The 72,089-nt window shown below is 34.5% G+C and overlaps 6 protein-coding genes across 8 annotated transcripts; 4 read left to right on the forward strand and 2 right to left on the reverse strand.

Annotated features, from left to right (window-relative positions):
- Positions 1 to 11,310: 11,310 nt before the first annotated feature.
- On the forward strand, positions 11,311 to 12,012 carry LOC141691577 (uncharacterized). Its single transcript, XM_074496316.1, has one exon. It carries the CDS (start codon positions 11,311 to 11,313, stop codon positions 12,010 to 12,012), a length of 702 nt encoding a protein of 233 aa, XP_074352417.1.
- A 2,550-nt stretch (positions 12,013 to 14,562) lies between these two features.
- LOC141691578 (uncharacterized) lies at positions 14,563 to 15,126 on the forward strand. Its single transcript, XM_074496317.1, has one exon. The coding sequence runs from the start codon at positions 14,563 to 14,565 to the stop codon at positions 15,124 to 15,126; it is 564 nt and encodes a 187-aa protein (XP_074352418.1).
- Positions 15,127 to 30,288: 15,162 nt separating this feature from the next.
- LOC141691893 (uncharacterized) lies at positions 30,289 to 35,823 on the forward strand. Its single transcript, XM_074496644.1, has 7 exons — positions 30,289 to 30,668; positions 31,528 to 31,830; positions 31,929 to 32,087; positions 33,262 to 33,426; positions 33,546 to 33,662; positions 34,581 to 34,778; positions 34,908 to 35,823. Exons 1-7 carry the CDS (start codon positions 30,411 to 30,413, stop codon positions 35,418 to 35,420), a joined length of 1,713 nt encoding a protein of 570 aa, XP_074352745.1. The 5' UTR covers positions 30,289 to 30,410; the 3' UTR covers positions 35,421 to 35,823.
- Positions 35,824 to 39,542: 3,719 nt separating this feature from the next.
- Positions 39,543 to 40,328, reverse strand: LOC141691579 (uncharacterized). The gene has a single exon (XM_074496318.1). It carries the CDS (start codon positions 40,326 to 40,328, stop codon positions 39,543 to 39,545), a length of 786 nt encoding a protein of 261 aa, XP_074352419.1.
- Positions 40,329 to 42,149: 1,821 nt separating this feature from the next.
- LOC141690355 (serine/threonine-protein kinase TOUSLED) lies at positions 42,150 to 53,528 on the forward strand. 3 transcript variants are annotated; one of them, XM_074495150.1, is made up of 17 exons: positions 42,150 to 42,455; positions 42,593 to 42,830; positions 45,105 to 45,191; positions 45,495 to 45,701; positions 46,504 to 46,554; positions 46,724 to 46,849; positions 46,934 to 46,978; positions 47,694 to 47,806; positions 48,101 to 48,167; positions 48,302 to 48,368; positions 48,740 to 48,813; positions 49,290 to 49,469; positions 49,648 to 49,858; positions 50,050 to 50,314; positions 51,332 to 51,386; positions 51,686 to 51,847; positions 53,044 to 53,528. In XM_074495150.1, exons 2-17 carry the CDS (start codon positions 42,621 to 42,623, stop codon positions 53,137 to 53,139), a joined length of 2,016 nt encoding a protein of 671 aa, XP_074351251.1. In that variant the 5' UTR covers positions 42,150 to 42,455; positions 42,593 to 42,620; the 3' UTR covers positions 53,140 to 53,528. The 3 variants fall into 3 exon arrangements, with proteins under 3 accessions (XP_074351251.1, XP_074351250.1, XP_074351249.1); XM_074495149.1 differs by having other exon boundaries at positions 42,598 to 42,830; positions 48,716 to 48,813; XM_074495148.1 differs by having other exon boundaries at positions 42,151 to 42,455; positions 48,716 to 48,813.
- Positions 53,529 to 71,178: 17,650 nt separating this feature from the next.
- Positions 71,179 to 71,805, reverse strand: LOC141691580 (uncharacterized). The gene has a single exon (XM_074496319.1). It carries the CDS (start codon positions 71,803 to 71,805, stop codon positions 71,179 to 71,181), a length of 627 nt encoding a protein of 208 aa, XP_074352420.1.
- Between the last annotated feature and the right edge of the window lie 284 nt (positions 71,806 to 72,089).

Below are 72,089 nucleotides of genomic sequence, written 5' to 3' on the forward strand. Positions count from 1 at the left end.
CAAAATCGTGAATGGAGGTATGTGTTTTTATTATACAAATTGTATGATTTTATAATATTTTGGATTGAGTTTTGCAGATTGATGAATATGTGTGATTAAGAACAGCTACAATAAGTTTTAATTTTACATATGGGTTTATAGACTAACTGTTTGTACGCCAACTGTTTGATTTCAAATCTCAAAGATGGGATTCTACTTTATTTATTTTTTTGTTTTTGTTTTTCTTCCTCTTCCTGGCAATTTATTAATACAGGTTTATACATATTTATCTGCATATCCAGTATGTGTTTGTTATGTTTTAAAGAAAAATATTTGACTTTCTTTGTTTGTTTCACTCTACATAACAAATGAGAAAGGATATCAAAAGAGGTTTCATGTAAAGACTAGAGTTATCTGTGACATTTTAATTTGTAAAATTATTGATTTGAAATGTTTATATAGATATTCTTAAGTAAGATTTGTTTTGGTATGCACAGGAGATTGATATATTAATAAATTGTGCAACAATATTTACAAAATCGTGAACGGGGGTATGTGTTTTTATTTTACAAATTATATTGTTTTTATAATTTTCTAGATTGAGTTTTGCAGATTGATGAATATATGTGATTAAGAACAATTACAAGAATTAATAAATTTTAATTTTACATACGGGTTTGTAGACTAACCTTTTGTACGCCAACTGTTTGATTTCAAATCTCAAACATGCGATTCTTCTTTACTTATTTTTTTTTTATTTTTGTTTTTCTTCCTCTTCCTGCAATTTATTAATACATGTTTGTACATATTTATTTGCATATCCAGTATGTTTTTGTTTTATTTTAAAGAAAAATATTTGAATTTTTTAGTTTGTTTCACTCTACAGAACATATGAGAAATGATATCAAAAGAGGTTTCCTGTAAAGACTAAAGTTATCTGTGACGTTTTAATTTGTAAGTTTACTGTTTATGATCTTTTGTATGATCCTTGGATAAGATGAATTTGTTTTTATTATCTTTTTCCCTATGGTGATTCTCTACATATTTTAACTTTGTAGATTTGACTCTTAAATTTCATTTTTACTAAATACAAATATGTTTGTGTTCATGATGTACGTATAATTGATAACTGCATTTACACATGCTATGTATGAGACTGTTATGATTAAGAAGATAAATATAAATATTAAATCTTTATATAATGTTGCAATTCAGATATGTATAAGCTCTTAAATATTTTATTTTGAAGCTTTTATATGAGTGTTGAGATTTCACATATTATGTGTTTGACTAAATGCTCAAATCAGGTTTGACGAATTGAAAGGCTTTTAATTTTGTTGAAATTTATTGCAGGTTAAATGCTTTGGTACATATTGAAATCTTATTACAGGATCGACCATAATCCTATAACTTTCTTAAGAAATTTAGCTACCATTATAACATCACGTGGCTTATAATTTTCAATATTACAATATGTTTTAATTTCAAAATAACATGCTATGTACTTTTAGTCTTACATCAAATTCAAAGTTATACTTCTGAACATATTGATTTTATATGTTTGTTTTTTTATTTGTGCAACTTAGGATGATGTGTTGATTAATCATGTAACAGTAGTTACAATATCGTGAATCGGTGTATCTGTTTAGCTTTATAATTCACATATTATTTTGTTTTTACATATAGTTTGTACCAATGTTATGTACTAATATAATATGGTTCTGTTTAACATCAAGTTTTTTGATGTGAGAGAAACCACTACTCCTGATGCTTCACTTCCTTTGAGGCCATGCTACAGAGCTGCTTCCCAGAGTTTTTATTAGGTGAGATACTTCCAACTCTGTTAATTAAAGATTCGATACCATCAGCTAGGAAATATCTATTATGTACTTGTATTGTTTTGTGATAACAGTTATTTATAAATTAGTTTCCTTTCTAATAACCAAAGTATCCAGATATCTCACTCAGAGAGGATTATATGGGAAAGAAGCATGTGCGTACGATCTTCTATAATTAGTTTCATACCCGAGAAATGTTAAAATTCAAATGTGCGATCTATATTCCTTTGGTTAATACAATTTTAGTGTGCCTTTCCCTTGAAAGTTTGGATAAATTCAAAATTCGACTCTTCTTTCTCGCGAGCATTTTACTGCCTTTATAATTTACATGACATAATTACAATGACCTTGGCTATATTTCCATCATAAATAATATGGAATGAGTAAGAATATACTTATATAATTTTCTAAGAATCACCAATTCATATTCAACTGAAGAATCTAAACGACAATGGTAGGAGCAACGATGGTAGTTTTCGCAAATGTAGGATTTTCAGCTGAAGAATCTAAAAGATAATTGGTATGTCTTCCGATAATAATATGGATAGGTTTTGTTCGAATACGCTACACCTGTTATCTTTTTTGCATTTTGATTAACATGAAGCCATCAGAATTGTCAAGAACCTCTACGGAGATTGTCACGATATTACAAAACTGATATCTAAACATGGTCACAATATTGTTTTGAGGACCATAATCACTTTCACCACTTTAAAATGGTGTTTATTCATACAATGATATATAGTAGATTATTATGAGAAATTAGGATGCAAAGGACCGGAATCACGGACAACGATACTACCAGACTTAGGCTGCCTCAGAGTTGTACATTGCTGCTTCACTGCAGGTTGGCTAACTGAAGATATAGGAGTAATAGGTAAAACCTGTAATGTTGGAGGATTGCCAGAACTAGGAAGTTCTTATAATTCAACTGCTAAATGTCAACCGTCAGAATGAGATGTGAGTTCAAGCTACTCAAGAAATGTTAAAAACCTGCTTAAACTGCATAATTCAAAGTAGAAATGTAAGATGCATGTAAATAATGTAAATATGGAAAGTTAGATTATTAAGATTGTATAATGCAAACGTGTTGTTTGGCGAGTGATAGGTAACATTAGGATGAACACTTAAAAAGATTGTAAAGTAAAATTTGTATTTGTTGACTGTAGGTTATTTAACTTAATATGTAACACTTATTGCAAATGATCTCGATGCTCACAGACGTGGATGCACAACTCCATGATCCACACCTGCAGGGATGTGACAAATATTATATTCAAATACCGATTTGGTTGCCCAAATTCATAAGAATCTTACACAAGTACACACTGTTATTGAAAAAATTAGAGTAAAATATAAAATATTTAGAACACACTTAATTTATAAATTAGTGTGTTAACTTATTATACTGATACTTGGAGACTTAAAAGTTAATAATTTTAGTGTATATGTTTGTCTTTTACACGTAAATGTAAATATTTAATAATATTTATAATAAATTTAATTTACTAAAGTAAAAAAATATATTAAATATTAACATATACTAAATATACTTTTACTATAATGCTAAATATATATCCTATCATATCATTTTTAAACTTTAATATATGCAAGGCATAGAAGGATAATAGAAGTTACACGAGATTAACTGAATAATTAAAATTCAAAATTCTCGATTATCACATTATTTGATTTTGAATATTATGATTTTTTTTCCAAATAATCCCATTTATTTTATTTTTAAAATTTGTTTATTACATACATATAATTAACATTAATTTATTTTATCTTTATATTTTTATCAATTCTAAACTAAATGTGTTGAAAATTAAACTTACATATGTTATGTAAAGTCATGTAATTTGTTATTATAAAAATCACAGTAAGTCCGATAATAGTTTAAGAAAATTGAATATTTTACACTTATCTCCCTTCAAATTTAGAGAATACTAAAATTTATTTTTACCTCAAATAAAATGTAGAAAATGTTATGAATTTCTTCGGAATAGTTTGGAGCATATTTTTAGGCAATTTATGCATATTTATACATTGAACTACAGTAACTGTGTTTAGCAATAACTTAAATTTTGAGTTTAAAAACTTGGCATCACCTTAAAGCGACAGTAGTAGTAAATATTACTTAAAACGACACCAATAATTTTTTAAGCCTATTTTTTTACCATTTTTCTTTATTTAGGTACAATATTTTGGATTTTAATTTAACAATGCTTAAAATAATATGCAATATCTGAGTTATTTCTAAAATTATAAAGTTTATATATTTCATTGTAGGCAGAAAAAAGTAATAATAAGAGACAATTTGCTATAATCTTAAATATGTGGTGGTTGTATGAAGGGATATATGATGGGAAATGTGAAATCTAAGATTAAAATGGTTATAAAGATACATGTTAAGAAGAAAGGTTGAAATTTGAAATTAGGGAAGACTAAGAAACAAGAATTGAGAGCATTTTTATCTCATTCCCCATGTATCCCTTATCACTATATTTTAAGAGAATTTTTAAATTTAATATAAATATATGTTTATATCCGGTTCTCTATTTCAAAATAAATTTTAGGGACAACTAATTGAATCCCAGAATAATTCCCCATCCTATATATTATACACTTTTATTATGTTAGGAAGGAGTGAGATATATTAAAATATTAGTTAGTGGTTGAAGTTGTAAAAAAAAGTGAGAGAAAGAGTAATAAAATAAGTATAGAGATAAAGATGGGATCGAGATGTAAGAAATTTTTGAAAGGTAAATAAAATTTTAGAATTTTTTTAGGGAATTACTATTTATAGTAAGTTTTTGAGGATGGGGATGGAGACTCCACTACAAGATTAAATATATGGATGTGAATAGTGTTAGTGAATATGTATATATTATAGAATTCTTACATATATAGTATTGTCATATGAAAAAATGTGGACAAAATAAACTTATATAGTGTGATGAAAGATCTTGAGATCTATTATATTTTGATATTGAAATCTCTAACGTGAATAAATTAATGAGCTCCAAAATTTATTAAGGGAGTAGAGATTGTTACATAAATGAATTTTATGAATTATCATTATTGATTAGTGTATTGCATATGGATAATAAAACTACCCTAGAAGAGTTGTATTTTCAATCATATTAAAGTATAAATTTTTTATTTTATATTTACTTATCATCTTTTATATTTTCTTTACTAATATACAAATTTAGATTTTATTTAGTAACATGCAAAGTTCGAAAATAACTATATAATTTTCATTTTTTTATATATTTACCAATTTGAAAATTTGAAACTGTGGTACTGTAAAAAAAATTCATGAAGAAATTTTAGCTATAAATGTAACTAACGGTTTAATAATATATTATATAATTACATTTTTTAATTTAACAATATTTAAAATATGAGGCATCACCCTGGGGCGACTCGGAGAAGTTTGTAATTGAATCTTCTAATTTTATAATGTTTCAAATTCCTTATATTATGTCATTACATTTTTCAATTTAACAATTTTTAAAATATTCAAATCTTTATAGTTCTAAAATAAAATTTATGCACATCAATTACATTCACCTATTTTCCAATTATTTGAACAAAAAGATTATATATTTTATATAGAAAAATTATATTTCAATGCCACTATTTGATTCAGCTTGAGTTAAAATAAATTTTAATATATATAATTGAATGTATAATTTTTTTTTGTCCGATTGACTTTTATGTATTCAACAAGCAAATACGCTATTGTATTCTAATATTTAGTATAGATGATTGTAGTAGGCTTTTTATACTTTCATTATGTGATCACCTTTTGAATCTATTTTTTTTTAAATAAAAATGTTAAATGAAAAATTATACTTTTTTGGATTTTATAAAAAGCTCGCTCATAATTTCTAAAAATTTCACAATCTTTTGCGTTAAAAATATATATTTATAATTCTAATTATTTTGGTATTTAAGTTTTAAAATACCTAATATCACTAACATGAATCCTAAGTTATGAAACTTTTTTTATTTTGACAATTATTAGTGACAGGTTATATTCTCAAATAAATAAGAGATATTTTCAATAGTACGCCATAACTCAAATATTTTGACAATTAAAGTAATATTCTGTAATTTTAATTTTTTTAGAGCAAACTGTATCGAAAAAAGAAATATTTTAATTTTATATTTGTTTTTCAAAAAATTAATCTTATAATGTTTAAATGAGGAGGTATCGATGTAAGATGACTATCTGTAATATTAAAATAAATTTTTAATTAAAAAAAATTCTATTAGCAAAATAATTTTAATGCACTAATGTTTACTTTTGCAAATTTTATACATCAAATATAATATAGTGGTTGTCAATTAACATATTTAAAATAACTTATGTGAGTATTTACATTTTTTATTTTTTCAAAGTCTAAAGTTCAAGGTGTCGCCGTAAGGCGACGCCGAGTATTATTGAACTAAATTTTATATCAATTATATATATATAATGCTATTAGAGGAGTAATTAACAAAAATTAATTTCGAGTTTATATGTTTAATGTGTTAAAATCGCGATCAACCGAAACAATCGCGTAAACAACATTTATAACCTAAAAAAATTGCTTAAACAATATTTATCTACTGAAAAAATAAACTCTCAAAGATGAAATGAAAAAAAGATATTAACACCTCGGTTGAATTAATTATATATATATTACTAACAAAATATTTAAGTAAAAATTATTCACTTTAAACTATTTAAAAAAAATTAAAGTTTATTGAGTGTGTGTTAGGAAATGAGTAACACACAGAGGGGGAGTGTGTTCATGCAGAATTTAAATTTGCAGAAAAATAAAGAACATAAATCTTCAAAACTCACTTAATTTTATATTAAAATTAAGACTGTTTTGCTACAAAATTCCTAGCCTCTTTGTTGATAAAGAACTTAGATACTTCTTGAGAGTGTTACAAGAAATCTTATCTGAATTGTTACAACTGACTAAGGACCAGTGTTAACTTTATAACTCAGTTAACTGCTGGTTTACACAGTGGATAATAAAACATGCTATTAGCTTTTCTAAACCGTCACTTGTCATTTCTATTTATAGAAAAGTGGATCTTTCATTTCGGGCTTAGCATATCTTTAGCATCCTGTGTTCACTTTAATCTTCCTCTGTCAGTTAATCTTTACCATTGATCTTGCACACTTTTTAAACTGCTTTTTGTAGACTTGTCAATCCAGTTGTTGAATTGTTTGTTGATTGTTTATCTTAGATATTGAACTGATCTGCATTTGAGATTGTACATCGAGATCTCCAGTTTAGGTATATAGAACACTTGACATCTCGATAAGTATATAGGCTTATCGAGATCTCTAGTAATCCATATTTAGTTTGGCTTGTAAAGGTCTTCAGCTTGTCGAGATCTCTATTCTTCAAATCTGCACTTTGACTTATCGATAAGTCTTAGTTCTCTAGTGGCTTCTTGACTTGTCGATATCTTAGAGTTCTCAAGTCAAAATTTACCTTGTCGATATCTTCGAGTTCTCTAGTGAATTTTGACTTATCGATATCTCTGAGTTTTCTAGTGGAACTTGACTTATCGATAACTCAGAGTTCTCTACTGAATGTAGACTTGTCGATAACTCTAAGTTCTCTAATGAAGGAATGACTTGTCGATATCTCCAATCTTCAGTTCTTCAATTTTGCTTGTCGATATCTTCCCGAGTTCTCTAGTAGCTTTCCTGACTTCTCGATAAGCCATTCTGGAGTTCTCGAATGACTTATCTATAACATTAAATCTGTGAATTGTATAGATCTTGACTTAGAATATTTTTCTCCAAACAGATTTATTCAACTCCAAATTTCTTCAAAATTCTTCTGAGACATGATCTTCTTGATCTTCTTCCAGATAGAATCCTTAGGCTTGATATTGTTTCAAGAAAAAAACTCCAGTCTGCTCCTTTGCATTTTTACAGACTTTAAGTGTTACAAGTACAAAATACAAATTAAGATAACAATACAACTTACTTAGGGTTGACACCAAGTTTAACTGATACCAAAAATAACAGTTCATTAATCTCCTCGTTAGATCAGATATCCATCTAGCTTACTTCATACTTTGATCAGAGACACTAATGATATTGTTATCTCCAGTGATCTTTGACATCATCACTTATATATTACAGTGTGCGTACCGCGAGCAAAAATCGCTAGTTATAAACAAATAAATGAAATTAAATGATGAAATGGAAAAGGTAACAATTAGTGGATAAAGATAAACAAGGAAATTAAGTGGAGAATTAATATGTACCATGGAGTGGGCTTGAGCAGTTGAGAAAGAAGAAGTTGCAAGATCACTGGTCATATAGCAGTAATTAAGCAAGTGCAGTAATAATAATAATTTATACATGTTTATACTTTCACATACCATTTTTTCTTGGAGACGAAAGTTGAAGAACCTAAGTTGCAAAGAGCCAAATTTTAACAAGGTTTCAGATTAATATGTGGTCGGGTCGGGTTCGACTTTTCATGGATACTGAGTTTATATGAGCCATGAGGTGAGCAATGCAGGTGCCAGGTGGTAAAAGGGCCAGGGGTAAATGTGTCAATATCTTCTGAGTTCCTATAATTCCAAAATTATTAGTAGAATTTTTTACGAATCAAGTTCGAATTTCATATTACTCAGGCTTGTAAAGTTCGCAAGTCATATCGAGTTTTTGTTATTTTTATTATAAATTTTTACACAAGTATTTAGGATTTTATACATTTAACTGAATCAAATTTGTTCGATTTGATAAAATTTTGAATTTTTATCAATATTAAATAAAATAGGTCTGAGTTTTCAGACCAAAATTGAGCCTTTAAATTTTTTTACAAACCGAGTTTTATATTAAAATTTTATTCAAGTTCAATTTTGAACTCAAACTTTTAATCGACTATCTCACCCGACTAAACCCCTGACCCTTTTAATACTAGTTGGCACTTGTGTGCACTATAAGAACTGATATTATAGTGTTATTTTGTGATTATATTTTTCTAATCATTTTAAATATCGAGTTATTAAAATATTTAAATTGTGACAAATAGACAAAAATATACTATTATATTTTTATACTGAAAAATTAAGAGAAATGAGATATATGTTTCATCACTTCAATTGAGCCAAAATGATAACACCCAAAAAAAATATTAGCCCATAGAGAAATTTAAGGAAACGATTACAATTTTCAAATTCTCTTATTCAACTATATAGGTTAAGTTTTTTTTCGTTAGAGTAAATACAATAATTTATTAAAATTAAAATATTATAGTAATTTAAATCTAAATAACTACATAATTTATGATATAATAAAACATATATTTGTTAATAAATAAATAATAAAATCACAATTATATATTAAAAAATATTTTAATTTTAAGATACATCCAATTTTTACTCTGGTTAATCCCATTAATATCCGATTTTCTATTAATCATAAATCGTAATTAACTAGATTAAGTCTGATTTCCGATTTCACGAAAACTCAACCGAAACGAAATCTTTTGTCTCTTTGTTATTGTTACTTTGAAAAAGAAATTTGAAATATTAATATAGTTGTAAAATATATCGTGAAATGATTAAAACTGGGATTGTAAATGAGTCAAACTGTTTGTGAGTTACTCGAGTTCGGCTAGTTAAATATTCGAATTTGGACCGATTCCTGAACTATTCAAATTTCTTTACCAAACCGAGCTCAAACTTCAAATTACTCGACTGTAGGGTTCGCGAGCATTATCGAGCATTTTTTATTTTGAAGTTTAATAATATAATATTTTTTATTTAAAATTTTAAATATTTTGTTTATATTTTAAATATTTAATCGAATCGAACTCGAGTTGAACTGCTCATATTTTGAGTTTTTCTCAATATTTGGAGAAATCAATTCTAGTTTTTAAGCCGAACTCGAGTCTATCAAATTATTTTACGAGCCGAGATTCAAAAGTGAAATTTAAGGCTTGGTCGAACTCGAGTTCGAGCTGAGTATGACCGTGATTATTGTAGTTGAAATGAAGACCGTGAGAACTAGTGATTATTGTGATTGAAATTGGTATTTTTTTGAAAAGTTAAAATTTCGAATTTAAAAAATTAGTGATTTTGTGCAAATTAAAAATAAATTTTTTATAAACTTACCAATTTTAACCATAAAAATTAGCAATTCTCATGATTCTCGTTTTAATTAATGACGAGTTGATTTCTGTCTCGTCTGTTTGACGTGCTTTCTCATATTTGTTCTCATTCTTACGGCCACATTTTCATTTTCGTTACAATCTTTGCTACTTTTTGTGGTGTTCTTTCATTTAAAGTCGAATGGCTAGTTCATCGAAGCAGAGCATTGAGGAGGGGTGTGCAAGATTAACAATTAATGAGGAAGATGAGGAAGGTCTAGTCCTAGAAGAGAATGCTGAGGAGGCACAATCTTTTGATCTGGGTTTCTGTTTGGTGGGAAGCTTCCTAACGACTAGAAAGATCAATTTCATGGCGATGCAGGATACTCTATCGGCCATCTGGAGACCGGTGAAAGGTGTGTTTATAGAGGAAACAAACATTTCTGGTTTGTTTCTCTTTAAGTTTTTTCATGAACTTGATATGCAGAGAGTTTTAGACGACGGTCCTTGGACGTTTAATAACCAGGCACTATTGGTACGAAGGTTGGAGAAGGGTGAGCAGCTCTCTGAGGTAAAAATGGATGAGTTGTACATGTGGATGCAGGTGTATATTCTTCCAGTGGGCTTCTACTCGGAGATAGTATTAAAATCTATTGGCAATTATGCTGGTAAATTCATAATGTCTGATCCAAAAAACTTTCAAAGCATATGGAAGCCTTTCCAGCGAATCAAGGTGGCTATAAATGTTAATAAGCCTTTCAAGAGTCAGATGCGTGTAAAGAAATCTGGAGGAGAGTGGTCATGGATCACATTTAAATATGAACGTCTTCCTACTTTTTGTTTTTATTGTGGAATCATTGGACATTCTGAGAAGTTTTGTGAAGCTTTATTTGACAACGTAGGTAATGATGGTACTAGAAAGTATGATGCCTCTTTTAGGGCATCAATGCGAACCCAAGCTGCTACAGGTAAGAATCAATGGCTGAGGATTGCAGATGGAGGGAAATTAATGACGGGAAATACGGGAGGTGATGATGTTGTTGACAGCTATGGGCAAATAGATAATGCGGCACTTTTGGTAACTAGATCCCAGAATTGTAGGAACCAGTAGGAAGATAGGGCTGAGAAGAGGGAGTGATTGTTGGGGGCGGGATAAGGGGTTACAACAAACAATTTCAAAATGAAGAGATAGCTGTTATAACACAAAAGAGGCCGCGTACACATGATAATGGGCTGAACGATATTTTAGTTATGGGCTGTACCAAAGAGACTGATGAAAGAGATGTTAACATGATTGATGGGCTTGAACAGAACCAAAAAAACTTGGCATTGGCGGGACCTGTGGTACAGGCCCGCCCGCCACAATGAGTGCATTAGCTTGGAACTGTAGGGGCTTGGGCAACCCCAACACAGTTCAAGTTTTGTTGGACTTGGTCCAATTACGTAAGCCTATGTTAGTATTTTTAATGGAAACTATGATTGATCATGACAGAATTGAAGCGATTATGGTTAAAATGAAGTATGAAGGGTTGTTTACGGTGGCAGGACCTGGACATGGGGGAGGTCTAGCTCTATTTTGGAAACGTAACAATGAGGTGCAAATCAAAACATTCTCTCATAATCATATTGATATTGAGATTACTATGGAGGGGGTTGATAGGTGGAGAATGACTTGTTTTTATGGCTATCCAGAAAGAAACCGGAGACGAGACTCATGGGAATTTTTAAGGCATTTATCAAATCTATCAACGTTACCATGGGTGGTGATAGGCGATTTTAATGATATACTTAGGGCCACTAAAAAGAAAGGGCAACATGTTCATCCTAACTGGCTTATTAATGGGTTTCGAGATGCTTTAGGTGATAGTGGTTTGATAGATCTACCTATGGAGGGCTATCCGTTCACTTGGGAAAGAAGCAAGGGGACTGAGAGATGGGTTGAGGAACGGCTGGATAGGGCGTATGCCACGCAGGAATGGAGGAATATGTTTGTTGCAGCATCTCTAACAAATCTGATAGCTCATACGTCCGATCATTCAGCTATCCATCTTCAGATTAGTGTGTGAAGACCAATCCCAAGGGGTTTTCGGTTCCGTTTTGAGAACTCCTGGTTGCGAGAAGAGGGCTGTAACGTGATCGTGAACAAGGTTTGGAGGCAAAATAGCGACTCTGATTTCTATACAAAGCTGGGTCAGTGCACGAGATCAGAACTTAAAATGTGGGGTGAAAAGCTGGGAACTAATTTCAAGGAACGAATAGAGCAGAGTAGGGGGCGAATGATTCAGTATAAGGGTAAGAGGGATGCATTATCCATACAATGCTATGACGATTCACTCAAGGAGTACTCTAAATTATTAGCTCAGCAGGAGGATTTCTGGAAACAACGTGCTAAACAACACTGGCTGAAAACAGCAGATTGCAACTCAAAGTATTTTCATACTTATGCAGCAGCCAGGAGGAAGAAAAACTTGGTTACGAGGCTTAAGGATAATTCTGGGACTTTGCAGGAGAGGAATGGAGGTTTGGAAGAGTTGGTGGGTAGCTATTTTGAGGGTCTCTTTCAGTCACAAGGATGCAATCTGGGGGATGTTCAAAGTAGTGTGGAAACACGTATAAATCAGGAGCAAAATGATGTGTTAACGAAAGAATTCTCGAGTGATGAGGTGAGGGATGCAGTGTTTGCAATGCACCTGGACAAAAGTCCTGGCCCTGATGGTCTAAATCCAGCATTTTACCAGCATTTCTGGGATACCATTGGGTCTGATGTTGCTATGAAATGTCAGCGTATTTTAACAACCAGGTCTTTGCCTTGCAACCTAAATGATACACTGGTGGTCCTTATTCCCAAAAAAACAAATCCTGAATCTGTCACCGATTTGAGACCTATCTCTCTTTGCAATGTTTTGGTTAAAATCATAACTAAGATGTTAGCAAATAGATTAAAACACGTGTTGCCCAGAATCATCTCAGAGGAGCAGAGTGCTTTTATTCTGGGAGGATTTATTACGGACAATGTGATAGCTGCTTTTGAAGTTAATCAGTGGATGAGGAGGAAAACACAAGGGAAAGTAGGTTATGCTGCCCTTAAAGTAGACATGAGTAAGGCCTACGATAGGGTTGAATGGGAGTTCTTGATTCAGATGATGCAAAAGTTGGGTTTTTCAAGAAAATGGATTGACTGGATTGCGTTGTTTATGGAGACGGTGAAATATAATTTTCTGGTAGCGGGAAGGGAGATAGGTCCTATCATTCCAGGTCGTGGTTTACGACAAGGAGATCCGATTTCTCCTTACCTTTTCTTGCTGTATGCAGAAGGTTTATCAGCTATTATAAGGAGTAAGCTAATCGCAGGATCTCTCCATGGTTGTAAAATAGCTCAAAGAGCCCCGGTAATATCACATTTATTCTTTGCTGATGATTGCTACTTATTTTTTAGAGCCAACACAGAAGAGGCACAATCAATGAAGGAGTGTTTACGTGTCTATGAGGAAGCTACTGGACAGAAGGTGAATTTTCAAAAGTCTAGCATCCATTTTAGTAAGAACACGGGGTTGATGGAAATTAATGCAGTAAGTCAGATTCTTCAGGTTCAACCAAGTATGGAGAATTTTGTTTATCTCGGTCTGCCAAGTTTTTTAGGGAGAAACAAAAATGAAATCTTCCGCTATGTCAAGGACAAAGTTTGGGAGAGAATGCAAAGCTGGAAGGGGAAGCTTCTGTCTCGAGCTGGCAAAGAGGTTTTAATTAAAGCAGTGATTCAATCTATCCCATCGTACGTTATGAGTGTTTTTATGTTGCCTATAAAACTGTGTGATGAAATAGAAGTCCTAATGAACAAATTTTGGTGGCTGTCTAATGTGGAGAATAAGGGTATTCGATGGATGTGCTGGGATCGTTTGTGTGCTCCAAAGAAATTTGGAGGTATGGGTTTTAGAAAGATAAGACAATTCAATGTTGCAATGTTGGGGAAACAATTTTGGAGATTAATGACAAAGCCTCAGTCTTTGATTACTAGACTTTTAAAAGCTAGGTACTACCCCACGGTTTCCATTCAGGAGGCTACTCGAGGTCATAACTCGAGTTATGTGTGGCGAAGTATCTTAGAGGCTCGTGATTTGGTTGTTTCCGGTAGCAGGTATAAGGTGGGCTCTGGAGAATCTATAAAGGTTTGGACGGATCCTTGGCTTCCTGATGATGAAGACCCATTATTATTGGCTCCTGCTCATTCTGAGTTGCAAAATATCACGGTTAGTAGCCTTTTATGTCCGGAGAACAACAGGTGGGATATGGACGTGTTACAAGACATTTTTGCTGAGAGGGATATACAATGAATATTGAGAATTCCTCGTGGTTCAGGATCAAACGATGACAGCTGGATGTGGATTGATGATGAAAAAGGTTTGTACACAGTCAAAACAGGATATCGTCGATTAATGAGGGAGTTCCAAGTGCCGGTCCCTAACCAGGAGAACTTTAATCGGCAATGATTGTGGCTTCTGTTGATACCTCCTAAGGTTAAAAATTTTATTTGGCGTTTATGGCATAATTGCGTGCCAACTCTGGTGAACTTACAAAGGCGAAAGGTAATGGTTAATCCTTTGTGCCCGGTGTGTAGGATGGCGGAGGAAACTATACAACATGTGGTGTGGTATTGTCCTGTAGCTACCAGATGCTGGGAAGAGCTTAGTATACATTTTCATGTTGATGGAAGTGGTAACATTCTGCAGTTACTCGCGTCAATTTTTGACACCAGGAGTATCAAGGAGATTGAGAAATTCTGTATGGTGGCTTGGAACTTGTGGTCTCACCGAAATGGAGTTGTTTGGAAAGGTTTGTTTCAGTCCCCAGGAAGGATTATCCAAGTGGCCTGTGATCTGTTGGAACAATGGCAGAAAGCTCAAAAGGTTAAGTCTAATGTTTCATGTATTAAACCGGCTGGTATTTCAAGATGGAGAAGGCCTCATGCAGGATGGTTGTCTTGTAATATTGACGCTGCCATTTTTAAGGACAACAGTCTGAGCTCTTTTGGTTGTTTACTTCGAGATGAACATAGGTCGTTCATAGCTGCTATTGGCGGTGTTTGGATGGGTGCTTTTGAGCCGAAAGTTGCAGAGGCCATGGCCTTTCGAGAAGCTTTATCCTGGGTAAAGGAGAGGAGAGCTACTAACATTGTGTTTTAGCTCGATTCACAATTAGTAGTTAACGCCAAGAAGCTTAAAAGTAAGGTTAACTCGTACTTTGGTGATATCATTGAGGAGTGCTCATCTATTATTAAGGACTTAAGGTCCTATAGTATTCGTTTTGTTAGACGATCAGCGAACATAGCGGCTCACACTATTGCTAGAGAGGCTAGTTCTGTGTCTGATTGTGTTGAGTGGACTTCAGTTCCTCATTTTCTATCTAGTGTACTTTCGCATGAATTGAATTAATACAATTTCTCCTTTTGATTTCAAAAAAAAAGTTTTTATTTGACTAAAAACCTATCTATATACACAATATATACTAGCTTTTTACCCGTGCAATGCACGGGATGATTCCAAATATTTTAAAAAAAAATAAAATCAATAATTATTTTTTATTTTACTAAATTTTAATATAAAATTTTATTCCTTAAATTTTTATATTCCTTAAATATTTTGTAGTTGTATATTTACTTATTATTATATTTTTATATTTTATCAAGACAACCTTTGTATAATATATTAATAATTTTTTATAAAAATTACGGCTTTTAAAGTGTTATATGTATAACTGTATTTCACAATTATGCATAATTATTCTTTTATTTTATTCTTAAATATTTTAACATTCTAATAACACGTAATATATATTTGTTCATATTTTTTTTTAAATGATTTCTTTTTCAAAAAAAATATTTTTCAAACTTATTCATTTAGTTGTTATTACATTTTTATATTTAATTGTGACACGTAATTAAAAGAGTTTGGTCACTTAATTGAAATGTTGGTTGTAGTTTGTACATTACTTTTTCAAGTGTGTTTTTAAAAATATTTTTTAGATCCTCGGTTTTTGTAATAACATTTAAAAAACATACTTTGTAATGGTATTATTTTTCATTTTATTAAAATTGTATTTTATTTTAAGTTGTATTAATTTTTTATAATTATTATATTTCTTTTCAAAATTTTATATTTATAGAATTTTTAATATTCATAACCAAATATAAAGTAAATATTTTCATTATTTAATAATATAAAAAATTAATTTTACACTTGTCCCATGCACATTAAAATTTATAAATAATTTTTTTACATAAAAATTGTTTTTTGACAAAATTAGTTGGCTTATTTACTTTTTGATATAAATATCTTTTACCAAAATTACTATTATTTTTTTATTCTAATAACTTTAGTTACATGTTAATGATTACACAGGGGTGATGTGTGACCCTCGATAATGATATTATATTTTAATGATTAATTATCAATTATAATATTAGTCATGATCACTAAATTCTAGTTACAATATTATATTATTATAGTCAAGATGATCAAACTATAACCATTTTTTATATAAGAATTTTTTTTTACAAAATGAGTTGGGTTATTTACTTTTTAATATCAATGTTTTTTTTTATCAAAAATACTATTATTTTTATTATTCAAATAACTTTATTTACATGATGATCATATTATTGTATTTTTATATTTGACATTAATAACGTAAAACATAACATATGCATTATAGTTTTGTTTATTTCTTTCATTATTTGATTTTTTTCACATTATAAATTTGTAAAGAGAATATTTTAATCATATCACATAATATGGTTATGTAATCATTTTCTTTTATTTATATATTTTCTTTTCCTAATCTTATGAAGTTTAATCATGAATTGAAAAGTTGTTTGGGATTTGTATTTACCACGTCTATAATAAAATTTTATAATTTTTCGGTTCTAGTAATAATTTTGAAAAAAATATTTTACACCTAATTTTCATAGTAATTTTAAAAATATTTTATAAGATTTGTATTTCAATTTTGAATTTTAATAATTTTATTATTATTATTCTTATTATATTTCTTCCTAGTTTTTATTTTTTATAGGATTCATGTGCACTAATTTTTAAAATAATTTTTTATTTTATCAAAAGAAGCAAAAAACATATAATATTTATCATTAAATACAATATAAATGCGTAAAATTATCTATTCAAAAATATTTTTAATCGAAAATACCTATTTCAATTTTTTTAAGAAAATGATACTACCTTAACCCAATTAACAAATAATTTGTTGATTATTACTTATATTTATTTTTATTAAGATAATTGTTACTTGCATTATATATATAACACTTTTAATATTATTTATAACATTTAAGTATATATAATTATAATTCATTTTTTTAATTAATTACTTATTATGTAATACAATAATAGGATAAATAAATTATATATTTAAGTATAATAATGTATTTTATTAGATTTATATTTAAATTTTGAATTGTAATAGTTTTTTATTATTATATTTCTTCCCTTTTTTAAGTTTTATAAGATTCATATGCTCTAAATGTTTTCAAAGACAAACTATAATTTTCTCTTTTTACAAAACAAAACAAAACACGTGTATTACTTATACCTAAGTATAGTTTAAATGTGTTCTTTATTTAATAAGAAAAATTAAAATAATCTATTTACAAATATTTTAAATCAAATTATTGTTTTCATTATATATAATATAATATTTTTAATATTATATTATATTATTTAAGAATATATAATTATAGTTCACATAATATGTTTATGTAATTAATTTTTTTATTTATATAGTGGAGTTTGATCAAAAATTGGAAAGTTATTTGGGATTTTCATCTTTTCAGGTTTGTTACAATATTTTATAATTTTTCGGTTCTGGTAATGATTTTGAAAAAAAAGTACTTTACATTTTTTATGATAGTAATTTCAAATTTAGTTTATTAGTTTATTTTTTTAATTATGAATTGTAATAGTTTTTTATGATTATTATTATATTTCTGTAACTCCTTAGTTTTGATGATCACAACATAGCAAGCCATTATGTTGTTATTTAAGAATGTTTCATGACAGCAAGCTATCATTAGACACTGATCTATTCCAGCAAGCTATGATCAACAATGTCAGAATAACAGCAAGCCAAGATGCACAGTTCAGATTCAACAAGGAAGTCGAATTTCATGGAGATTTTATAGGATTTTCATATATATTAGTTGTAAGGACTTCTCTAATATAATATACGTGCATGATATATAGAGAGCTCAATTATAAAACGTTTTTACTTATTCTAATTGATTTCCTAAAGAATAGGAGTTTGTTATTCTTTCAAACTCTATCTTCTTTCTTCTGATTAAATCGTTTTATACTCTACAAAATAGAAGAGATATTTTATGTTCGTTGGACATCTTTCGTTCTCTTCTATCTAACGTATACATGAACGTTGGAAAACCATCCCAACGATCTTACACGGTAGAATTGGATTCTAGCCGTTGTAATTTGTTGAGGCTGTTTTCAAACGCTAATGTATGGTTATATATATGTGATTTCTTGCAGTTTTTGTAAGATTTTATACATCACAGAAGCATGGTAAAACAATTTTCTTGATATAAAATCCAAATAAAGGCATACAAATCGTGATTAAATCATATGGGATCGATTTCTAACCTTTAAAAGTGATCCAAGAACGATGAGCGGAGATCCCTAGCAGCTGCTCCTCAAGTGTGAAGCACTTCACTGGTATCCACCAAGAGATCAATATAATGGAGGAGGAAGGGGTGGGAGAATTAGGGTTTTCTTAACTTTTTAGGTTAAAGCATAAATAGGGTTTATAATAGTATATTTATAGGCAAAATTTTCAGCTGAAAATTTTTCCATAAAATATTATTATTATTAACCCTTTAATTGATTATTCTTATTAACCAATTAACTAATAATTAAAACACCTTTTAATCATTAATCCCTTTTCTAAACACTTTAGAAAAATAATTCTCTCACTTGATTTAATTTCTAAAATTAAATTCTTAATTAATAATATTAAGAACTTTTCTTAATTAATTTATAATTAATTAAATCTCATTTAATCAATTATTAAATTTGCTAATTAATTATTTATTTCACAAATAAATAATTACCAGCCATTATTAATTAATTCCTCCACCATTAAATCATTCTCTTTTATGGTGTACCCTGTAGGTTCAATATTAAGCCGATAGTAGAAATAAATAATAATAAAACTTTTTTATCATTATTTATATAAATTCTCTAATTCATTAAATATGATTAATTAATAAATTAATAATATTTATTCAATATCGTGAAGGATACTTCTCAGCATATCGCGACTATCCGGATAATACGAATTCACTGCTTAGAATACCAAGAACCCATTCAGTAAATAGTTACCGTACAATCAATTCCTTCTACCCTGCAATGTCACGATTAAATACAAGGCATGGAACTTGTGTCAAGCCTATCTTATTTAATCATATGCTTTCCCATTCACTATGCTTAGTTCTAATTAATGTAAATTAGAAACTTCTTTCTAATTTCATTCACTCTGGCCAGAGATTCCTGAACTAGCATAAGTGGATCAGCATTGAACATTCTCTTCCTTCACTGGAAGGGGTAGATCCTTTATTGATCATACACTATCTTCGTGTACAAATTCCTATACCCAGTAGAGCCCTTATAATTGTCCCTGAAGACTAAGAACTAAACCAAAGCATAGTTCAGTGTACACAAGATGACTATGATGACCTCGAGTCTAAGGATACTTGTACAACTATCACTATGTGAACAACTGCTGACACGTGAGTGAACTCCATCAGTTGTTCAGCTGTGTGAGTCATGTTCAGTGAACTTATTCTATAATAAGCACCTACATACTAGCTATATTGTCACCGCACAAATATCTATGAGAACAGACAGCCTTCGTAATGAAGAAAGCATAGTATGTACCGATCTTTGCGGATTATTAATTACCAGTTAGTAATCCTACGACCAGGAACTATTTAAGTTTAGAGTTATCATCTTTTAGGTTTCATTATTATGATCTCATCACAATCCATAAAAAACTTTACTCTAAATTGTGGTATATCTTATTTAAACACTTCAAATAGATAAAACCCGCAATAAAAACAAAACAAGTCTTTTATTAATATCAATGAAATCAACAGATTACATAAAAGTTATTCCTAAATTCTCATACATGATTGGACTTAGGACACATCTCTTTCAATCTCCCACTTGTACTAAAGCCAATCACTCTGGTATCTAATACCCATCTTGTCTTTATGACGATCAAAGTGACTTTGAGAAAGTGGCTTTGTTAAAGGGTCTGTTATGTTGTTATGTGTGTCAACTCTCTCGACGTTGACATCTCTTTCAACAATCTCCCTAATCAGATGAAAGCGCTGCATGACATGTTTGGAATTTTTATGAGACCTAGGTTCCTTGGCTTGTGCTATTGCTGCGTTGTTATCACAATACAACACAATAGGCTCTTCAATGCTAGGAATAACTCCCAACTCAGAAATAAATTTCCTCATCCAAACAGCTTCTTTTGCAGCCTCACTTGCAGCTATATATTTTGCTTCCGCTGTGGAGTCAGCCGTTGTAGACTGTTTGGAACTCTTCCAACTAATCGCACCACCATTCAGAGTAAACACGTACCCTGACATGGATTTGCTATCATCACTTTCTGATTGAAAACTAGAGTCAGTATAACCCTCTATTGTCAACTCAGATTCACCACCAAAAATAAGAAAAATGTCCTTAGTCCTTCGCAAGTACTTAAGGATGTTCTTCACTGCTTTCCAGTGGTCTTCACCTGGATTGGACTGATATCTGCTCGTCACACTAATTGAATAAGCAATATCAGGCCTAGTACACAACATCGCGTACATGATAGATCCTATTGCTGAAGCATAAGGAATCTTACTCATACGCTCTCTTTCCTCAGGTGTCTTAGGAGACATCTTTCCGGAAAGGGACACTCCATGGCTCATCAGTATGAGACCTCTTTTGGAGTTTTCCATGCTGAACCTTCTAAGCACTTTCTGGATGTATGTACCCTGGGTAAGACCTATCATTCTTCTAGATCTATCTCTGTAGATCTTCATACCGAGAATATAGGATGCTTCTCCCAAGTCCTTCATGGTGAAGTTCTTCGATAACCATACTTTGACTGATTGCAGCATCGGTATATCATTTCCTATAAGAAGTATGTCTTCCACATACAATACAAGAAATGTTACCGCGCTCGCACTAACCTTCTTGTAGACACATGGTTCATCTATGTTTTTGATAAAACCAAATTCTTTGATTGTCTCATCAAAACGGATGTTCCATCTACGAGAAGCTTGCCTTAAACCATATATGGTTCACAGCAGCTTACACACTAGGTGTTCATTTCCCTTGGAAAGAAAACCTTCTGGATGTGTCATATACACTTCCTCTTCAAGTTTCCCATTGAGGAAGGTCATTTTCACGTCCATTTGTCAGATCTCATAGTCGTAGTAAGCAACAATCGCAAGCAAAATCCGAATTGATTTTAACAGGGCTACAGGCGAAAAAGTTTCATCAAAGTCAATCCCTTGCCTTTGTTTGAATCCTTTTGCCACGAGTCTGGCCTTATAGGTCTCCACCTGGCCATCTGCTCCAATCTTTCTTTTGTATACCCACTTGCACCCAGTAGGCTTAACACCTTCAGGCGCCTCAACCAGAGTCCATACTTGGTTGGTATACATAGATTCCATTTCGGATTTCATGGCACTATGCCATTTCTCTGAGTCAACACTGCTCATAGCCTCATTATAGGTCACAGGGTCGTCATTATCAATGATTGACAACTCATTGTCATTCTCAATGACAAGGCCATAATACCTCTCAAGTTGACGAGACACTCTCCCTGACCTATGAATGGGCTGTTCCACAGAAGGTTGTTCAGTTTGAATAGGTGTTTCCACTTGATCCGTAGTAGTTTGTGCTTCTTGAACTTCATCAAGTTCAATTTTGCTCCCACTATTTCCTTCAAGGATAAACTGCTTTTCCAAGAAAGTAGCATGTCTGGAGACAAACACCCGATGATCGATGTAAAAGTAATACCCTAAAGTCTCTTTAGGATATCCCACAAAATTACATTTTACGGATCGAGATTCCAGCTTATCTGGGTTAACTTTCTTGACATAAGCTGGACATCCCCAAATCTTAACGTGTTTAAGACTCGGTTTCCTTTCTTTCCATATCTCATATGGAGTTTGAGGGACAGATTTGGAAGGCACCTTATTCAGTAAATATGCTGAGGTTTCCAACGCATAACCCTATAGAAATATTGGAAGATTCGCATAGCTCATCATGGACCGAACCATGTCTAACAAAGTTCGAATTCTCCTTTCAGATACCCCATTCAACTGTGGAGTATATGGAGAACTCCACTGGGAGACTATACCATTTTCTTTGAGATAATCAAGAAACTCTCCATTCAAGTATTCACCACCTCGATCTGATCGAAGAGTTATAATACTATGTTAGGTTTGTTTCTCCACTTCATGCTTATATTCTTTGAACTTTTCAAAGGCTTCAGACTTGTGTTTCATCAAATACACATATCCGAATCTAGATCGATCATCTATTAAAGTAATGAAGTATGAAAATCCACCCATGGCTTGCGTAGACATTGGTCCACATACATCTGTGTGTACCAATCCTAGCAAATCTGCAGCCCTCTCTCCATGTCCACTAAATGGAGATTTGGTCATTTTACCCAATAGACAAGACTCACATGTAGGATATGATTCAAAATCAAAGGGGTCAAGTAACCCTTCCTTATGCAATGTCCGCGGTCTATTTTCACTAATATGACCAAGTCTGCAGTGCCACAAGAAAGTGAGATTTTCATCATCCCTTTTTCTTTTATTAGTTTGTTCAATCTGAAGTAAATTATGCTCTACGTCACATACATACAGACCATTATTTAAAGTACCACGTCCATAAAGAACATTATCTCTAAGAATAGAACATTCATTATTCTTAATAATAAATGAAAAACCATCCAAATCTAACATAGGAATAGAAACAATATTCCTCACAATAGAGGGAACGTAATTACAATTATTCAAAATAATAGTCTTGCCCGTAGGCATATGTAAACTAAATGATCCTACAGATATGGCGGTAACCCTTGCTCCATTGCCCATACGTAGAATCACCTCATCTTCTTCAAGAGTCCTACTTCCCTTTAGTCCCTGCAACGAATTGCAAATATGAGAACCACAAGCGGTATCTAATACCCAAGTAGAAATTTGACTTAGTGACATATTAACTTCGATCATGAACATACCTGAATCAGAAGCGGTAGTCTCACTACCCTTCTTCTTCTTTAATTCTGCAAGGTAAACCTTGCAGTTCCTCTTCCAGTGCCCCACCTTGTTACAGTGAAAGAAAACAACTTTGCTCTTGGGGTCTTCAGCTTTTGGTGGAACCGGATTTTTCTCACCTACTTTCTTCTTCTTGGAAGGGTTCTTCTTCCTTTTCTTAGGATTGGAACCTTCACCAATTAGAAGAACGGAACTCTTCTTATGGGGAAAATTCGATTCCGCAGTCTTCAACATGTTGTGGAGTTCAGGCAGGATAACATCCAGCTTATTCATGTGAAAGTTCACAACAAACTACGAGAACGAACTCGGAAGTGATTGCAAGACCAAGTCTTGGCTCAGCTCCCCATCCATGGCAAAACTAAGTTGTCCAAGACGTTCAATCAAATTGATCATCTTAAGTACATGGTCATTCACAGATGATCCCTCAGACATCCTACAACCGAACAACTCCTTCGATATCTCATATCGAGCTGTCCTCCCTACCACATCATACAACTCTTGTAGATGCATAAGAATAGTGTGATCATCCATATGCTCATGCTGCTTCTGTAGCTCAATGTTCATGGAAGCTAGCATGATGCATTGAGCAACATTTGCATCATCTATCCACTTACAATACACAACATGTTCATCATTATGTGCATCGTTAGCAGGTTCAGTAGGCTTAGGTGAGTCAAGCACATATTCCAGCTTCTCAACCCTGAGAACAATTCTCAAGTTTCGAAGCCAGTCAGCAAAATTAGGACCAGTCAACTTGTGAGCATCTAGTATGCTCCAGAGTGATAGTACAGAAGACATAACGTATATAGTAAATCTGTAAATGATGAACACATAACAAACTTAGCAAATATTCAATTTCATTTCAAAAACACTATATGAATTGGGTCTTTATTCATAAGTGGCTCCTACTAGTTTATCTAATTTATACAACCCCTAAGTGAAAATTAAGCATTCATAATGCTAGTGGGAATAGAGATCCTACATTCCATCACACAACCTCGGCTGTAGCACGAAACGTCATGAGATGTTCAATAGGAAGACAACTCTTGTCAATTACATCTTATGTTATTCCCTAATAAAACTTTAGCCTCTTGAATAATTGAGTCACGGCTGTAGCACGACAGACTCAATATTCTAAGTCAAGTCTAACCCAACATTTCGTACAATTGAATCAGTCTCCAACGGCCCACGGCTGCAGCACATAACGACCTTTAGATTCTAATTCAATGCACACATCTCTATGTAATAGACAAGTATTTCTTATTTCGAAATCAAAGCCCTCGGCTGTAGCACGAAACGATAATTATTCAAAAATAAGAACTACTTTCTACAATGTTGGAAGGCTTTGACCGACACAAGCCCGTTGTGTCATTGGCCAATTACTACTTGATATTATTTAATTTTAGAGGGATTATATTACGTTGCAATCATAATCATATTATAAAGAGATTCTTCCTTTTAAAATAAATATTTCAAATCAATAATCGATAATCAGATGATTCCCATATCGGGGGGAGCATTGTCAAGAGGCGTCACTTAATACCCCTTTCTTACAGATAGAAATCTGTTGTTGACAGAATCATCCTTTCTCTCAATATTGAAAATTCATATTTAATTACGTGTTTCATAAACACAAGAATCTCATAATTGTATTCATAATATTATTGTTAAGGCAAGAAATGATTTATATTCTAGATTTTCTAGAGCACGCCTTATATTGATTTAAGTTCACCTAAATCTATCATCGCATGGTAAACATAGGCATATATCTCATATATAAAAATAAATAAACAAGTAAGCATGCAAGCAATATCATGTCACACATTGATATAATGATGTATGAATTTATTATAGCATTTAAAAGCAATTAAAATAATTAAAACATGCTTTAAAACACTTTCGGGAATATAAACAGTTCAAAACTTTTATATAAATTAAAATTTGACCACTCCACTAGATCCGTCTCGGAAAAACGAATTCAACGATATAGATCCGTCTCGGAAAAACGAATTCAACGATATATTGCACGCCCAAAACGGAGTTACGAAACTCCCAGAAATCAAATAAAAAAAACAGATGGGCTGTAACGCATTACAGGAACGCGTTACAAGCCCTGTAACGCATTCCGGTAATGCGTTACAATCCTTTTAAGCCATTAAAAGGTGTAACGCATTCCGTGAATGCGCCACAGGGTGTAACGCATTCCCGGAATGCGCGACACCCTCTTTCCCCGCGTCCTGCAGCAGCCGACTCCCTTTTTTTTATTAAACAAAAGTCATCGTCGCCGCTATATAGAACGTCGTGCCTGTCAGCTTTAGTACACCTTTTCTGATTTCCAGGAGGATACATAATATATATATATATATACAACAGATTATATATATATACATATTTAATTACGAATTTTAATTAAAACAACTTCAAAAAATCATAATAATTAATCCACTCATCAGAAAATTATGAAAAAAATACCCAGACGATCTACAACACTTGTAGAACCTAGATCTACAGTCAAAACAATTTTGAGAAACAATTTCTAATCAATCATAATTAATCCATGATATAACTTGCAAAAATCATAATAAATTCATACAAGATCATAAAATTCTGAAATTTTTATCACAGATCTATATGCATACAACCTATGCTCTGATACCATTGTAGGATTTTATAAATCACAGAAGCATGGTAAAACAATTTTCTTGATATAAAATCCAAATAAAGGCATACAAATCGTGATTAAATCATATGTGATCGATTTCTAACCTTTAAAAGCGATCCAAGAACGATGAGCGGAGATCCCTAGCAGCTGCTCCTCAAGTGTGAAGCACTCCACCGGTATCCACCAAGAGATCAATGTAATAGAGGAGGAAGGGGTGGGAGATCTAGGGTTTTCTTAACTTTTTAGGTTAAGGCAAAAATAAGGTTTATAATAGTATATTTATAGGCAAAATTTTCAGCTGAAAATTTTCCCATAAAATATTATTATTATTAACCCTTTAATTGATTATTCTTATTAACCAATTAACTAATAATTAAAACACCTTTTAATCATTAATCCCTTTTCTAAACACTTTAGAAAAATAATTCTCTCACTTGATTTAATTTCCAAAATTAAATTCTTAATTAATAATATTAAGAACTTTTCTTAATTAATTTATAATTAATTAAATCTCATTTAATCAATTATTAAATTTAATAATTAATTATTTATTTCACAAATAAATAATTACCAGCCATTATTAATTAATTCCTCCACCATTAAATCATTCTCTTTTATGGTGTGACCCTGTAGGTTCAATATTAAGACGGTAGTAGAAATAAATAATAATAAAACTATTTTATCATTATTTATATAAATTCTCTAATTGATTACATATGATTAATTAATAAATTAATCATATTTATTGAAGGGTTTTTAGCACATAAACGCAGCGAAAACGTAAATTTAAATCTTAAAAAAACCCAAACCCTCCACAGGATTCATGCGAAAAATAATATTTAATTCGTAGTTCAGTATGTTTACCTTAAGAAGTTTTACATTAATGGAAAGATGGAGGTCTTTAATAGCGATCCAAGAACCACGAGCGGAGATCCTTAGCAGCTGCTCCTCAAGTGTGAAGCACTCCACCGGTATCCACCAAGAAAACGATGTAATGGAGAAGGAGGAGGTGGAGAGAATTAGGGTTTTGTAAAATTTTTAGGTTGAGGCAAAAATAGGGTTTATAATAGTATATTTATAGGCAAAATTTTCAGCTGAAAATTTTCTCATAAAATATTATTATTATTAACCCTTTATTATTCTCATTAATAATTAAAACACCTTTTAATTATTAATCCTTTTTCTAAACACTTTAGAAATAATTCTCTCTCTTGATTTAATTTCCAAAAATTAAATTCTTAATTAATAATATTAAGAACATTTTCTTAATTAATTTATAATCAATTAAATCTAATTTAATTAATTATTAAATTTGCCAATTAATTATTTATTTCATAAATAAATAATTATCAGTCATTATTAATTAATTCCTTCACCTTTAAATCATTCTCTTTTATGGTGTGACCCTGTAGGTTCAATATTAAGCCCGTAGTAGAAATAAATAATAATAAAACTATTTTATCATTATTTATATAAATTCTCTAATTCATTAAATATGATTAATTAATTAATCATATTTATTCTACATCGTGAGGGATACTTCTCACCATATCGCGACTATCCGGATAATACGAATTCACTGCTTAGAATACCAAGAACCTATTCAGTGAGTAGTTACCGTACAATTAATTCCTTCTACCCTGCAATGTCACGATTAAATACAAGACATGGAACTTGCGTCAAGCCTATCTTATTTAATCACTTGCTTTGTTGAGGCTGTTTTCAAACGTTAATGTATGCTTATATATATGTGATTTCTTGCAGTTTTAAGACTGACGACTTGGCAAGCAAGAACACACACAACTCCTGATCTTTATTGATTTCAAAATACTTTCGAGCTCCTAATTATATACACGTATTTTATTGAAGAGAGTCTATAGTTTGAGTTGTAAACTTTATCATTGATTTGTATTATTTAAATTGTATTGATTAGTTGCTGGATAAGTTAGCTAAGGGAAATAAGGGTTTAGTGGTACTTGCTAGATGAGTTTGTACTACGGGATAATATAGTACTTAGAGATCAGTTTCTTAAACAGGGTTTCAGCAAGCCATTATCAGCAGCTAGGATAAAGGGAGATATATTGTTGTATCTTGTAGTTGTAACCTTCATTGATCAATAATATATTCTCTTACCAAGTTGGTAAGGGACCAGGACGTAGACCATAGGGGCTTAGGGGTCGAACCTAGCTAAAATTCTTGTGTGTTCTATTTACTTTTCTGCACATTATTTTCTGCATTGCATTTAGTCATCTCAGCTTACTATCATTGTCAGATTATAGTTCAGCTGGTAAAATCTCAGTAAGCTATTATCGGGTAAAATTTAAAAGTAATCCTAATTAACCATAATCACCTATTCACCCCCCCAGGTGTAATTTCAATTTCTTTATAGTTTTTATGTTTTATAAAATTCATATACTATAAATTTTTTAAAAGACGATCCTTAAATGAAAAAAAACGCTTGTAATATTTATACCTAAATATAATCTAAATGTGTTTCTTATTTTCTAAAATAAAAATAAAAATAATCTATTTATAGATATTTTTAATCAAACTTACACATTCTGCTTATTTTTAAAAATGATCTACTTTAACCCGATTAACAAATGATTTGTTAAATCTTATTTAGTTTTATTTTTATTAAGATAAATATTGCTTGTATTTTTAATATTATTTTATATCATTTAAGAATGTGTAATTATATTTTAATTTATTAATTAATTATCTATTGTATTTGTTATACAGATTATTAAGTATTATAATAAAATATTAAAATAAATGAAATAAATATAATATACATTATTTATTAATTTTATATTTTAATTTTTAATTGTAATAATTTTATTATTAAGAATATTTGTATATAGTATGTATATTAATGATTTTGCAAAGTTATTCTCAAATTAAGAATATTTTTGAAAATACAAATAAAAAGAATAACAACTAATCATACTTTTAAAAAAACTTAAAATTATTATTTTTATTATTATTTTCATATTAGATTTAGGTTTACCAATGTATCAGCTAAGCACATCACATCGGATTTGTATGTAATCAAAGTAATCACCCATCTTTAATTACAATGACGACCAAACCATAGGGGTGAGCAATAAAATCCGAAAATCGGATTATCCGGATTTTCGATCCGGTATCCGATTTAAAAAATCCGATAATTAGGATATCTGATCCGAATAATTCGGACCGGATATTCGATCCAGGTTTTTTTAAATGAATTCGGATCCGGATCACAACTTTTCATAAAACCGGATATCCGGATCCGATCCGATTTTCACTTTTATTAATAAAAAATAAATTATATGTATAATACATGATAAATTATATTTATTTTAGATTTAAAAAAAATATTTAGTAACATTATGGTTGTTTCTCTCCAGGATTTTCAAAATTTTAGTTTGATATCTATTTGACTCATCATTCTTTCGTTGGTATCATCAACAAATTTAATATGAGTGTATAATATCAATGTTAACAAGTTTACATTGACCATGCTTGCAGATTTGACATAAGTGATAATAAGAAATAATAATTTATGTCTGACGAGTATCCTAAAAACTAGATAGCAACAAATTTAATATAAGTGTGCACTAAGAAATATGTTAATATTGATCATATTCGCTAATTTACAAGCGATCTTTATATTAAATTAATTTATGTGTCACCATTTTTCCTGACTAATAATATGATGACAAAAATATAGTTTCATGCATCATTAATTTTACAACTCGAATATGTATACTTATCCCGTAAATTGTATTTTTTTTTAAAAATAAAAGTTTTAAATGGATCCGGATAATCCGATTTCCGGTCCAGTTTATTCGGATAATCGGATCCAGATATGGAATGTAATTTTAGCGATCCGAAAAACCGGATATCCGGTTTGAATTTTAAAACCGGACCGGATATCCGGTTTTGCTCACCCCTACGAAACCATACAATTTTATCTCATTTACTTCAATTATATATAGGATATAATACATGCTGCCTATCTTGATATTCATAATTTAATGAGTCAACATTTAAATGATAATTTTGAACAGTGTGAAAATAGAAAATAAAGAGAATAATCGGCTTAAATGTATTATATTTATTATCAAATTATTTATTTTATTATTTTAAAGACATGCAGAATATATAATAAATAAATATTTAATAATAAATCACTGAAAATATTTGATTACGTCTATTTCTGATGAACCGAGGAAAAGTATTCTAATTTTAATCTTATTCTCATATCTAAATTCATCAAAATATTAAAACAAATCACAATATTACACCAAAGTCACGTGCTATCCTCCTTAGGTCACTTGCTTCTCTTACAAAACCTCCAATTTGAATCAGCGCCGTTCAAAACCCTCCATTATATATCTTGTGTTTATAATAATTAGGGTTAGGGTTTCACAGACCTCTAAACAATGGTGAAAACAAAGAAATTCGCCAAAAGCGTCAAATCCGACGAAGAAGAAGAGCTATTTCCTCCAATTAAGCTCAGTAGCGAAGACGATGAAGAGGCTAATGAAGATTTGTCGTTGAAAATCGTGCGTAAATCTATGTTACGAGCTTGTGGTAAAAAAGTAGAGAGTGGAGATGTTGAGAAAGTTACTGAGGTGAAAAGAAAGAAGGTGAAGAGAGGTAAAAGGAAGAGTAAACGGATTAAAACTCAGAACGACAGTGTAAGTATCTTTTTATAGACGTGTGTATGTGTTTTGGTGTGTGTATGTATTTTGGATGTGTTTTGATGTAGATGTGATTTTGTGAATGTGTGTGTGTTTATATGCTTTGGTGAATTTGAGATTTATTGTTGCTGTGTTTTAATATGAGTGGCACTGGATTAGAGTTAATTTGAGCTCAGAGAGAGTGTGCGGGGGGGGGGATAGAAATAGAGATAGATAGATAGATAGAGAGAGAGAGAGAGAGAGAGAGAGAGAGATAGAGAGTAGATTTATCCGAATTTGGGAATTTTTATGATTAAGCTGAGAGAGAGATTGGGAATTTTATGCTTCATCTGGGAGAACGAGAGAGATTAGATTCATGCGAATTTGGGAGTTTTATGATTAAGCCGAGAGAGAAAGAGAAAGGGAGATGTGAATCTGGGAATTCTACGATTAAGCTAGGTAGATGATTAGTACAGTTTGAAATAAATGATGTTTACATTTTTAATCTATATGTTTCAGGAGAATTGAAGCATGAGCTATTTAGATGATAAGATGCGACTAAATGAAGTTTTATTTTAATATATATTTAATTAAGGTCTACATATGTCATTTGGTCATGTCATGTGAGATTGTTGTGCTTTAGGAGAATTTCTATGTTTAGATTGAATATATGTGTGTTGTTTTAACAATTTGGGTTACGTGATGGAATTTTGTTTATGTTACTGCTAGTATTGATTGGTATGGAAGTGGATTTTATAATATTCGCAGATTAATGTTTTTTATATTAAATGCATTAAGTAATTGGTTTTTGTTGGTTTGCTGGAATAGCTAGATTACTTTTTAATTGATTTTTTTTTTCATTTTTTTATTGCAATAGGTGACTGCGGAGAAGGAAGCTATTGTTGCGAAGAAGGAAGCATTGGTTGCGGTGAAGGAAGCAACGGTCATGGAGAACGAAGTAGATGAGACGGAGAAAGAAGCATCGATTGCGGAGAAGGAAGCAACGGTCATGGAGAACGAAGTAGATGAGACGGGGAAAGGAGCATTGGTTGCGGTGAAAGACACAATAGTCGTGGAAAATGAAAGAGATGAGGCAGAAGAAAGCAAGTCTGTGGAGATTGATAATTTGGGTGAACCAGAAGATAAAAAAGAAGATAACGTCGTGCTACGAAAGCTTCTTGTGAGTTGAAGTAATTTACTTGCCAGCTGTTTTGAGGAAAATGTATTTTTTATAGAGGCTTATTGTGGTATCTGTTTATACACATATGATCCTCTCAGAGAGGGCCTAGGTACTTTGATCCCCCAGATAGCAGTTGGGGTACATGCTATAACTGTGGTGAGGAAGGACACACGGCTGTGAAATGTAAATCAGCTAAGCGTGTAAAACCTTGCTTTGTTTGCGGGAGCTTGGAGCATAATGTGAAGCAGTGCACCAAGGTTTGTGTTCAGAGAAAGAATCCCTTTGTTTTATCCTATAGCAATTATTTACTTCGGGAGAAATGAAAAGTAGAAATAACAATTCTCTTATATCATCCTTTTTGTGTACCTAATATATTAGACTGTCACTTTTGGCTGTTTGTTTATGTTGTTCATTACTATTTACAGTTTAATTTTTTTGTATATTGAGATTGTTTTATTTTGGGATAGTGTTCTCTCATATATGGGAAGTAACAATAAGAGGATTTCCTATGTTGTGCATTACAGGAAGTGATACGAAATAAATGCACAATGTGCCCAGAGTAAATGTGTCCGTCAGAATATTTATTTGATCTCGAAGTTTAATTGTGTGCAAGAAAAAACTCTTTTCTTTTCCTAATTTTGGTATTGATTCCGTAATAATAACAATGATGAAAAGCATCAATAAGAAGTACTTTGTGTTATTCCAAGTGCAACATTAGGTTGTTAACATAGATTGAGAAGACTGTTAGTGAAACTAGGATATGAAGAGTACCTCTCTAGTTCCGGAGAAATATAAATCTTTCAAGAATTTTCCTGTGTATGTTACAAGCTCTTGTTGAAGGTTCTATTTGCTTGTAGCTGTTGACTTTCTGTTCGTTGAACGCTTATGCTAGATGATTATATATATTTAATACAGCAAGGTTAAGGATGATAATGAGACTGTAGTTATAATAGGGTTGTGGAAGCCTTTAAATTTCTGAGTTGTCAGAAGGAACTCTTATAGGAAGTAGAAGGGTTAAGGACTATGATTGAGCATATTAATCTTTTGGGACACTTGATCAAGATTTTGTTGAAATTTTTTAGATTTTTTGCCGCTTATTTGTTTTTTATGCATGCTACACATGATGAAAATTTATCTTAAGAATTAGTAAAATCAACAGACTTTTCAGTCTGATTGAAAATTATATAATTTTAATAGCTTTCGTAAATGATATCTCCTTACGGAGTTTTTCTTATTTAACGCAGTGCAATATAATGAGGTGATGGGATTCTCTCATTGATGAAGATACTTAAACTGAAAGAAACTTACGGAAAAGTCATTTTAACATAGACATGTGCATATTTTCTGCTTCAATTTTGTATTTCATCTATATTCAGGTGCTTCATTTGTGGGATATGTAGGCACTTTGAATTTTATTTTGTTTCTCTGCAGGGTAAAGATTGTTATATCTGCAAAAAAGGAGGTCACCGTGCAAAAGATTGCAAAGAAAAGAAATTGGCTGGGGGTCCTCAGAGCTCTAACTTTTGTTTGAAATGTGGCGAATTTGGACATGAAATGTTTTCATGTAGAAATGATTATTTATCTGACGATCTCAAGGTCAGTTATACCTTTCCACAATTTTTGTTCTTGTGCATATTGTATGTAACATGGCCCTTAGATTTCAATGAATATCCTGTTGTTTACTATAACTGTTTTTTTGAATGTTATATATTCAGGAAATAAAATGTTACATTTGCAAGAGTCCTGGTCACCTTTGTTGTGTTAATTATGGTGGTTCTGCAGCTGGAAAAGTCTCCTGTTACAGATGTGGTCAAGTAGGGCATACTGGTTTGGTATGTTTATTGCTAAATGCTTATTGTCAATCCATTTTTACCTGGTAGCAGACCACTGGAACTTGTGGCTATAAATTGTTTCAACACTTAAGTAGTCGACCTGTAAGTTTTCATGAAATTATGTTACAGGCTTTTATTCCTATGTGCCTGGTGGATTCTCGTACTCTATATTTTTTTAATTATCTTGTATGAAACTGCAAGGATAAAATACCCAGACCCTGATCATCTATTTACTATAATGATCCTATACTTCATTAGATAAGTTTTTTAAAGTAAGCAGCAGGAATTAAGAATCTTGAATGCATATAGATGTTTGCTTAATACTCTTCAACATGGTATATCTGAACCCCCCCCCCCAACCCCAAAGTCCCCATTAATAATGTCATGATAGTTCTACCTCATCCAGGCATGTTTAATTATGCTTTCCTCCTCCCAACTATACGTCAGAAGACGAATTTAGCATATGTGAAAAAAGATTAAACAATGATTAAGCAAGTCTAAATTTACTTGAATATGTCATCAATGTCTTGGAAGTTTAATGTTGCTAGATGGGATTATTAGACATGTATGTTGTGATATCAGACCTTGTGACAAATTGATCAATGAATTTGTTTGCTAAATGTGTAAGATAAAATTACAATAGACATAGAATTTTTAGGGTAATTACTTGTCCATTTAATATCCAAGCAAATCTGAATGTGCTAGTCACTTGTTTTAGGTATATCTTTATAAATACTTGGTAGAACATTTTTTGGGAGTTGTTAAAAATCTTTTAGTATGTTGAAGGGTCTCGATGTAGTTTTTTGTGTTTTAAAGATGCCCGTATTTTGTCAGATTTAATGTGTCTAGAATATGCTTGGTTTATAATTAATCAATTCATCATGAAGATTCAGGAATTAACATGTTTTTCAAACACAGGCATGCACAAGGCTGCGCGGTGAGTCAAATGGGACAAATATACCTAGTTCATGCTACAGGTGTGGTGAAAGTGGACATTTTGCTCGTGAATGCGCGAGTTCACAGGCAAGCACAAGGCAGCGTAGCGAGACACCTAGTTCATGCTACAAGTGTGGTGAAGGAGGACATTTTGCTCGCGAATGCACAAGTTCAGCTAAGGTGTGCATCTCACTAGCATCTGGTTTTGGCTTATTAGCCTTTTTAAATGTCGATGCCCTCTCTTGTATATACAGTTTTAAGTTCTCATTTGGTAACATTTTGTACAACGATTTCTTGTTTCTTCGCCAGAATTTAAAGAGAAACCGTGAGTCCTCAACCTCCAAGGTAAAAAGCTGGGCACAAGATGACAATCTTGATATGACCCAAGTTGATGAAAGTTTTAGTGCATCATCCAAGGCTAAGCGTAAGAATGATTGGATCAGTGAAAATTCTGGAGATTATATCCGGATAAAGGAAAAACACTACAGAAATTCTCCTTTGAGATCAACTAACAAGATTAAAAAGTTTTCTAATTATAGTGCTGGCAATGGTTACGTTTCAACTCCCGACTCTCGTGGTACTGCTCGACACCATCGGTTTGATTACTTACCCTCAGATGATACAATTGGCGATGATGGTTATGGTTATGCTTCAAATCCCCACACTTATGGTAGTGCTCGACAACATCGGTTTGATTATCAGCACTTGCATCCTGTATCCGATTATTCAGTTTCACGTGATTCAAGATTTTATGACCAGATGCGTTCAGCATCAAAACCTGGAAATTCTAGCTCCGGGAAGATGAGAAATTATTACAATTAGCCGGCCCTTCTCTTTAGTATCTCCCCATGGAGTGATGACAGAAGGCATATACGATTGTTGTCCATCACCGAGTGTTCTTTTGTTGACTTATATTATTTTAATTTTTACTTTGTTTTTTGATGGGGAGTGGGTGCAAATGCTGTGATGTGGTATGTAGTTATAATAAGTTATAAGCCTAGGATTAGCTTTACAATCAATATGCTGAGAATTTCAGTGCCTTTCTATACATAGATCATAGAAGTGGAAAAGCTCATTGTAATGCTAAAACTCTGTGCGAAACATGCAGGAGAGGCTTATTTAAACTTACTGTCATACAACCCACCCCTCCCAGCATGAACGGTGAATTAAAGCAAGGGAGCTCATTGTTTTATGGTTATACAAATGTTTGTGTTTTGAATTTTTATATTTTCATTTTTCTGGAAAAAATCCATCTTGCTAGCTACATTTTTGAAATATTGACGTGGAATTGATTTGCTTGATTGTTCTCGGAAAGTTCAGTTCTTTAAAACATCTAATATGGTATTAGCCAGCTAAAACAGTCAATTGTGATTGAAAAAGATGAGATACTTGAACACGGAAGTAGCTGTTATAGTGTTATATCATCATAAATCTTTAATTTATGTTAATCATATTGTCATGCTCCTTTCAACACGAATTCTAACAATTTTCTCCAGAAATATAGATCGCCCATGGTACCGTTACTTTTTAAAGGTCGAGAAATAAGGTTACGTCATTTGAAACAATAAAGCCTAATTACAAGAAATTGAAAAAATTCGGATAATGATAATCCCGGTTCACCCCGGGGTCTTCTCCTAACTGGGCCCGGATTGACCCTCCGTTTGGACATGAATGACGGCGGCGAGCGGTATAGCTGTAAGGTGGTAACCTACAAAACAGAACCGGAGGGGGGTGGCGTCCCCGCAGCACCTCCGGCGTGAGAATGAGAGAGGGTTTTGAAGGAGAAAGGGGCAAAACGAGAATTATTCGAGTTTATTATGGTGTGTGCATGTGCGTTTATATGAGAGAGAGTGTGTAAGAGAGTGTAACCTATAACTTTACTTTTGTCCTGCCTTTTATAGGCCTCTCACAAGGGTTTAGGGGTTTGTACATTTTGATCTGGACCGTTGGCGTGTCTTTTGGACTGTAGGGCGTGTGGACGCCTGGAATGAGCCGATGTACTATCGAATCCGGATCGTAGGAATGTTCTGGATCCGGGGTACCTGGACGGTGGTGATGTTACCACGCGTCCTGTGCTCCCCAAGGTTAAAGCTGAGTGCTTCCTGAGCTTTTCTTATTGGGCCATGGGCCTCTGTTATTGGGCTTGTACTAATATAGGCTATCATTTACCCCCCACTCCCTTATGCGGGGAGTAAATTAGTTATTATCGTGTCGCGGCGCCTTAGGAAAAAATTTGGGGGTTTATTTAATTTGTTGGCCCCTAATCCCGGGGTCTAATGGGGATAAGACTCCGGGGTTGACTTGGCTAGCCATACGAATTGAGTCCAAAGTGGGATTCCTTGAAATACTTAGAAGAGTTTGGGACTTTGCTTGATTTGTTGTCCCCAAAACCCCGGGGTCTAATGGGAGTAAGACTTCGGGGTCGACTTGGTTAGTCATGATCTGAAATTTGGATAAGATTTGGTGGATAAGAGCAATCTGACATTTGATTTGACCGGACTCTGAAAAGCTGACGCTGAAAATCCGGAGCGGCAGGAGACCGTTGGGATTCCAGCCGGGGTCAAAGATACACGCGCATATGTGTGTATCTTTGAGTGTACCAGTTTTTTAATTTCCCCCCTTTTTTCTCCTAAAAAGTCGCGCACACGTAATGATTACGTGACAAGTCGTGTAATAACTGATGTGCAGTTACTTTCTGGGGCCAATCGGATGGTGCCACGTGGCCATAATATGACCCTTGGTAAAAACTCTTTCATCTCCTCTCTTTCCCTCTATAAATACCAGCCTTTTCCCTTCCATTTTTCTTTTTCGCGACAAAGGTTTGAGAGAGAAACTGAGAAATCGAAGCTTTCGAAGGGTCATTTCTGCGAGTTTGAAGCCTCCATTTTTCTCTTGCTCACTTGTGAGTTCCTCCTTCTTTGATCCTTTCATTTTTATGCCATGCATGCCATTATTTTGTACTGGTTTTGCTTCGCTATTTTCCGTTGCTTTGTTCGAGTTTCGCAACTGTGTTGCTGCTTTGAACTTGGGTCTATGTTGTTTTATGGGTTTTGTGCTATTTTTGTGGTTGTTTTGCGTTTGATTTGTCTAGGCAACATAGATTTTGCTAGTTTAATATGCGAAAATGTGGGTTTTTGGTAGTGTAAACAGTTGTTGAGCCCGGGGTATGTTCTTGATATGTATTTTTTGGTTGTATATGTATGTATAGACAACATAGATTTTGCTAGTTTAATATGCGAAAATGTGGGTTTTTGGGAGTGTAAAAAGTTGTTGAGCCCGGGGTATGTTCTTGATATGTATTTTTTGGTTGTATACGTATGTATGTGTCGTGGATCTTATTTTTTGGGTTTAGATTTGTGCACGAACTGTTTCTAAAACTCTTCTGTTTTGTTTTGTTTTTGTTGTTAGGTTCGGGTTTGGCATTGACTTCGGGGTGTGTTTATATGTAGATACATATAGTATATGTCAGGTAGCCACTTTAAGCGTACTGCTACCCTTAGAAATCGGTACCCCAAGCGGCCCAGCGGCTTAGTCGAACTAATCGCAGCCTACCATTCTTCCTCTTCTTCTAGTAGTAGCTCTGTAGAAATGCCTCCCCGAGTTGGCCAGCCTCAGCAAGTTCTAGCTCAGACTTTAGTCTTAGGCCCCGGGGGTACCTTGTCCAATCCGGACGGGTCCTAGGAGGATGTAGACCAGTATTTCGTCCAATGCCGAGTAAACCCTAATCCCTTGGGCTTTTATTACAGAGATTTATCTGAGGCGTATGGGGGCCCAGATGGGTTAGACGTAGGGCTGAGCATTCGGTCGGTTCGGTCAGAAACCGAACCGAACCGAATTAACCGAAAACCGAAATGATAATTTTTTCCTAACCGAACCGAACCAAACTTATGCACAAACCGAACCGAAAACCGAGCCGAATTATTTCGGTTAATTCGGTTCGGTTTCTGAAAACCGAAATATTTGAAATTTTGTCCAAATAATTTAAAATAAAAACAAAAAATTATTTAAAATGTTAAAAGAATACATATTATATTATATTATATATGTAAAAAATTGAAAATACATACATTCACCAATTGAAGATACATACCGTATATTTTTTTATTTATATTTACTATATTGTAATATATATATATATAAATAAAATATAATTCAAAAAAATATATATTTAAATTTCGGTTATTTCGGTTAAACCGAATTAATTTTTAGATTAACCGAACCGAACCAATATTATTTCGGTTAAAATCGAAAAACCGAATTAACCGAAATTTTTGAAAAAATTCAAACCAAACCGAACCGAAATTATAAGGTTCGGTTCGATTTTTCGGTTTCGGTTCAGTTTTGCTCACCCCTAGACTTAGACGGGAGGGAGCCCTATGACGAGGACGATATGAATAGGAAGTTTTTTACCGCCTCGGGAACCAGGTACGAGTGTGGGGCGGTTCACAAGGAAATTCAAGATAAGTATACAGATGCCGAGGTGGATAGTGCCCTTAGGCTCGCCTTTAATCTTGAGGATAAATATGAATGGAAATGGCCCGAGATTCATGAGAGGGTGCACCACAGACCAGATGGGGGATGTGTCGGTATTCCCTTATCACATAGAACTTCATTACGTGAGAGACCTGCTCGGGTGCAGTCCCAAAGGTAATTGGCAAATAAATGACACCCCGGATTGGGATCATCGTGTTTCCAAATCCGTACAAGGGGTCTTCAAGACAGGGGTCCATTCGGAGGTGTCCGAGCTCCATCCTGTTGAGCGTGTGCTCGAATACAATATTAGCAGAGGAACCATTGTCAACTAAAATTCTTTTTACCTCATTGTTCGCGACATCAGGGTGACCACCAAGACCAAATTATGATCCAGATTGAGTCCCTCATAATCAGAGTAGGAGAAGTAAATTGGTTCATCATCCAAAGGCTGGATCATCATCACATCATTATCTAGGTCCGGGCTCCGGGCGGAGAAGCTGTCCCCCCAAATACAACATTTACCACATTTTTGCCGCTTCCCGGGGCCATGTCTTTGTCGTTTGACCTCCTTTGAAGATATTTGCTCATGTTTCCCCTTTTGATTTGATCATCTATGAACATCTTGAGAGAGAAACAATTTTCCGTGGTATGGCCATGATCTTCGTGATAGCCGCCATGTTTGTCACGGGCCCTATTCTCAGGAGGTGCGAGTAAAGGTTTTGGATAGAATGACCTACCTTTAACTTCCTGCAAAATGTCAGCCCGAGGCCTATTGAGGGGCGTCCACTCTGGTTCCGGCTTGGGTTCTCTCCTGGCCTTGGGCTTTCTCTCATTCCTCTTTTGTTCAGTGTACCCCTCCCGGGGTGGGGTTCCCCAAGATTGTTGAATATAATTGGCCTGTCTATTCAGCTTGTATCTTTTGTCTTTTCGGGACGACGAGCGACGCTCCGTGGACTCGTCATCGTCATGCATTCTCCGGTTCATTTTCATCGACTTGAGAAAATTATTTTCCTTTATGAACTTTGATGCCATGGCATAGGCAGATGTTAGGCTCTGGGGTTCTCTGTGAATCAAATCTTTGACATATCCTTCGCAGGATATTGGATGCAAGTTTCTCCGAAAGATATTGACTGCTTCCTTTTCTTCTAAGTTGGAGAGTTGATTCACTGCTTCCTGGAATCTTTTAATGAATTCGGGGAGGGACTCCTTGCTTCTTTGTTGGATTGTCTCCAAATGGCACATTTGTAGCTCGTTCATCCGGTTAGCCCTGAACCTTTTTAAGAATATCTCCCGGAAGTCTTTTCAGGAGTCAATACTCCGGGATGGAATCCGGTTGAACCATTTCTGCGCTCCCCCTTTGAGTGTCGATGCAAAGAAGCGGCATCTGGTGAGGTCGCTGTAATCATAAATATTGGAGATTTGTTCGAAGTAGTTCAAATGCTCTTCCGGGTCCGCTAATCAATCAAAGGAGTCGAAATTGAAGTGCTTGAGCCCTGATTCCCTGGGGGTGGATTCCAACTTTTTAGTGAACGGGGTGGCCGCCGCACCCACTTCCATATCGCCTTCCACCTTTCTCTTAGGATCCCGAAGAGCTCGGGCTATTTGTTCTTGCTTGGACTCCTTTTCGGGCTCCGAATCCGAAGAAACATGAATTCGGTGCGCTTTCCTTTTTAACTTCGCCTCTTCTTCCCGGATTCGCTTTTCAATAATTTATTTGGCTTTGGCTTCTTCTTCCTTCCGAATTTTCTCCCGAAGGGCAGCTCTTTTGATTTCGTCCTGGGCATCCTCTGTGGGCTTCTTCAAGTTCTTTGTAATCCAATCAAAGACGGATCCCCGAGATTCTCCGGACCGCTCTTCCTGATCCCCTGGGCGGGTCTCCGGTTCGGCATTATGCTTCTCCTTCCACGAATCCATCACAGTTCGTATCTGATCCGGGGTCATGTCTCCCCAGGGGTTAGCTGAAGTTCCAGCATGCTTATGAGCAACTTTCTCGATGACTAGTTTCTGATCCCTTGGTTGGAGATTTCGAGAGGGAGTCTGGGTTATGGGGAGCCCTTCATCTACATCTTCCATCTTTCCGTCCCTGGGTTGGGGCGGATGTGGAAGTAAAGAAGCAGAAAAAGCCGCCTTGCTCTTCCTTGACGTCATGGTTGTTTAACAATACCACAAATTTACAGTAATATAACTCGCAATTTCGAGTACTAAAACAGATATTTTTAAGTCCAAGATACGTTGTAATACAACGTTACAAATAACGGGACTAGACAAGATCTACTAACAGTTATTGCAAAGAAAACGAGCTCATATCTGGGAGATTGGGAGTGAAGTTCTTACTGAGGAGTGGTATTCTGAGTTACTGAATGGAGCAGGAATAGCAAGTATGAGCACCACCGGATGGAGGTTCGGCCCCTCCTTCTAGCGCCAATGATAATCCCGGTTCACCCCGGGGTCTTCTCCTAGCTGGGCCCGGATTGACCTCCGTTTGGACATGAATGACGGCGACGAACAGTGTAGCTGTAAGGTGTGAACCTACAAAACAGAACCAGAGGGGGTGGCGTCCCCGCAGCACCTCCGGCGTGAGAATGAGAGAGAGTTTTGAAGGAGATGGGGGCAAAACGAGAATTATTGGAGTTTATTGTGGTGTGTGCATGTGCGTTTATATGAGAGAGAGTGTGTGTAAGAGAGTGTAACCTATAACTTTACTTTTGTCCTGTCTTTTATAGGCCTCTCACTAGGGTTTAGGGGTTTGTACCTTTTGATCTGGACCGTTGGCGTGTGGACGCCTAGGATGAGCCGATGTACTATCGAATCCGGACCGTAAGAATGTTCTGGATCCGGGGTACCTGGACGGTGGTATTGTTAACATGCGTCCTGGGCTATCCAAGATTAAAGGTGAGTGCTTTCTGGGTTTTTCTTATCGAACCCTGGACATCTGTTATTGGACCTCTAGTAATATAGGCTATCAGATAATGTCCAGACCAAACAAACCCCGATTATAAAGTCCGGCCCTAATTTTTCATTTAACCAAAATAAAATATAGGTCGATCAACATTATTGCATCTTTTTATCCCCAATGTCAAGTTTTTTTATTCGAGCTTTTAGGTCACCTCTAGACTATCTCTGTTTCCAATCTCACAAAATCAGAACTAGCAATTAGTACCTGCCCACAACAAAAAACCCCTCTCTCCTCTCTCGCCCAAAGAATTTCAAAACTTTTCTCTCTCTCTTTTTTTTTTCTCAGTTTTCAGATTTTATAAATCTCTCCCCTCTCTCAGACACATCTCTCTCTCTCTCTCTCTCTCTCTCTCTCTCTCTATATATATATATATATATATAGTTTCATCATGTACCCTGAAAAGTTGTAGCTCCAATTGGGCCTTTTGGGTATGTTTTTCTGCTCTAGTCTTGGGCCTTACAAGGGTCTAATAGAGCTAAATTTTGCTCCTTTTTGTTAGTTTTACGGTTCTTGAAATTAGGGTTTTATGTTTTGTAGTTAATAATTCGAGCTTTAATTCTTGTAGTTTAGCTTAATTACATTGGGGGTACACAATGTCGGATGATATGCTTCTTCATTTCTCTTCCAACTCTTCAAACCAGTCTGACCAGTCTCTTAAAATTGCGAAACTCGAAGCCCGGATGATGGGTAAGGCCTCCTCTGCTTCTGTTTCCTCTGTTTTAGTACAGGCGAAAGTCGGGCCCGACAATGCTGCTGATGTGGAGAATGAGGCTGAATCTTTGCTCTCTAGTGATTCTGATGATGTAAGGCTTATATCGCTATTTTATCTATTTTCATAGTTGTTGTATTGTTAGTACGATTAAGATATAATTGTTTTTGGTATAATGTTGTTAAGTACACCGGTTTCTGTAAATAGTTATAATGCGGTTTTCTTAGTGTGTTAGTTACTGCTTAGTTATGGTAATTATGGTAGTTTTTGGTATAATGTTGATTAGAAATGTTGAAGTGGAGGTCGGGGATTTCAAAGAAAGAACATTGATTGTTCTTTTGAGAATTAATTTGTGATCTAAAGTACCATGTTATTTTTGGAAATAGCTGTCAAGGCAGACTAGATTTTAGTTTCTTTTTTTGGTACACCTGGAAAGATGTGGTTTGACTGCATCAAATGTTTACTGCCGAGCCATATAAGGTAGTTCACATGTACAATGATATGCAGTGAAGTAGTTTCTCCAATGTTCTTAAACATGTCGTTTGTTTGCATGTAAATTTTCATATGCTTTGTTCCTCGCTGGCTACATTTTCAAGCATTTATAGTAAATGTGGGGTTTTGTTTGCATTGTTTGCTGTTGGACCTGTGGAAAACTATAGCATAAAGTGAAATGCCCAATTTCTTTACTCAATTACTTGGTCAGCTCATGGTTTGATACTCTTGAAGTGCTTCAAGAGCATCAATTTTATATTAAATATATGTATATTAATAATCGATACTTTCCACTTGGTGGACCAACATGGAAATGTGCATTAAATTTTTTCTCCAGAAAACAACATAATATGGAATTACTTGCGAGAATCTGAAGACTCCAGGACATCTTTCAAATTGTTTATCTTTTATCTTCTTTGATCAGTTTGAGTGATTATTTGTTTTGAGTAATTGATTTGTTTTGGAGGAACATTCAGGTTATAATGATAATTACATGTTTAATCTCAAAATGTTATCTTAAGAGCTAGATTCAATTAGAATCAATTGGTTTGAATATTATTGATTATTGTCTTCACTTTCCTTATTTATGTGAAACCAATTCTTGGTATGATTGTATAAGAGAGCATGCATTGTCGATTATTGTTGTAAAATGTCTTTTGCTAAATAAAATGATATGCATGTTCTCCTTCTCTGGTGGATTTGCGGTTATATTCTCCCTGTTAATTTAAGAAATCTATTAGCGGTTATATTCGTTCTGTTGAGTTAAGAATTCTAGTAGGCCTTATGTTGTTCTACCTGGTTCCTGGTTGGTTTTAGGTTCTTGTCCTATAATAACGATCTACTCCTTTTGGTCACATTTATTCTGCATTCACTATTCTCTACTATATAATGAATAAAGAGGTAGACAAACTCAAGGGAGTATTATAAGTTAAATCAACAATTTGATGGCCATAGTAGTAAAAGTTAAAGAACTGGTCACATTTTAAATATATCACTCATAGCTGAATAACTACACTAAGAGATGAATAGTATTGTGTTGAAGCATTGCCGATGAGGCAAAGTGAGTGTTTCTGCAGTGCTCTTTCGTAGGTACATTACGATTTTAGCCTACTTGCAAGCAGCACGATGAATGCTTATCTGACCTTCAATAAATGAAAAGTACAAAATTCCACAAACCATAATGCTCGTGGGTTTTCATAGATCTAATGTTCACTATGGTGCTCTTATTAAACCCTGTGCTTGTCGCAAGTGTCTGGTTAGGTGCATTTCCTTCTTGTCCAATTACTCCTAATTATTAGGTGCTAGAAGCCTTAAACTGTCTCAGCCATCAGTGTTCACCTAGTAGTTTCTACATTCTAGAACCATGCTTAAAACAGACTGAAGAATCCATGCTTTAAACTCATTAAATCGTCGTCTACTAATTTACGTGATTTTGTTAAATCTACCAAATAAATTAACATGCCTAGATACTTTATTGAATTGGATATTCAAAAAAAATAGTCAGCTGGCTAAGACTTGTAGTAAGTTGCATTAAGATACACACTAGAGCAAGCAGTATAGTCAGATTGTATTGTCTTTAGAAAACTCGCTAGATTATTAAAATTAATAAGGAAAGGTCTATCCTTAGAAGTTAGAAATGATACTTAATTCTGCCTGCTTAAGTTGATTTCATGTGCTCTATATTAAACTTTTATATAACTACAAATCTCAGCGGCTTCACCAAATTCTGCAGTTTTCCTTTATTTACTCTATTTATATTGTTTTTTTCATTATGTAGTATTTTGAATGGTTGCATGTGCATTCCTCAAGCATATGTTGTTAGATATATCCTTACATCCACACTTATTAAAGCACTGTTATTTTTAATTTGATCTAGAACGGTGAAGACTTTCTAATTTTAGCCAACACCAAGAAGCGCCAGAAAACTGAAGATGATCACTCAGATGTGTCTGAGAATCTTGAGGTAAGATCATTGCCTGTTATAATTGTTAGAAAAAATTGAAATAACCAGCTAGTGAGTAATTCATTCAGAAGCCATATTTCTGCCTTCCTGGTGCTTGTATTTGTCTCCTTATGCTTTGTCAAGTTATTTCATATTTTTCATCTTTTCTATGATCACATGTCTGGACAAACATAGAACCCCTCACTTTCCGTTGAACTACTTTAATTCAGACTATTCACTAAGCGTATCTACTATCTACATAGAGCATTTCTGTCACACACATATCTGCAAACACACCTTCTTGACTATGAAAATATAAATCAGAATGCGGTGGAGTCCAGACAAAAAATTGAGGGAACAGTTGATGGAAAGACAGGTTTAGAAGGAAGCAGGAAAAAGCAAACTCCTGGTAGGGATAATTCAACATCAGGCAGAAAGCGTGGTTCCCGAGCAAATGATCGTACTAAACAGAAAATTTCACCTCCAACAGTTTTGCAGTCAAATGGCCAGCTTGAGAACTCATGTCAAAAGGTTTGTTTATTTGGAAGTGTACCTTTTACTCATGACTAATTTGAACTGTTGAACATAAAGAGGGCTCTTTTTTAGAACCTAGATATATTGAAGGCAGTTTTTGGTTTACAGAAAAGAAAAGAGGACAAGTCTGTAACAGCAATCTGTCTAGGAGGCCTAATCTACAACCAAAGACAACCTTCGTAAAATATTACAAAAAAACTATAGTATCTAGATTGGTAACTAAACTGCCATAATGAGTGATTTAAGCGAATCCTGCTAAAGTAAACGAATATTTCTTCTTTGTTTTAACTCGTATGTAGCAAGAACAAGTTATTATTACCATGTCCTAACCTGATTTTCCCTTCTTGTACCAATCCCATAATTTATTTTTTAAGGAAATCATAACCTAATGAAAAAACTTAAAAGTGTGTCTGATGGTTTTATATGTTTTATAATCATATTACAAGACATCAAATCATTTAGTCCATTATATCTTTATTGCATATTTAATTCTTTTAGAACAGATCTTTTGCGTTTTTTAAGCATTGGTTTCTTTGTACATCTCTATAAGCATTTCAAGCTTTTAGAAATTTTAAAACTCGGCCAATGGCCCACTTAAAGGATACAAGTAGATTGAAGGTATCTTTTGTAATGAAGTTATATTGTAATAATTAAGCAGTATTTTAGTTTGTCAATAAGATAATCCAGAATCTGTAGATGGTAGCTTATGAGTCCATCCTTTGTGTGCTTTTCATTTTCCTTTACCTACGATTTATTCCTGGGTAGCTAAACCCTCATTGTTTTTCTTCCTACTTTCTAGGATCACCTGCCCAAAGATCAACACAGACTTGGTGATAACATTCCAGTTGAGGTGTGATTTACTTGTTTAGTCAGTGGGCTTTGTATCATATTTGTACACTCCACTTTTTGTCAGAGTCTATGCAGATATCTAATTGTACTTCAAGTATTAAGTGTAACTGTTTTTTTTCCTACTTCGGATCTCTCAATACCTAATATCTACCTATTTGTCTATATGATAGGAGGTCGCATCTTTACGTTTAAAAGTTGTTGGATTAGAGGAGGGTATGAGGAAGTTAGAGGAGGATATGAGGAAGTTACGTCTAGAGGCTTCTGAAGATAAACATGCGCGCAATCAATTGGATAAGGTATAGTTGTCCTAGATTTTACCATTTGCATGCAAATTGGCTTGTTCACTGAAACCAAGGTTATGTTATGCAATCTCTACACAGGAACTTAAGGAGTTTAAAGAACTAGAGCAGCAGATGAAGCCAAAGGTAGGGTTTTACTCGTGCTTCTGTCCATTTTGTTATTAACTTGGGCCAATTCAAATAAATTTTGTGGCAATAATTTTTTATTCTTTTGACTAGTTAAGAACTGTGTAGTGCTTTCATATTGAAATGCATTAGAAAACCAAATTGATGACTGTTTTGTAGCTTTAGAGTTGCATATTTCAATTTCATGTTATGAAAATGGCGTATAAATACAGTCCATACCGTGCATATGTATAAATGGTTTACATTCTGCGCACTGGTTGACACGTTCACAAGATTCTTTGGAGGATCTCATCCAGAGCTCAGCTTATGAATGCTATGACTTTTGTTATTACACAGATTTCATGGTTCCATGTTTTTAATATTTGATGTAATGATGAGCTAAAGATGCCATTTGTACGTATATATCTTCTTGAGCCATGTCAATGTTGGGGCTAATATCATTGGTGAGTCTCGGATATTCCTCCACATGGTCCATGATTATGCTCTTTAATCTTTAGTCTTCTCCACAGTTATTGACATCTTTAGAACATAACAGAGTTTACTTGTTGTTGCTGATCTTGATTCTGTCCCGATTGTTCTGTTCCTTTGCTGCTGCAGCCATAATATTATGTAATAAAAATGTAACTATATAAATGATCGGTTGTTCTCAAGCTTTGCCTCTTTAAATGACGTGTCTTCAAAAAAAATTGTTGATTATTTTGTTCCTTTAATGCAGAGACTGAAAGTACTGTCTGATCTTTTGATATCTGTCTCAAAAGCTGAGAGGCAAGATGCCAGGATGAAAGTACGCCAAGATTCTTTGAGACTTGGTAATGTAGGTGTAATCAGGTAAATTCTTGTATTGGTTTCTTTGTGCACATATAGCAGGGGCATCCATTTCCTTTTTATAAGCCTTTCAAAAGAGGAAAATAAATACAGTTTGATTGTTTAGGATCTTAGTTTGTTATGGTGTATTGTGTGGGTGTTTCTTGTGTAAGCTTTAGAATCACTTCAATTCCGTTTAGGTGGTAATCCTTGATTGCTAAAGATTCTCTTTTTTTTTTTTTAAAAAAATTCAACATTCCATTCTCTATACACCTGTTTATCCGTTTGAGCTGAGTTGGACTTGTTTGTGAATTACAGAGCTGGTACGGTCATATCAGAAACATGGGAAGATGGACAAGCAATCAAGGATCTCAATGTTCACCTGGTATGCTTTAATCTATCTTATTTACTTTGGGATGAGAAAATATGTGAATCAAGCAATCAAATGCCTCTTGTATTATATGCTACCATGAGGCAGACAATAAATTATATTCGAATTGTTGAATTTTGATTTTATAGAGACAGTTACTGGAAATGAAGGAAGCTGTTGAAAGGCAGCGCAAGTTGCTGAAAAAGAGGCAGTCAGGTAAGCTTATGCTTTATTTTTTTCATGTCATTAATTGTGAATTGCTGTAGTTAACTTGCTCTGGTTGGCAGTAGTATTAACTGATAACGGAATTTGTACGTCCTTTAACAAGAAGGGTCTCTATCTGATCTGTTCTTTTTCCAATTAGTTTTGTAAGTCTATTCAATTATAAATATTATTTATTGTAGTTAAAAGCATATGCACTGTTGTAAACTATATAAAAGAAAGCTAATATATGATTACTAACTATAATAAGATTATGATTTTGCACATCTGTGGACTATGCTGCTTGTTGAAGTACCATCTTCAAGTTTTCAAAATACCGATAACATTATTGTATTTTAAAGATAAGGGCGCTGCAATTGATTCAGAAGCAGGAACCCAGGAAGAAGATTTTCTTATTCAGGATGAGATCTATAAATCCCGTCTGGCCAGCATCAAACGAGTAAGTGTTCTTCCATCTTAATCTCTTTCTGTGACTGTATTTGCTCTTAGAGTATAGCTTGTTTCGTTATTTTGTTATAAAACATAATGTTTTATTAAGAAAAGAGCGAGACGGTTTTTTTTTGGGGGGAGTGGAAGATATTAGTTTCACACTCCGTACATAGGTCTTCATCTTCATGAATGTCTAACGACAACAAAACCCTTTGCAAATGTACATCAAATCAAAAGCCGAAAGCAAGAACTAGCATGTATCAGTCACTTAAACCCTTTTAGAAATGTCATATAAAGTTACTGCTACATTATGTACAGCGACTGATCTGATTTCACCCAGTTCTACATTTTGCACCAGAATAGCAAAATTCTCATGCCACAAAAGCCTTCCACTTTTTCCTGCGATCCCCTAAAACTTTCCTTCAACTTTTTTTGTACACGTCAAACTTTTCTGAAGTTATTATCTTTTAATTTTCCCTTTTGTAGGAGGAGGAAACCCTCATACGAGAAAGAGATCGTTACGAGATAGAGAAAGGAAGACTTATACGAGAAATGAAACGTATACGGGACGAGGATGGTTCTCGGTTTAATAATTTTCAAATTCTGAACCACCGATATGCTCTACTAAATCTTCTTGGAAAAGGAGGATTCAGCGAGGTTTACAAGGTCAGAACTTATAATAGTTGTAAGATTTGGTCTATCATTAATCTTCTTTTGAACAAATAAAAAGCAGTAAGAAAATGATTACATTTGTAAAACAATTTTCTCGATCATTCTACTGCCTCTATCTGGCAATTGTGTAAATGCACTCTTTTGCAGTGATTTGAAGTTGATATTTCGGCAGGCTTTTGATCTAGTAGAGCAAAGATATGTTGCATGTAAGCTTCACGGTTTGAATGCTCAGTGGAGTGAAGAGAAGAAGCAAAGTTACATACGTCATGCAATCCGGGAATACAATATTCACAAGACCTTAGTGCACCATCATATAGTGAGACTTTGGGACACTTTTGAGATAGACCAAAATACCTTCTGTACAGTCTTGGAGTACTGTAGTGGTATGCATGTTTTCTGTAACATTATTCTTAATCATTTTTTTATGGTACAAGTAGTCGCAACACTGTATTTTTTCCAAACAATGATTTCAATTTGCAGATGACTGGTTAAAGAATTTTTTCACTCAGTCGACACGTTTTTTTTGAATGATTGATTCCAGCCTGTTACTTTATACAAGTGCCATTTTTTTCAGGTAAAGATCTTGATGCAGTTCTTAAAGCAACACCCATCCTGCCAGAGAAAGAAGCTAGAATAATAATTGTTCAAATTTTTCAAGGGCTTGTTTACTTGAACAAAAGAACACAGAAAATTATCCATTACGATTTGAAGCCTGGAAATGTTCTTTTTGATGAGCTTGGAGTTGCTAAAGTCACTGATTTTGGTCTTAGTAAGATAGTGGAGGATGATGTTGGATCCCAGGGCATGGAACTAACATCTCAGGGAGCTGGAACATATTGGTAGGTCATGTATTACTGCAGTATTTTGATATATTCGATTCAACATGCCAACTATCTTTGTAGTTACTCAAATGACACTAGGCATCATCAGGTATTTTGGCCTGTCTTGATTAACTTAGGGCTACGGTATGCTTCTGCAGAATTGCTCTTATTTTCCTTCCCACTAGATTACCTTTAATTATCTCAGTCCTTTCAGCTAGTACATCTTAGCATTTAATATGCTAGCTATCCAGGGCAATGCTTAAACAGTGAAAGGAAAAATGTAAAATCTTATGCATTTGTTTGGATTTGATATCCTGGGGAGTGGGGACCAGTGAATACCCCTCCCTCCAGGACACCTATTATCTCCTCTGCAATTACCAGTTGATGACTTGGTGCATAAGGTCATTTTATGGAGTCATAGGTCCAAAATTTGTATTTTTGGCACCTTGATATCATTCTCGTGGCCACCATTGCGCAAATTAGTTAGTCGGACAAACTACAATGATTGAGGACTTATATGTTTCGATTGAACTTAACTACGCAAAGTACAAGTTCCACGGGGAAGTATGTGTATCTTGTGGCGTTTGTTTTTTGAAATGAAAAGGTTACAAGAGCAGTCCAATTTCCGGTGTAAGTGCAAGTTACACCAAGACACTGTTAATTGCTGATTTACCTCCTTTCCGCGACAACCCCAATTTACCGTGTGTATGACTGAACAGTTGATTTTCTTTCTATAAAACTCCTATATACACTCAAATGTTAACTAAATACATGTTTATTTTTTAGTAGTAATTCCCTTGACGCATTTGAAGTAGCATCGAAAGTGTGTAAGCTATGTTGAGAATTATAGAAAGTACATGATTGTTCCTTAACTGGTGGATTCTAAGAATGTTAATTAAATCGTTAACTTGGCGTGCAATAGATAGCCATAATACACTGATATGTATTCTTGTGGTAGCCTTCTTTGTGCATTATACACTTTACCTTTTTTCTTGTTACATAGAACATTCTAAAAATTTATTTATGTTGTAATAGGTATTTACCTCCCGAATGCTTTGAGCTAAATAAGACTCCCTTCATATCTTCTAAGGTACGTCAAAGTGCCCTTTGGTTTAAAATTCTGTAAATCTAGTTCTTCATTTTCTGAATGAATTGTGGGACACAATAAAAATGTGGCCTACACTTATAAATAAAGAGATAATAACCTTAAAAATTCCTTAAGAGACAAAAATTGTAGTTTCAGGAAACTTTTCCTGATCACGAGTCCATGAGATATAGGTTTATTGTTGTTGGCCTCCTGACTCATATGACTTATGTCACCTTAGTCCTAGCCTCGCTATTGATTTACCAAGTGCTCTACCTTAAAATATCTCCATTTTGTCCTATCAGGTTGATGTATGGTCAGCTGGAATTCTGATGTACCAAATGCTCTTCGGTAGACGTCCTTTTGGACATGACCAGACTCAAGAACGGATTTTACGTGAAGATACCATCATAAAAGCTCACAGAGTGGAATTTCCTTCAAGACCTGCTGTGTCGAGCGAAGTGAAGGTCAGTTTAAGCATTTAAGCATGCTACGTCATTGAAAAACATGACTGTAATTATAAGTCAATGTGAATAATTTTAGATAGGCACAAAAAAAGGGAACTGCAAAAGCACGAGTTAAGAGCTATTAGCTCAAAAAACTACTTTTTTAATGATTTTCCATTTAACCTATAAATCATTTTTTCACACATAATAAACCAACAAACTTTATTAAATTGTGAGAAATTGTATAAAAAGTTAACCATGGTTAACTATTTTACAGTAAATATGTAAGTTACAGAGTTTCTCATTTTTCTTATGAAACCATGTAAGTTACAGAGTTAGTATTAAAAGAACTCAACAAACTTTTAAATAACATTAATTATGTTACATTTTAATGACTCATATTTAATACGAGTAATATATAATAAATTTCAGGCACAATATTTGCTTATGTTACAATATGATTTTATCGGTTGTACTAAAATTTAACCTTACGCCTCCCAATAATTTTTTTTGTTGAGGAACCTACTCGATCATACCTAAAATTATTACTAAGACATAGCAAAAAAATAAAATTAAATTTTAACTCCTCTACGTGTACAAATTTAATGTCTTCCGAAATATCATTGAACCTCTTTATATTAGGTCATTCTAATAGGTGTCGTGAAGCCTAAAATAAAAGAAGGATCCATCCTTCAAGGACCGGCTATCCTCCCGTCTAAATTTATTTAAAAAATATCCTGAACTACCTCATAGTATTGTACCATTATTCTTAGGGAACACTACTTTCCTTTCAAATATCACCGTGACCTACCTTTCATTTCAGTGGTCTCACTATTTTTCTTGTATTGAGCACCATTATTCCTAGGGAACAGGAAATATACTTTCCTTTCAAATACCCCTCTTCCCGCACAACCTCAGTCTCGGGTTTGAAGGGCAACCCATATTTCTACCTGCTTTGGTCCATATTTTTTTTTCTTTTCTTATTTATCCACTTCATTGCTTTACTAGAAGCCAGCTGATACAACCCTGTATGCTCTAAACAAGCATAAATTTTGAAGTGCCTCATTACACGGTCTCCCTGTGAACATTCTAACAACGTTACAGCAAAGTATTTTAGGTTGCGATCAGGTTTGTAAATAGAAAGAAAAGAACCTATGCAGTATTTGTCGGTGTATTACATTTTCATTACAAGTACTTGTCTTTATAACTTTGTGCAGGAATTCATCCGTCGATGCCTAACATATAATCAGGCAGAGAGACCAGATGTCCTAACTATGGCTCTAGACCCATACCTCACATACACGAAAAAGTGAACACATGCAACAGTGCCCAAGGAGAGCAAGCAGAATATGTACGAGGAATTTTGTATAGTTGTAAAGCTCTGACGATAAACTGTGCTGCTCTCACTCCTGGGATTTGCATTTTATCCATCAACAATTTGACACCCCCTCCACCCTTTCTTTTTTGAATATTATTAGTGCCTTTTTCATTTGTGATGAGTTGCTTTGTTTTTCTTTTTATATATTGTTGTCAGGCTTATTTACTATTAATGTGCTTCTTTGGGTTGTTTTGCCAAAAGGCAAAAGCTGAGTAACTAGTTTAAAACAAGCAAAAATATATAAATGCTTGAGCCATGAGATGTTGATTTTTCCTTGGCAAACATGTTGGATTTTATATGGAGTAAGCTAAAACTTTGTTTTTATATTTAAGATTGTTGGTAGTTTGCATAAGCTGAGAGCCCATTTTCTTATCTAAATACCAGAAATGTTATTTATGCAAAGAAAAGATGGTCCCTGGGGATAAGGAGATAAGGAAAGCAAAGAAATGAGAAGAAAAAGTGGATGAGTAAAAGTGGATGAGAAATGAGAAGAAAAAGTGGATAAGTAGGTGGGAGGGGAAATGAGAAGAAGTGGATAAGTTAGTAGGATTTTGGATGTGATATTTCATTAAAAATTGTATTATAAAAATATAAGTATAAATTTTAATTAGTATATCAAAGCTGAAATAAATTAACTTTTCTTTTTTCAGAATAATCATTTAAAATTAATGACATTATATGATGTAATTTAATAGGAAAATCTAATTTACCCAAAAATGATTATAGAAATGATGTGCCTTTAATATTGTTATTACTTAAACTAATCTTTAAGATAATTCTTTTTTTATTCAATTATCCAACTCCTTGAAATGAGATTGTGCCTTTATATTTATAGGGAGTCCCAAATGGGCTATTCATTACAAATGGGCCTCTTGGGCCTTTACACAAATGTTTTATAATTATTACAACTAAGTATTCTTGGGTCCTTCTCTATAGTCCAAGATCCAACATTTGTCCCCCTTTTTTTTCTGAACAATATCTTTAGATTTGCTTTGTGTTGTTTTTTTTTGATCCTTGTAGATAGGACAAAAAGGAAATAAAACGCTGTTAGGAAATGAATAACACACAGAGGGGGTGAATGTGTTTTACTATTTTTAAGTTTTTCTTGAATCTTTTATGGTTGAACAAAGTAAATTAAATCTTATAGTGAAAGTGTGTTCATGCAGAAATTAAACTTGCAAGAATAAAGAACACAGATCTTCAAAACTCACTTAATTTTATACTCCATAGCAAATTTGACTTGTAGAGGTCTCTGAGTTCTCTATAAGAGAATTTGGCTTGTAGAGATCTCTAGTCTTCATATCTTCACTTTGACTTATCGATATCTCCGAGTTCTCTAATGGCTTATTGACTTATCGATAACTCAGAGTTCGCTAGTCAAATTTGACTTGTCGACAACTCAGAGTTCTCTAGTGAATTTTGGCTTATCGATATCTCTGAGTTCTCTAGTGAAATTTGACTTATCGATAACTCAGAGTTCTCTTATTAGTGTTGAATTGTCGATAACTCTGAGTTCTCTAGTAAAGAAATGACTTGTCGATATATCCAAACTCCATGTCTTCAATTTGGCTTATCGATATCTCTGTGAGTTCTCTAGTGCCTTTCCTGACTTCTCGATAAGTCATTTTGAGTTCTCGAATGACTTCTCTATAACACTAAATCTGTGACTTGTAGAGATCTTGACTGAGAATATTTTTCCTAAAACAGATCTATTCAACTCCAAGCTTCTTGACAATTCTTCTGAGGCATGATCTTCTTGATTTTCTTCCAGATAGAATTCTTAGGCTTGACACTGTTTATAGAGAAAGACTCCAGTCTGCTCCTTTGATATTTTTACAGACTTTAAGTGTTACAAGTACAAAATACAAATTAAGATAACGATACAACTTATTTAGGGTTGAAAATTTGTCTTAGTCTTGTTAAAGTACAGGCATGTCTTGCACAACAATCTCCCCCAATTTGTGAGAAGATTGCTTAACACAAATTCATGCCTGTTAACAAGACTAACCCCAAGTTTAAAATGATGGAAAGTAAAAATAATATACAAAGCTGGATAGAATTACAACTTTTGTACATCATAAGATTTACAAGGTTCAATGGTTACAAGTATCAGGTAAAACAGTTTTTGTATCTGCTTCTTCCCTAAGAACATCCTTCAAGTGATCAAGAATTTTCACTTCTTCTATAATAGGTGTTCCCCTTAGAGCTTCTACAAGTTTTTGTCTTGCTACCTTGGGATAACCACTGTCTAGCAAATTTATTCTAAATCTTAAGAATCCGCCAGCTTTAATGTTTAGAAACTTCCCATATTTAGAAATTCTACTAATTCCTTTTTCCTTAAGCTCTTCTGATCTTTTTATGTACATCTCTATTTCTTCATCATACTTCCTCCTTCTTTCTTCAGCTTCAGCCTCATTTTTTTCTTTGTTTTCTCCCTTTCAATCAACCATTCAGCTAAAACTGATCTCCATGCCTTTGTAACAATATCCTTGTCCTTTAACAAACTTATCACTCTCTTAATTTATGTGGGAGACAGAGAATCCATTAAGTCATTGCAAAGAAAAGTGAATGACCCATCTTCAAAATAAATTCTAACTTCTCTCAGAGATACAACCCAGACTCTAACTATTTCTTCAGCTAGATAGTGGAAATAATCTTCATCTGAGGTGCACCAATTTAAAGGTAGAAAGTCAGATTCCTTAAAACAGTTCCAGATGGCCCTTTCAGTGACTTCTCCTTTCTTTGTAGGCTTGACTTTCTTAGGCTTTTTCCCAACAGACTTGTGCTTGATTTTTAGTTAGGGTTTGGCTAAAGGTAGGGTTGTCATTTTCTTGAGATTTATCTGGCTTGTGGTGATTGAATTTTTAGGAAAGAGTTGGCTGTTTATTTGTACATAAATTTTGACTTTGAGGTTTGAGATGGTTTGGTGTTTGAGAAGTTTGATGTTGTAGGTTGAGCTGAGGTTTGAGCTAGTTGTGTTTGGATTTTTAGGGATTGTTGTGTTTCTGAGCTATCATGATTCTTTTTGCTCCTCATCTCACTTCCTCTTCTTCTCTTCTTCTTTCTTATCATCATCTTTTCTTTTCTCTCCACCCTTGCTGCCAGATGGCTTACTGGATTGACTTGGATTTGAGCCAGAAGGATTTAAATCATCTTTCTTCTGCTCATCATCATCCAATTCATCTTTATTGATTTGAGTTTTGGGCAAGTTGGCTTCTGCATTATTCAAGTATCTCCCCAATAGCTTTATCATCTCCATGTCATCAAAGTTCTTGTTTTTCTTGGTTTTTAAGCCAGTTTCTAGGATCATGATAAGCTTCTTGTTGCTCATGACACACTGCTTAGGGATCTGAAAATGTTTGAAGTTTTTGGTGTTTGGACAAATGTATGCTATACCCTTACTTGGCTGTAGATATGCTTCAGGAAAAGCAACCACTTGAGCATTTCTCAATTCAGTTAATAGCAAGGTATCTTCATGAGTTATAACTTTGACTTTGTTGATGAAGATATCCAACTCAGATGTCCTCCTTGAGACAAGATAATTGAGGGATACATGCATACATCTGGGATAGTCATGCATCCACATTACCATCCTGTTCTTCATCATTCACAATCTTCTCCTTCTGTTTTCAACATCTTCATTGTAGGCGAGCATGATGGCCTAATAGTATTGATTGCTCATATCAGAAGTGAGTAGATGTTGAGATATGCTGGCCAGTCCAGAAATCTGCTCCACTAGTAGGTCATCTACAGAAGTTGGTTGAGAGACAGATTCTTGCAACCACTGAGAGAGGATGTGAGGTTGTTGTGGTTGTGAAGTAGATGGTTCTGAAACACTTGTGACTGGAGTCACAGTTTTACTCACAGACTGCTCTGTGGTTTTGACAGTGTGTTGTTCCTCACTAGGTGTGGGAACCTCCAATTGAATTGGAGGGGATTTGACCGGGTTACTGCCATGTACACCAGTCTCAAACCCTTGTGTGTCTTGTACACACTGACACCTGAATGTGCTATACTTGCCTCCCCTATGATAGGATTATTGGAAATTGTACTCCTAGCATCAACTACCAATGCAATTTTTGCTAGGGTTGTGAGGGGAGTTGTCCCTACATGAGGAACCTCCAATTGAATTGGAGAGGATTTAGGTAGCTCCCCCTCAGGAGTATTACCCTCAAACCTAACAGTCTGTGAAGACTGATTTGCACATGAAGCTGCATTTTGAGTTTCCATGGGGTCTTTAGTGAAAACTGATGAATCCCCCATGTTTGTGATGGTGTCATCAAGGTCTACCCCAGTTAATAGCCTCTCACCATCTAAATGAGGTGTCTGGGTGGTGAACAAGACTTCTTGAGCCAAGTCACTTGATTTTTCTTGCACTTGAGAAATAGATTCAAGTGCAGTATGGGAAGAAGAAATTTGAGAAATTAGAAGTTGTTGTTCAGAAGTGAGTGTGGGCAGCTCCCCCTGAATGGATGAGGGAGCTTCAAAAGATGTGCCCTCACTATGTGTGCCATCCTTGTTTCTTCTACCATACACTTGAATTGCTTCTTGTGCAGGCTGTGCAGACTCACTACTTGGTGCTTTTACTACTGCATCATGTTGGGAGGATGCAAAGGTGGTTTGAGTGGTCAGCTCAGGTTTCTTACTCCTTTTGGATCTCTTGACCAAAGGTGACTCTTTTTCAGCTATATCCTCACCACTCTCAGTTACAACAGTTAAGGTTGCTCCCTTTCTCTTCTTTTTACTCACCTCATCCTTTTGAGAAGATGAGGTGGTTGGTTTCCTAGCTTCTAAAGGTTTTGAAAGAATGGTTACAGTTTGGGAAGATCCCTGTTGGTGTTCCTGTGTTTGTACTTCCACAAGTTCAGGGATCACAGCTGTGCTAGATTGATTACCACTACTTTTCATGTCTGGCATGGAATAAGGGTAAGTCTTAAATCTTTCAATCATGAAAGGTGTTAACTTAAGACTTACTGGAACCTTATTCTTAGTAAGAAGTGATCCAAATAGAATTTGGGATATTTGCTTACAATTGCCAATTAGTGTCCTGTTTACACCTTCTAGCATATGTATGTCATTTACTTTATAATTTAAAGCTGACATAATAAATCTAGGCATAAAGATCTCCTTACCTCTTGACTCCAATGACATAGTCAACCTGGCGCTCAGCTCCTCCAATATGTAGTGTCCTATATTTATCTGTATGTTGTGAGCCATGTAGTAGACCAGCTTCTGAACAACACTGGATATGATGTCAAATCCTGACTTTCTGCAAGTAAATGCTCTTATCACTGAGTCAAACAAGAAATACCATTTTTTCCTCAGGTTCTTCTTGTTCATGCTTTCCAGGTTAATCCTTTCAGAATAATTGATGAAGTCCATGAACTCATGCAGTTCATCCTGAGTTGGTGCCTCCACTAGATTGTCAGTAGGAATGCCCAAAGCCTTGTTGACATCATTATCAAGAATCACCACCTGTTGTCCCTTGATTGTGCAGTTTATCACTATAGTTGCAGCTTGATTCTCATGCACAACTGTCCTGGTTATTACTGGGTTCCAGAAATCACCTAACACATCTAAATACAACACAGGATTAGCAGTTAGAGCACCTACAAAGTAGATCTCAGAAAGGAACTTAACAAAGCACTGAAAAATTTCAGGTGCTTGATTTGCATATGAAAATGCAAGAAAATTGGTTTTCTTGGGGATAAAAGGTACAAGATTGTTGGCTGCCATTAATATGAGTATGAAGTTTATTGGGTAAAAGAGATTTGTGAGAAAGAGTGAAAAACGAGAGAGAAATCGGTTTTGGATTGAAAGTTAGGTCACTTGAGATCTCGAAAGTTGTAAGTATGTAAATGCATCAAGAAGTCTGGGTATTTATAGTAAAATCAAATGACTTGTCGAGAACTCAAGAATAGACGTTTGGGATTTATCTATCGAGAAGTTATTTTAAGAAATGAAGAACATATCGAGAAGTCATTTTAAATTACTCTTATAGAGAACTAAAATTTGACTTATCGAGATGTCAAATAAATACCCAGTTTATCCAAAAATGGACTGAATTAATTCCAACTTTATTTGAATAAATTCAAAACAAAATTAGAATAAATTTTCCAAAAGTATTTTACCAAAATAATTTATTAAATTAAATTATTTCAGTTCTGAGTTATTGATAAGTCAAAAATTATACTTATAGAGAACTCTGTGAATTAACACTACTAGGGAACTCTACAAGGACTTATCAATAAGTCATAATTAAACTTATCGAGAAGTCACTCGATAAGTCAGTAAATTGACTTGTCGAGAACTCACTTGAGAAGTCTTAAAATGACTTGTCGATAAGTCAGTTAGACTTATCGAGAACTCAGTTCTCTATATACTTTTGACCAATATAATTTTGCCTTGTGTTAATTTTATATATTAAGGATGTAAATTAACAATTGAGCAGTTCACTTAGAATTTGAAAAATTCCTAGTTGAATTTTGAATTTTGAAAAATAAATATACATAAATTTCTGAAATATTTATAATTCATATTTCAGTTAATTTCCAATTTAAATCAAATAAAGATTGATTTATTAAAAATTAATCTGCTGCAAAATATTAGCTGAGTTCTTGCCTTAGGATGAAGAATTAAGAATTCCAATTTCACCTACAAGTCTAGTGAAAGTTGCTTCATCCAAATGTTTAGTAAAAATGTCAGCTAATTGTCTTTCTGTTGGAATAAAAATGAGCTCAATGGTACCATTTGTAGCATGTTCTCTAATACAATGGTACCTTACATCAATGTGCTTTAATCTAGAATGATTAACTCGATTAGCCACTATAGATATAGCACTAGTATTGTCACACATGATAGGAATTTTGTGTAACACTAGACCATAATCCATTAACTGATTTCTAATCCAAAGCACTTGAGCACAACAACTTCCTGCAGCTATGTATTCAGCCTTAGCTGTAGAGGTTGATACAAATTGTTGTTTCTTGCTATACCAGGATACAAGTCTTTGTCCAAGAAATTGACAGCTTCCACTAGTACTCTTCCTGTCAACCCTGCATCCAGCAAAATCTGCATTTATGTAACCAACAACTTCAAAACCAGTTCCCTTAAGATACCATAATCCCAAGTTTGGAGTTCCCTTCAAATATATGAAAATCCTCTTTACAACCATCAAATATGTGATTCTTTTGGATTGGCTTGAAATCTTGCACACAGACATGTAGCAAACATGATGTCTGGTCTACTAGCAGTTAAGTAAAGCAATGAACCAATCATTCCTCTATAGCTTGAGATATCTAGACTATTTCCCTATTTATCTTCATCCAAATTTGTTGCAGTAGACATAGGTGTAGATGCATGTGAACAATCAACCATACCAAACTTTTTAAATAAATCCTTGACATACTTAGTTTGGCTGATGAAGATACCATCACTTTTTTGACTGACTTGAAGTCCAAGAAAGTAACTCAGTTCCCCCATCATACTCATTTCATAATCACTTTGCATAAGTTTGGAGAATATTTGGCAAAACTTCTCATTTGTAGAACCAAAGATGATATCATCCACATAGATCTGAAATAGGATCATATTCTCATCATGTTTCTTGTAGAAGATAGTCTTGTCTATGGGAAACCTCTAATAAAACCATGCTTCAGTAGGAATTCTGACAGTGTGTCATACCAAGCTCTAGGTGTCTGTTTTAGTCCATATAGAGCTTTGAGTAACTTGTACACAAAATTTGGAAATTCTGGATCTTCAAAGCCAGGTGGCTGTTGCACATAAACTTCTTCTTCTAGCTCACCATTCAGGAAATCACTCTTAACATCCATTTGATACACTTCAAAATTTGAATGTGCAACAAATGCTAGAAAAATCCTTATTGCTTCAAGTCTTGCAACTGGAGCAAAAGTTTCATTATAATCAATTCCTTCTTCTTGTGAGCAACCTTTTGCAACCGACCTTGCTTTATTTCTGGTAACTATACCATTTTTATCCATCTTGTTCCTGAACACCCATTTTGTTCCAATTATGCTTCTATTCCTTGGTCCAGGAACCAATTCCCAAACTTTATTTCTTTCAAACTGATTTAGCTCTTCCTGCATGGCAGATATCCAATCAGGATCCTGTAAAGCTTCATCAATTTTCTTAGGCTCTACTTGAGACAGAAAACATGCATATAGGCACTCATTAGCAATTGCACTTCTAGTCCTCACGCTAGCAGTAGGATCACCAATAATTGCTTCTCTAGTGTGACTTCTATCCCACTTCCTTGTATGAGTTTGTTGACTTGTGCCCATCATTTTCTTCATTGTTGGTATGACTTCTAGATCCTTCTTCTCTTTCTCCCCTTGAGTTTGTGCTATCAAATTCAGGTGTTTGAGATGAGCTTCCACTTCCATGATTTTCCTGTTGAGTAGTCTCTTCATTTATCATCTGTTGTGCATCAACTTCATCTTCCTCATCAGAATCACTATCAATGTTGAGGTTTTCAAATGCAAGGGCTTCAACTTCATTTTAATCAAGGCATTCCAAGCCTGGACACTTGTCATCATCAAAAGTCACATTTGTGCTTTCCATAATCTTCTTTTGATCAATCACATAAACTTTGTAGGCTGTTCTTTCCAATGAATATCCCAGAAAAATTGCTTCAAAGACTTTTGAGTCAAATTTTTCCACATATTCAGAGTCATCTTTCAAAATGTAACACTTGCTTTCAAACACATGAAGATGCTTTACAATAGACTTTCTTTTAGACATGATTGAGTAAGGTGATTTGCCATGTGCCTTGTTAATGAGAAATCTGTTCTGAGTGTAACATGCAGTGTTAACAGCTTCTTCCCAGAAACTTATTGGCAACTTGGCATCTTGTAGCATTGTTCTAGCAGCTTCAACTAATGTTCTGTTCTTTCTTTCAACTACTCCATTTTGTTGAGGTGTTCTAGCAGCTGAGAATTCTTGAACAATGCCTTTTCCTTTACAAAATTCACTTAATGTTGCATTTCTGAATTCTGTTCCATTATCACTTCTCAATCTTTTTACACAATTGTAATCTTTAGCCTGTTTTTCTATGTTCGATGTGCTCAATTATGATGTGTGGAATTTCATCTTTAGAGTGCATGAACTCTATCCAAGTATATCTTGAGAAAGCATCCACCATCATAAGTGCATATTTGTTCCATGAAATTGATAAGACATTTACTGGCCCAAACAAGTCCATGTGAATAAGTTGCAATGGTGCACTTATAGAACTCACAGTTTTTGACTTATGACTTGATCTCTTTATTTTTCCTTTCTGACAAGCTTCACAAACTTCAACTTGAGCAAATTCCAGTTTAGGTATGTCTCTTACTAACTCCTTTTTGACCAAAGTGTTAATTGCCTTGAAATTCAAGTGAGACGGCTTCTTATGCCATAGCTTGATTTGTTCTTCTGATGCCTTGGTGTAGAAGTAATAAATTCCATCCTTATTTATTGAGTTTAAGTCTGCAACAAACAAGCTTCCTTTCCTTGCTCCTTTCAGAGCAACTTCACCAGTTTTCTTGCTGATAAAAGTACATTCTTCTTTGTTGAATAAAACTTCAAAGTCTTTGTCTGCAAATTGGCTAACACTGAGAAGATTCACCTCAAGACCAGCTACTAGTGCTACATCATCAATGACAATGTTTTCAGAAACAATCTTGCCATATCCCATTATGAATCCTTTACTGTTGTCTCCAAAGGTTACCAAAGGGCCAACTTTCTCCTCAAATTATGATAGCGGGGCTTTATCACCTGTCATATGCCTGGAACATCCACTATCTATGATCTAGATGACTTTCTTCACTTTGCCCTGCACATAATGAGTTTTAAGTGTGTTTAGCAACCCAATCAGTGTTGGGTACTTTCTTCTTGTTAACTGATTTAGTAGAAGTAGAATGAGTAGTTTTAGATAAAATAGAGTTCATTGACTGTTGAGCATTTTCTCTTTCTGTTGTAAACCCAATTTTTATTTCTTTGAGGTCTACTCTCAGTTTGTGACAACTGTTCATCACTTTCAAGTTGCAATGAATGCAGTCAAACTTCTCACAGAAGGAGTATGGATCATTTGCATTTGCTTCATTGTATTTGCAGGCTCCTTCAGTTGGCTTGCTAACTGCCTTTTTACAAAGGTGAGTTAGATAATTCACAGAGCCACATTTTTCACATTTCTTTCTTGGAGCATCTGTAACATAAGCAAAATTGTTGCATTTGTTTATCCCTATTTTCCTATTTCTATATTTCTTTTTCTTTCTTGCATCTTCAGTTTTGGTTTCTTTAACATGTGTCTTGGGACTTTGTTTGTCCATGAGCTTCTCTTCAGTATTGGAAGACTGAGTTGATTCTGCAGTTTTCTTCTTTTTGTCCTCATCAGCAATTTCTTGCTTGATAATCAATTCTTTTTCACTGAAGTTGACTTCACATGCCTTGAACATAGGTGATACAACCTTTTTCAGCATAGCTGGAACATTTTCATTAGTTGTTGTTTTTCCTTTGTCACCTATCTCTTTCTTCTTGCTGTTCAAGGCATCATAGTCAAGACCAATAACAATATTTGCACATGGTTTGTTTTTCTCATGGTATTGTCCAACCAGCTCAGATGCAATTCTGAAAGACTTCAACTTCACCTCATTCTTTTCCAGCTTCTCCCTTAGCACTGCTTCAATTTCATTTGCACACTTGAGCTTGTTCTTGAGATAAGCATTCTCCTGCTTTACAGCTTCAAGCTCCACCAACAACAATTTTATTTCTTGCTTCTCACTTTCAACCTTCTCATTTATCTTTGTTAATCTGCTAACTTCTTCATTAGCAACAACCATGCTTGTGTGAATGTGAAATATTTATGTGCTCATCTTCTATACAGTTTCCTTATATTGAATCACATTTAAATCAATGGTGGTAAGAGTTGGTACCTGTGATTTAGATGATGATGATTCTCCTTGCTCCAGGCCATGAGTGCATAATTTCCAAATTCTTCATCTTCATTATTTTCAGAGTCATCCCAACTTTTACCCTCAATAAAATAAGCTTTGCTTTGCTGTTTCTTCGGAAGAGCTTCATACTTTGCTTCCAATTCAAGATAAGCTTTATCCTTCTTTGCTTTCTTGGTATTCCTGTATTCTGTAGCAAAATGGTCCAACTCATCATAGTTGTAGCACCTTATTTTAGATCTGTCAACAAATCCAGTTTTGTAACCATTCTTGCTATCAGAAGTGTACTTCCCTTTTCGTTTTCAGCTACTGTCTTTGTTGAAAGACTGTCCTTTACCCTTGAAAAATCTTGGCTTCTTTACTCTAATGTTAGAGAATTTTCTAGCCAAATAAGCCATTGACTAATCTAGCTAATCCAGTTTATCAAGAGTGTAGAACTCATCTTCTTCCAGTTCCAGAATCACTTGTTCCTGTGAATCATTTATTCTTTGCTCACTTGTTGAGACAACTGGAGTTTGAGATCTTGGCTCATCAATAGATGTTTGGCTTTCATTGACAATTAAATCACTTGAGCCATCTACAACATGTCCCTGACCAAATCTCAATGATTTCCTTTGAATCATTTCTAGTTCATATGTTTTGAGAATTCCATATAGAAATTCCAGTGTTATTCTGCTCAGATCTCTTCCTTCCCTGATTGCTGAGATTTTCTGTTCCAAATGACCAGGGAGAGAAGCAGGAACTTCAAGTTCACTTCTTCAGCTTCATAGTATTTTTCATGGAGCTGCAAGTCATTTATCAGCTTGTTGAACCTTTCAAACACATCTGTTATACTTTCCTTTGGCTTAGCCATGAAACCCTCATATTATGAAATCATTATCCTTCTCTGATTAGATCTAACTTCCTCAGTTCCCTCATAGAGTATCTCAATCTTTTTCCATATTTGCTTGGCAGTGTCACAATTGACAATATTGTTGTACATCACATTGTCAAGTGACTCAATCAATATCAATTGCAAGCCACTATCCAGGGAAACTTTCTCTTTTTCAGGCTCAGTATACTCAGAAGGGTCTTTTGGAGCATAATGAGCTGGAATGACCATATCACCATCTGTTGATTCTTCAACTCTAACCATAGGAGTGAAGGGCCCATTTTTGAGTATCTGAATATAAAGTGGATTTGCCATCCTAACAAACAACAACATTTTCTTTTTCCAAAGAGTGTAATTAGCTTTGTCAAAGGTAGGAATTTTGATGCTACTGATTCTCTGTATATTCATTCTTCCAAGATCTTGAATCTGTTTACTTTCAGATTTTGCTCTGATACCACTTGTTAGGAAATGAATAACACACAGGGGGGGGTGAATGTGTTTTATTGTTTTTAAGCTTTTCTTGAATCTTTTATGGCTGAACAAAGTAAATTAAATCTTGTAGTGAAAGTGTGTTCACGCAGAAATTAAACTTGCAAGAATAAAGAACACGGATCTTCAAAACTCACTTAATTTTATATTAAAATTAAGAATATTTTGCTACAAAATTTCTAGGCTCTTTGTTGATAAAGAGCTTAGCTTCTTCTTGAGAGTGTTACAAGATTTTTTATCTAAATTGTTACAACTGACTAAAAGACCAGTGTTAACTTTATAATTCAGTTAACTGATGGTTTACATAGTGTACAATAAGACATGCTATTAGCTTTAGTCAACAATCACTTGCCATTTCCATTTATAGAAAAGTATATCTTCTATTTCTAGCTTAATATATCTTTAGCATCCTGTGATTATCTTGATCTTCCTTTGTCAGTTAATCTTCACCATTGATCTTGCACATTCTTCAAGCGGCTTTTTGTAGACTTGTCAATCCAGCTGTTTGGATTGTTTGTTGATTATTAATCTTGGATATTAAACTGATCTGCAATTTTATACTTTGAGATTTTACCTCGAGATCTCCATTTGGTCTATAGAGAACTTGGCATCTCGATAAGTATATTGGCTTATCGAGATCTCTAATACTCCATAGCAAATTTGACTTGTAGAGGTCTCTGAGTTCTCCATAAGAGAATTTGGCTTGTAGAGATCTCTGGTCTTTATATCTTCACTTTGACTTATCGATATCTCTGAGTTCGCTAATGGCTTATTGACTTATCGATAACTCAGAGTTCTTTAGTCAAATTTGACTTGTCGACAACTCAGAGTTCTTTAGTGAATTTTGGCTTATCGATATTTCTGAGTTCTCTAGTGAAATTTGACTTATCGATAACTCAGAGTTCTCTAATGAATGTTGACTTCTCTAATGAATATTGACTTGTCGATAACTCTGAGTTCTCTAGTGAATAAATGACTTGTCGATATCTCCAAACTCCATGTCTTCAATTTGGCTTGTCGATATCTCTGTGAGTTCTCTAGTGCCTTTCCTGACTTCTCGATAAGTCATTTTGAGTTCTCGAATGACTTCTCTATAACACTAAATTTGTGACTTGTAGATATCTTGACTTAGAATATTTTTCCTAAAACAGATTTATTCAACTCCAAGCTTCTTGACAATTCTTCTGAGGCATGATCTTCTTGATCTTCTTCCAGATAGAATCCTTAGGCTTGACACTGTTTATAGAAATAGACTCCAGTCTCCTCCTTTGACAATTTTACAGACTTTAAGTGTTACAAGTACAAAATATAAATTAAGATAACAATACAACTTACTTAGGGTTGACAAATTGTCTTAGTCTTGTTAAAGTACATTCATGTCTTGCACAACAAACGCTATCGTGGTTAAAATTAGGGGTGAGCGCGATGCGGTTTTTTCCTCGAACCGCAAACCAAACTGCACATACGGTTTGATCAAATTTCCAAACCGCAACCGCACCGCGTACCCTCAAAAACCGCATAAACCACACCACGAAAATGCGGTGCGGTTTGGTGCGGTTCATTGCGGTTTATACATTACAAGTTTGAATAATTTAAATAAATATAAAACTTAAATTTAATTAAATTTACGAATAATATAACAAAGTCGCCAATATTCTTCAATAATATAAATTAGAAATTACACACCGTAAAATTTAACGTAGAAGCCTGGCTCGATAATTAAATGAGTTTACTATTAAATAGTTGGCTTTGTACCCTGTGTCTCATTGTTTTTGAAGAAACACAAACAGGATGATCACTATGCAACAATTGATCTTGGAGAAATAAGATGATGACTAAGCAAACACTACTAGTATGTTAAATGGAATCAGAATTAATAAATGAAATCATGAAATATAAGTATTATATATATATATATATATATTAAATATTACGGTGCGGTGCGGTTTGAACCGCATTTCAGAAATTTAAAACCATAACCCGCACCGCACCGCGCGGTTTATTAAAAATTCAAACCGCAACACGAAAATTAAAAACCGCATTTTGCGGTGCGGATTGGTGCGGATTGGTGCGGTGCGGGCGGTTTTTACGGTTTATGCGATTTTCTGCTCACCCCTAGTTAAAATTAATGCAGAATTAGAAAATAATAAGAATAACTTAAATAAAATAATAAATAAGGACAAGGATAAGATATGACAGTAAGTGTTTTTTTGTTTGTTTGTTTTTTTTGAAAACGTATATAACCATTTTTTGTAAGCCATTTTGAAGGTTGGCAATTGGACTATTCGGTTTCTCTCTATTTCAACAAAAGGGACGCTGCGATCTCATCTCCTTCTCCACCGTCTGCCACCGTCTCTGTAAGTTTCCTTTCTTCCGCCTCATTTTTCCGCCTTTTTCTTTATTTCTCTGTTAAGTGCATTCCATATCAGAAACTCGGGTTTTGTTGTTGTTCTTGTTCTTGTTATAATGGATGAAGCTAGCTCTTTGTCTTCTCGCACCGTTTCTAACCGTAATCCTGAAAAGAGACCCCTCGATGAAGGAGATCAAGAATCTTTTCTTAATCTGAATAACTTAGAGATCCCTGACTTGGCCCAATGCGGCTCCTTTGATTTTCAATAGGAAGATGAGTTCTTGAAGGGTATTTCCGAGGGTCCGTTTCTCTCACCTCCGCCGAGTCCTCGTACTTTAGAGCTTAGGAATGGGATCGTAAAGGAAAGTCTTCGACTGTGTAGGGATGAGTTTTTGGATGAGTCGAGCCTTAACTATCTTAGTTATTACATTACTAAAAGGCAACCGATGGACAAATTGAAGGCGCATATTGACTTGGAGAATGGGTATCGGTATCGTGCTCCGACCGCAGATGAGCGTGTATAGATGATGCCGGAGTTTGGGATGCATGGTATACCGATGATTTTATTCCATTTTGGGCTTCGGTTACCGATGCATCCCTTATTTTTGGCGATGTACGATGCTATTGGATGTGGGATAGGTCAGTTAACGCCCAACTCTATCGCCCAACTTAGTGGATTCATAGCTTTGTGTTGTGACGGGAACATGATTCCCATGTTGAAGTTATTTTTCTCGATATATGGTGTTCGTTACCATGAGGGCCAGGTTTACTTCGATTCCCGACATAAGAGAATGAAAATTGTCAGTATGAGGTCATCGAACTCCGGGTATCATGCGAAGTGGTTGTATGTCGGGGGTTCGGATTTGGAGTTCGTGAAGCCTAGTAGTAAAGTTAGCCATGGAACAATCGATTATTTAAACAATTTGGAGAAATATGACGCAGAGTATTTGGACGAGTTTCATGGGTCCATTTCATTGTATACCCACTTATAGTTGTGGGATTTTAAGTGTTTGGAGATGCACGATTGTAAGCGGGGATGTTTTTGATAGTTTTTCTTTCATTTATTATGCATTTGTTGTTGTGAAAGATTATATATATACTATATCTCCCTTTTTCTTTTGCGGTTTATCTCTTCGTTTGACTGACCGTTCTTTTTTTGTGTTTTTGTTTATATCTCAGTAGCTGGAGCCTTTTTGAAGAAGATTCTTAACAGTGGTATCCGAGAGGAGATGGACAAGGCTATGTTGTTGCTTGTTCAAAGGGCGTCTCGAGGAACCGTCGATGCTTCAAAGCCTGGCCCGTCGAATCATCCTGGTCATTCCATATCGATCGAGCTTCTTGATGATCAGGGTAAGGTGGTAGAGGATCAGGACAAAGTTCCATCGGGTGTCAAGCCTTTGGGTATCAACCCTCGCAAACGTCTCCTCCGGGTAGTTGAAGGGGAGGAAGTTGGTGAAGCTGATGCGATTGGTGGTGATGTGGCAGTTGGTGCGGTGAATAAGATGGACACTTTGGTTGGGAACCGGGTCTTGATGTCTAACACCATCGACCCTCGATCTAGGCGAGAAGCTGTTAGGGTGGAAATTCAGCCTTCTGAGCGCTAGACTGGAGGAGCCACAGTGCCTTTAAGGGCTCTTAAGATTTTTAATCTTCCTCAGGATGTAGTTTCCTATGAGGGTCGGTGTCGGGATGAGCTAATTGATCGATGCAAAGGGCGAGCTGGTCGGGTATGAGTGTTTTATTTATAATTTCCTTTTATTTATATAGAACCAGTTTTCCTTTCGTTAGTCGTATCTATTATTTTTTTAATTGTATTTTTGGTGCTCTTGCCTTGACAGTTCCTTGCCGACTTTATGCATATTATGGAGGAGTTTAAGGCTGATAGTGATGGTGAGGCTCGGTCCAAGGTGGAAGCTGAGATATCTGCTCTTAAGGGAGAGAATAAGAAGATTGGGGTGAGTTGTGCAGAATTAGAAAAGCGATCAAACGATTTGGCAAGTGCAAACTCCGCGCTGTCGAAGAAGATTTGAGAGATGGAGGTCGCGGATCAATCGTTGAACAATAAGGTTTCAGAGCTCGAGATCCGACTTCGTTAGGTGGAAAACGAGTGTGATGAAGAGAAGGCTAAGCGCGGGGGTTTGGATCGTCAGCTTGAAGGTATGAATACGTCGTATAAGTTGATTGTTGAGGAGAATGAAAACTTGAAGATTGAAGTACAAAAGGGGGTGGAGGACATTGCCGAGGCTCTAGGCGTTGGTTACCGCCATATGTCCGCCGTACGACCGAAGCAGGGATCAATGTTGAAGGACACTCTTTTGAGAATTACCTTCGAGATTTGGCTGCCTCGTAGGGCGGTGGGTAGTGAAGTCGGGGAATGCCCCGTTTATTGATGTACTAATATTCTTGCTACTTTTGCTGTGCCTGGTTGTTGTTTGAACTACATTTTGTTGTTATTTATCGCTTGAATTTGGGATTTTGTCTTCTTTTTCTAAATGTTTGCTTATTTTTTTATTTATAAAGATCTTGAAGACGTGGGGTTATCCTTTGAGTCATCGTGTTAACACGTAAATAAGGTGATCTTTTTTAGATTTGACTTTATTTGCTTGGTAGTTTACTTTGTTGTTAGTGGAAATTTAGCGGCAAAATTCTTGTCCTGAACTGTTTGCCTTGCTGTGTTTTCACTGCGTTTAATTTGCTTCTCTTTTTGTTGTACCTATAACTAATTTTTCACAGTTTTATAGAGGAATATGTCATGTCGCGATGTGAATATTGTGATAACTCTTGCTAATTTTCACTTTATCATGAGGTTTTCACTTATAATAGTTAAGCTGTATTTGGATGATTTGGGAGATTTTATGTATTATCGAACATGTAGAGTTGTTCGCAGTCACAAGGAGTATTTGTCAAATTATTGTTGTTGGTAAAGGAAGTAGATTATTCTAAAAGTTTGTTTTTTTAGACTAAAGATCGACATCAAGGCCGATTTTATTGAGATAACTTAATGGACCTCCCTACAGGGATCTCATGTCGACCCCTTTACGTCGAGGGTGATTTTATGGAAAATATATTGGAGATGTCGTATATTCAGAAAGTTAAGCCAACAGACAACGAAAGTCATATTTATTGAAATAATTTAATGGACCCCCGACGGGGACCTCATATCGACCCCTTTTCGTCGAGGGCAGTTTCATAGGCGGAGAATAAAGTCTTACAAGCATCGATGTCAATCATCTAAGATAATCATTGGTAGAATTTTTTAAGGTGGATTCCATTCCACGCGTTCTTGATTTTCTGGCCATCGAGTTATGCCAATTGCTAAGTCCCTGCACTGACCACCCTCGAGATCCTGTATAGACCCTCCCACATTGGCTTGGACTTTCCTGTTACAGCGGACATTGATGCAGCGGACTCTCGAAGGACGGGGTCGTTGATTTTAAGGCCTTTGCTTTTGACTTTCTTATTGAAGTATTTGGCAGTTTTCTCTTGCTGCATTATCATTTTGAGCTGCGCGGTCTCTCTTGTTTCTTCGAGGAGATTGTTGTGGAACTTTAAGCCTTCAACAGATCGGGAAGAATCGAAGCCTTCAACTCTTGGAGAAATTAAGCTTATTTCAACAGGAAAAACAACATCGAAGCCATAGGCCATTCGAAACGGAGTCTCATCGGTCACAGAGCGAGGTGTTGTTCTGTGTGCCCACATGACGTTTGGCAATTCATCGACCCAACATCGAGGGATTTCTTCGATCCTTTTCTTGAGACCTTGAAGGATAGTTCGATTTGTTACTTCCGCTAATCCATTGGCTTGGGGGTACGTCATTGATGCTTTGATGTGCTGGATCTTGAGTTCCTCGAGGGCTTTTTCAAACTTTGCTCCTACGAATTGTATTCCATTGTCGGAGACGAGGATTCTTGCGATGCCGAATCGGAATGCCACATGTTCCATAAAAAAATTCAATCATCTCCTTTTCTCGAATCTTGGAGAGGGGCTTTGATTCAACCCATTTAGTAGCGTAGTCGACAACAACCACTATATATTGGTATTGATTTTTGGTCTTTGGAAAAGAGCCTATTATATTTATCCCCTATTGGAAGAAAGGACACGAAGCGAGGATCGATGTGAGCTCATTTACTGGTCGACGACTGACACTGCCATGAACTTGGCAAGCCTGAGATTTTTTGACGTACTCTTCACAATCTTTGCGCATCGTGGGCCAGTATAGTCCCTAT

The sequence above is a fragment of the Apium graveolens genome, chromosome 10 (assembly GCF_009905375.1).
Source record: "Apium graveolens cultivar Ventura chromosome 10, ASM990537v1, whole genome shotgun sequence".
Classification (NCBI taxonomy): Eukaryota; Viridiplantae; Streptophyta; class Magnoliopsida; order Apiales; family Apiaceae; genus Apium; species Apium graveolens.

Coding starts and splice junctions, on each gene's coding strand:
- LOC141691577 (XM_074496316.1), top strand. CDS start 11,311: ATGAGTGCATTAGCTTGGAACTGTAGGGGCTTGGGCAACCCCAACACA.
- LOC141691578 (XM_074496317.1), top strand. CDS start 14,563: ATGGCGGAGGAAACTATACAACATGTGGTGTGGTATTGTCCTGTAGCT.
- LOC141691893 (XM_074496644.1), top strand. CDS start 30,411: ATGGTGAAAACAAAGAAATTCGCCAAAAGCGTCAAATCCGACGAAGAA. Junction 31,831..31,928: donor TCGTGCTACGAAAGCTTCTT/GTGAGTTGAAGT, acceptor TGATCCTCTCAG/AGAGGGCCTAGGTACTTTGA. Junction 33,663..34,580: donor AAGTAGGGCATACTGGTTTG/GTATGTTTATTG, acceptor TTTCAAACACAG/GCATGCACAAGGCTGCGCGG.
- LOC141691579 (XM_074496318.1), bottom strand. CDS start 40,328: ATGAACGAGCTACAAATGTGCCATTTGGAGACAATCCAACAAAGAAGC.
- LOC141690355 (XM_074495149.1), top strand. CDS start 42,621: ATGTCGGATGATATGCTTCTTCATTTCTCTTCCAACTCTTCAAACCAG. Junction 48,168..48,301: donor AGGATCTCAATGTTCACCTG/GTATGCTTTAAT, acceptor TTGATTTTATAG/AGACAGTTACTGGAAATGAA. Junction 49,470..49,647: donor GATTCAGCGAGGTTTACAAG/GTCAGAACTTAT, acceptor ATATTTCGGCAG/GCTTTTGATCTAGTAGAGCA.
- LOC141691580 (XM_074496319.1), bottom strand. CDS start 71,805: ATGGAACATGTGGCATTCCGATTCGGCATCGCAAGAATCCTCGTCTCC.